Below are 72,089 nucleotides of genomic sequence, written 5' to 3'. Positions count from 1 at the left end.
TAATGCTTTAAAATATATGAGGAAGCATGAGTACGAGCCTGTGGTATCATACAGTGCGCAAAGGTTTGCAAAGGTTCATACAAAGGTTCCAGCGTGTCATCTGCGTCACCATTTTTGTCGTTGATATATACACTCTGCACGCTGATTTCCGTTCACCGCCGACCGGTACTGTAGACCTAATTTTGAGTAAGTTTTTGCCACGTGCTATTTAATTTATTCAGAATTTAGGATTGAACTGAGCGCGCCTCGAGCACTCGACGGCCACGCTCGTCGTCCCCACATAAGCGGCAAGTGAGGCATGATTAGAGAGAGAGGGACATCAGACATTCTCCTCGTCGTTCGAAAGTTCGCCCGTCGTCAACTGACGTTCCTGAAGATGTGAGTGAGGGCGATTCCAATGACTCTCGCAAGGCTACGAATGTCTTTCACTATTTCAGGGACAGCAAGTTTACTGGAAATTTGTCACACTCAATTGAAATGACTCTCAGGGACTACAATATCTGTCACAGGAAGGTCAAATCAGCCTATCGGAGGCAATAAAAAATCTGCGCAAATATTTTGGTCCGGGCCAGCAAAAAATGTGTCATAAATGTAGCAACGCCTGTTGATTTCATGTCGCGATTTTGCACATTTTTTACCAATAACGCCATTGGCTGAAAATCGGAATAGTTATGGCATAGCGTCTCTGCCTGGCCTGTGGCGGTAGATGACTGGCTGGCGCTGCAAACGGGTAAGTCTCGCAGTGCCAAACGCCATTGGCTGAAAAGCAGCATAGTTATGGCACAGGGGCTCTACCTGGCCTGCGGCGGTAGATGGCTGGCTGGCGCTGTACACGGGCAGGTCTCGCAGGTCCAAACGCTTTTACATTGATGCAATGATGAGACGGTGATCATCGCTACATATGCGCAGCCACCGACGACCATGTTTTGCTGCTCCAGGGCAATGAAAATATGTCTCCATTCGCAGCTCCAATGCAGCACTAGGCGTAATGCTCCGACCTACTCTCAGTCAATGAAATGTTAGTCCAGTACCTTTCTTTCAAAGGTGATGTCATCCCACTGGTCCAGAAACGGTTCCATCCCAAAGGATGGACTGGATGGCGGTTCCAGCGGCGTTCAAATCACATTTATTTGTAGCAACCAAAGAGTATTGTTACGGCTACATACACTAAATCTACCTCGTCCAATTACCGAAATCCCGCGGCGATGGTTCACTGCGCTTCTGTTAAATACGACAATCAACGCCAAGAAACATAACAGGAGAGGTCGGTTACGGTCACAATACGTCATGATGGTGGATTAGAATTGTGAGAGACCAAGGAGGGTGTACTGATGGCTTACCTCATCCTGAGTTAGACGACGGGCGGGTTGACCTGCAGTGAGACAAAGAACGCTGTGAGGCTTGGACAGAACAGTTCTTCGACACTTTCAATGTGTTAGAGAATGTGCAAACTTACGTTACAGCTTTGTAGGTAATCGCAAAACGGTATTGCCTAGAGAAAGAGCTCACTTACCGAACGTCTGCAGCGCACTCGTGTCTCCGCCTGAGATTTCAACCGAACACGCAACTCGCAGAAAGCAAACTGTCCGAAACGAGGTTGCGCGGTGGGTCAGGACTGTGGCAGAAGTGGCTTCACTTACTATGGATGAGATCTCAAACAAACAAGCAACTCGCAGAAAGAAAACTGTCAGAAAAACGGATGCGTGGTGGGTCAGGACTGTGGTAGAAGTGGTGTCACTTACTGTGGACGAGATCTCAACCAAACACGCAACTCGCAGAATGGAAACTGTTAGAGAAACGGATGCATGGCGGGTCAGGACTGTGGCAGAAGTGGCGTCACTTACTGTGGATGATATCTCAACCAAACACGCAACTCTCAGAATGGAAACTGTTAGAGAAACGGATGCGTGGTGGGTCAGGACTGTGGCAGAAGTGGCGTCACTTACTGTGTGGATGAGACCTCAACCGAACACGCAATTCGCAGAAACGAAACTGTCAGAAAAGGGGATGCATGGTGGGTCAAGACTGCGGACGAGGGGCGTGCAGAGAGTTAGATCTGGTCCTGGAACTATATTGCTGCGTATATATATGCAGTGCTCAGAAAAACCGGTGGCTAGATATTTCAATCTACCGCTTTTCTGAGTTCTGGCAGGGCATCTGAGTGAAAATAAGTTGCATTTTCATGGGCACGTGTCAATAGAAGAATATAGGTACTGAAATCTCAATTTGAAATTACCGAATTCGGTATGGCATGGCTGTCCTTAACGACAGCCATTCATTGAGCTTTTGCATGCGGTATCACATCAAAATGCGAGTGGGAGCATATTCTTTTTACCGTTTCTATTCATTGAACCAAGCTTTAAGAATAACGGCACAACCGTATGCATTGCCAAACGTGACAAAAGGCCTTCTCTCGGCTCTAGAGCAGTAAGCTTGCCGATGTCTTGTCAATGCCGAGGTTCATGCCAAATCTTACTGCAGACCCACTTCCAGTTGCAAACTTGGTCGAAACCGTCGCAGATGGGGCGGCAAAGCAAGAATAGTTGGGTTCTTAAAAACGGGGATCTTATGCAAAGCGTTCCGAAGATGTTGCATCACAAGGGACTACTTCGGATGGGCACGCACCATCTTCCTCTGAACCTCAGTTTGAAAGACATCGAAAAAGAGCAAGGCCATGTAAGCAACTGTCTACAAAGCCAGCTAAACGTCCAGGAGATGGGTTCATGTTACTAGACGGTCAGTCAGAATCCTACGCTTCCCTTTTGAAAGACGGGCTTTTAAGCGACCTCCAAGAATACCAAGGCGTCATGCATGACGGTGTGGAGGCACTTCCATCAAGTCCTCACCCCGAACGAAATGACACGATCCGTTGTGAAGAAAGCGAAGGAATTTCTGGATTAGACATTGAATTGAGCGTTGAGCAAGACAATGCCTACGAATCTGAGGAGTCTGAGTAGCTGATAGACAGCATGTTCGAAAGCGCTTCTGGTGGAATTCGATTGACTTGGACAAATATTGCATCACTGATAACAGCAACTGGGAGCACGCGTCTCAGCGAGACTGCGTATCAGACACTTGCCAACTTTAGAAACTGGAGACCGAATGAAAAACAGCTCTCTCAAACTGCCAAGTACATCTACTCTGAAGAGACGTGTTCGTCCATTTGCGAAATCTAACTTCTTCGTTCTTTGTCATGTAGAAATGTTTACTGTGGATTTGTAGAAGTCTGGGTCGAAGGCTGGCGTTGAAAAGTATACCTCACAGGACAGCGCTCCGACCATGATTGTAAGACCGAGCAACTGGGCGAAACTTGACTTTTCGACAGCAATATTGCGGGAGATGGTGCAAGGAAGACGGCATGATATGGATCCGTCAATCTAGATACCGAGTTTCTCGGACATTGAGGACACTAAAATAATCAAGGATAGGGCTGGGAGTCTATCGGTTTATCGGATTCCAACCGAAGATGGTGTGACAGTGCAACTTCGAAAAGGGCTCCTTCTTAACATCACGTCCGAAACAAGTGACGCGGTGAAGGGCAGATTGATTCAAGCCCAGTTTGCAGTAACGTCCTCAATAAACATGAGCTTTGAAGCAGTTGTATCTTCCTTCTTTGTTTACGATGATCCGAACTGGACAGAACCGCCGGAGCAGCCCAATTCAAAGCGTACCAAAAGGATGAAGATGAAGAGGCCAGAGTCTCGGGCATTCCTTCCCAGTGACATAGTCGTCGAACTTGCACTTCCAGGACAGCCAGTCACCGAAAATTCGGAAGAACCAACGCAGACACCCTTCCTTGTGTATAGGATGTGAAGAAGACGGGACTGTGATGACGACTACGCTACCAGCTTGGTTGTATCTTCTGAAAGAAATGTTTCGAATCTCACTGGCACGAATAGGGGCCTTTACAACCAGATTTTTGACAAAACCGTAGTGAAACGAGTATCTGCCGATGATAATCCAATGGACAAGGGTCATCGCGTCGATGCGGAAAGCAGTGGACGTTTGGAAGATGGAAGAAAGTGCGTTGTGTATAGAATGTTTCTGTACTCTGATCGATTTACGCCGTACATTGGCAGAAAGGAAGCATGGGTGGTGTATACATGCTGCAAATAGGTATGGCTCCGGAGAACCGCAACGGAGCAGGAGCCATCAGACCTATCGGGCTAACTCCTCCAGGGGTATCTACAACGAGGTACTGGCGGCAGTTATTGATGATATCATTGAGGGGACAGAAAAGGGATTTGAGATGACCACTGCAAAAGGAGAGAAGGTTGTTATTTTTCTCGTTGTCGTCGGGTACGTTGGAGACTATCCTGCAGTGTCCCACACTTTGGACCTACTAGGGCACTGCTCCAATGTTCCATGTCACTTATGCAGCTATGGCAGATACGACAAGTTTGGATTTCAAGGAGGCAAGTATTGTTACACAACCTGCATCCATTCCGACCATCCATCTTTCGCGAGAGATGAGAACCGGGCTACTGCATTGAGGATATCCAAGTTATCCAGGGAAGAGTTGCAAGCCCTCGGAATGGATGATGCAGATACGTTTGAGACAAAGTTTGCAGGCACTTCATCAACTCTCTGAGAAACTGCGACAAGTTCGCGCTCGTGTGCCTCGTGTACTCGGCAGTAGCAAACCGGTTGTTCCTTCTGTTTTCGATTTGTATCGCTCATGCGTTGTGGCTCCCGATCATCTTTTCCTCGGGATTGGTCGCGACATCATGAATCTCTGTGTAACACTGCTACCAAAAGATGTACGCAAAGATGCCGAGGCAATTGCCAAGATGGCTTTGAAGGATGGCTATCGCATATATCAGGAGAGCCTAATCAACCATGACAAGCGTGTGCTACATTCAATGACGATATTGTCTATGTACTGCCTGCTTTTGGTACCACCACGGGCGATGAAGTGTGCTTGGTACGTGAACAAAATCACAGGCGAGAGAGAGCGGCAACTGTGCTACTATCGATGAAGCTCTCGACCTCCTCGACCTGTTTTCCTCTCTCGTGAGCAGAACGCAGTACTTCCCGGACTCAAGGATAGATGGTAAGAGGTCATTAGACACATACAATGAAGAAGGAGAAACCAAGAGACTTCTGGAGATTCGTAATATGGCACTTTGTTACCTATCTCGAGTAGATAAGCTGTGTCGCACAAACAGCTTTGCCTCCACTCATTTGGACAAACCAAACCTTCACAGACTGTTGGAGTTCTTCACACATACATTGCCACTGTTCGGTAGTGTAAGACATGTACGTAAAACTCTTGTATACAAGAGTTGTTGTTTGAAAGCGCTCATCAGCCATTGAAGAGGGGGGTTGCTCAATCCAATATGAAAAACTCACAATTACAGGCTATGGAACATCATCTTGCCAACGACTGGAAGACTCGTCTAGCAATTGAGACTGAATGCATCGACACTAGTGAGAACGGCTGGAGCTTTGAGACAGCGAAGTCGGTTTTAAATCTCTTGGGCTACGACAGTTCTGGGCTTCAGGATGCAGGAAGATTTGTACAAAAGCTTTAAGACTGCTTCCTAACTCCTGTTCGGCAGAACGTTCGATTACATCGGAAAGGACTCTTATCGTCGTCTCTCAGTAGGAAGGACTGGCGCGTAGACAAGTCAGTAATTATGAACCTCGGAAACACTGCAGACAGAGGTCGATATTCAGAAATGTTCCAATCAACTGACCTTGCATTTCTGTTGAAAGCAAGGGACCTTTTAGAGCATTTATGGAAACAAAAGCTACGTCTTAGAAGTGGCCTGGCGGACCATGGAAATTCCGTAACCGTACAGAATATGGAACTGCCAAGTGGTGCAAAATAACAGACGGGCGAAAGAGGGACCAGATATCTGTTTTGGCCACTATATCTTATGGGAGCGTGAATCAAGCCTTGCATTCTTCTGTAGTTTCGACCGCAGATCCTGATCTCACATTCACTCTTCATGAGAATAATGATTCTGAGCATGATGAAGACAGAAGGTTCTGGATGGTGCTAGCCGTAGTTCAAGTCCGGATTCTGCACGCTCGTGAGAAAGAAAGTCAAGAAACAACGCGATATTGCGCATTGAAGGAGTGCGAAGCCGAAGAAGATGGATACCGTGTGTTGATACAACAAGGAAACGAAAGAAAAGCGCTGGTTGAGCTTGGAAGCTACGTTCGAAAGGCATTATTTATGCACTACTGCGAGCAGGACAGCGCCGAAAGCGACGACCATATGTGTCTCACATGCACATCAAACTCAGCAGTACAACACAGGAGTCTCCCAGACGGTGGAATTTATCAAGTGTGGGCGCAAAAGGAAGGGTATCCGCCACGTCAGGCATAAGTATATGTGCGGAACAAGAACTTTGGTCTTTATTCAACAGTTTTTAGTACTACCACACAGCTCTGCATACTTTTATGCACTGACTAAGCTCTGCGCCGGCCTCTATATCCGTAGTTGCGACATATAAACTGTATCGTTACCGCAAACAAAATTCAGGTCTGCTACCTTTGTGGGCTTGTTGCAAGGGGCACGTTAGGTATCCCCGCCTTTCGAAGTCCGTGTCCCTACACCTCTCTAGTCCCCACAGCCAGTCTGATCCTTAACACTCAATTTGGTTAATAATAAATCAGAGACAGTGACGGACGGCACCCCTGGCCGGTCTGCGATCAGTGGCAACTGATCACAGCTCCCGCCAAAATTTGCAACCCAATTTTTGCAAATTTTACAGCAAGAGAGGAATTACGCAATTATAGTTTCGTGCAATTTGCGTCAAAAAGGATTACAGAACGTACACGTTTGCGACATGAACGAAATTGTACGAGCAGCAGTCGCGAGTTTTCGTGAACTTCGAGTTTTATATGAAGTTATTTCGTATCAATTGACGCCAAAACAGTATCAAATCTTCTCTCTTTCCCAACTTCTTACCTTCCAACCTTCAGACCTTCCCCCTTCTCACGTTCCTACCTCCTCACCTTCTCACGTTCCCACGTTCCCACCTTCCCTCCCATTTCCTTACCCCATACCGATGGTTTCGCTCGTCCCTCTCACGGATGACACTTCACCACCTCCACCGACAACTGTCCCTGCGGCCAATTGCAAACTCAAACGATTGAGATTTATCGAACCATATGATCTGAGTTTACAGAAAGCAGTGCGATGTATCAACGCACATGTTCCAGAGTGGGTAAAAGCCGAGTCGTTGTATGATGAGGTCTTAAAACTATTCCTACGTGAGATTCCAGATGCGGTGTCCTTACACTCCCAAAATCATCTGCTAAAACCCTGGTGGACAGATTTAAGCGTCTCGTATAGCGTCGCCGTGAAAATGGGAAAAGGAACAACATGCGGTAATTGCATTGCAAACATAGCGACTCCTTTCGGTCCTGCCCTCAGTCCAACCCATGACAGCGCACACGCGACCGACATCAGCTTTCCTAAATCGAAAGTCATGAAGACTTTGCTCCTCTGAATAGTGGTCAAGATTGAAAGGAGCTGAGTGAATTATCAGGGACCTCAAGTTGATGTTTCGCAGATCAGCTCTCACGACTTGGATACGTCTCCAAGCGTACATTAAAACCGCCACCGAAGCGTCTTCCGGAACCTCGTATAGAAGCAGCTTAATTCGCCATTTCCGCTTGGCCAACACCCTACCTACCCGGTAATCTTCTTGTAGAACCAAGTCGGTTCGTGGGATTCCGCGAGTGAATGGAACTGTGCGCATGTCTATTACTAATACTCACATTTACACGAGAGTTTTTGCGCGTAATTCACACTTAAATTTCCACAGAAAATGCCTTGTGCATATTTGTCGTTGCGTAAATTCTCTAATGACAGTGACGGACGGCACTCCTCGCCGGCCTGCGATCAATGGCAACTGATCACAGCTCCCGCCAAAATTGGCAACCCAAGTATTGCGAATTTTACAGCAAGGACGGTGACAGACGGCACCCCTCGCCGGCCTGCGATCAGTGGCGACTGATCACAGCTCCCAAATCTCAAAATTTGCACCCCAAATTTGGCAAATTTTTACAGCAATGACTATGTCGGACGGCATTCTTCGCCGGCCTGTGATCAGTCGCCACTGATATCAGGACGCATCCGGTTCAAATACGTAAACATTGCCTTTAAATCCGATGCAAATTTATACAGCAAGGACTGTGTTGCGCGACGCAGGAAGCACTCGGACATTTTATCCCTTTTAGAAACCAGCGGCCGTCGAGAACGCCGAGCCGAAACCGAACCCGGCCTCCTCCAGAACGTGCATATGCGGAGGTGCCATCATTAAGCGTACGCAATCTTCGGACTATTTTTAAACCAAGGTAATCGCGGGCTCCAGGCAGCCGACTCATTGCTTTCTCAATATCTCCACCTTTCCAACCTCAGCCCGAAAAATGGAAAGTGATGCGCAACGCGCTGTGGCATGAAGTTCAGGTAACGCCAGTTTCCATCTAGACCGGAATTACCATCATTACAACAACGGTGCCTCTGCACCCCGCATCCTTAGGACGCGATCTAGGGCATTATAATGTATATCGCAAGCTTGTGTTGCTCGAGCGCGTTCAACAGGCGGGAGGATTCTGACGAATATTCGTGTTCACTTGTAGTCCTCAAACGCAATATAGTTCGTTTACGTACTGCAGTTTCATATGACTAATGCAATGATTTGATATTCGTTTCTTTTTTCGGCGTCTGTAGGGTTCACTAGTACCACTTGTACACACCGTGCCTGGCCTTATTCCACGGTCACCCATTCTGAGGGTGAGGTTTCTCCCTCCTTGATATAAAGACCGGTACCGACACGTAGGGTCCGTACGTCACCGTGTGTAAAATCTGGCTGGACGCCCAATTCTAAACGGTCCCGAGCTCTTCTTCTGATTACCGCTCAAGTGATTCTAGTGGTGACATTGATTCACGGAGGAAGGGCACTGCTGAGGACGACATCCAAGAGTAGGTACTGGGAAATTCATACTTTCAATAGCGAGAACAGTGTCATCATCACTCTGTGGTGACACTTCTATCTTCATTGCACAATTACATCTAAAGCAACTATGATTAAAAGAACAGTAATTCAATGACACCTGACTGACTTTCAAAGCAATCCGGACTGGATGATGTCGGTACCTTTGGAGCCCATACCCAGCTGTTCACTTGCACGTCTAAGTCCCATGGTATTTAAATGCACAGAGCCGTGCATATTTAAATGTGACCGTTACAAAAATATCGATTTCACAAAAAAACACATACGTCTATATACTGACTACGTTCCAATGGTTACCTCAGCTCTTTATTCTTAGGTATACAATTCAAACAAAGGTTTCTCGACTATCCGTATCAAACGGAAATTCGCAGAGGACGATACTATCCACCGGTTGACAATGGTATCAGACCTTTTCAATGGCCTCCAATTCGGGAGTGATATAGAGGTCTACTATACGTTGGAGAATGAAAAAGAAAGCAAGGCATGGTTCCCAGCAACAGCCATTAGTCTCAACTACCTTCATGATGATCGTCGAGAGGCGCTCAAAGAGACCACTCAATACGAGGCAGCGTTTGGATTCAGGGCATGGAAAAGCAAGGTTACTTTCAAAGAGGGAAACGAGTTTGTACAAGATGGGCAAAAGTTTAGCTGGAGACTCAAAGATACATCCGTGCGATCGGATAAAACCGCAAGCTCAGACGTGGAAAGCGCATCGATGGATGCAGATGATATGGACTATGCTCCAGGTAGGGCCGTGGTAGAAAAATGCAGGAAGGTTAACCATACGACGACTGACCAGAATACAATCAAAGATACACGCGAGCTAAATGCTTTTTCCAGACGCCTTCAGTATGTTGAGGAAGTGGTGAAAGGACAGCAATCCTCGATTACGACTGCACTATGGACTCAGAATCCGCTCCTCATTTCTGATGCAGGCCCCAATATTCCTCTTAAGTTTATTTCATTGCGTCTAGAGCATTGGTTACTCAAGACACCGACACGTCCTACCCCAGTTGAGATAACCCGTAGGACGAAGTGGTTTGTACAAGACTCATTTAAGGCGCGAGCAGACTGCACATTGCTCCAGTTTGATTCTCTATCCGAAAGAGTCAAAGCTCAGCTACGAACAAATGTTTCTATTCTTCCGGAAGACTATATGTGCCGGAAATCAGTTGTGAAGGAGACGAGTATATACTTTAGAAGCTTCCTAGACTTGTCAGAAGCACTCGGACCGGCATCACCGCAAGTTATGAGAGACGTGATCATCGCAAAAAGGCTGGAAAAAGATACCGACAATTATGTATCTGCTAGAGTGATAGGCTGTATGGCCGGTCCCAACACCGAATCTCTTTCTGACCCGGTCTATATGACAATTGAAGATTCTCTTGCTGTTATAAGGGATGACGAGGATGAACAACGGCACGTTGTATTTCGTCGGGATTGCACTTGGGATTCCATAGAGCAGACCTACTCCTATCCACTGGAAGACATAAGACTATTAGAGCTTAACTTCCAAGAACGCATTTACAAGGCAATGAGTGCTAAAAACGTGGTCAGCGGACCATTGGACGGGAAGGAGTCGTTCTACCTGCGATGGAATCTTCAATCCAATCCTTTTCAATCTATATTTGCTGATGCAAATCGCAGCGACGTACTAAGAGTACTTCAAGTGCACGTCCCATTCATCTCTCTCAAAGGGTCTGCCCATGTGAAGCAATTCATCAATGTTGCCAAAGTTCTGGGTCTCTTTAAGTAAACTCAATTCATTCATGCTACAGCAGTCTCCCGCTTTACTCATTGTAGTGCAATAATGGGCTCTACAGGGGGGTGAAAAGAAAGGAAAATATTTGGATATGAAAAGTAGTCCGGGTTGGGGGGACACACGTGTGAATAATTGCACAGTTCTAATTTTTAATTATTTTATTTTATTTAGTTAATTAGTTGGCATTAATTTTGCTGACACTAGATTAGATCTAGGATCTAGCGCAGCGAGCTACTGTAGTGGCTCCGGCGGGGCGATATATACCTTAGCCCTCTGACCACCAAGTCAGTAAAGGTAACCCGAGTTGCCAGAGTTGAATATCGCCTTGGTCGAAGTCCGTCTTTCCCAAGACGCTCTTTTTTACCACAGATTACGTTATCCTTTGCGCTCGGGGGTTCCCTTTTCTTTTTCCTTTATTTTCCTATTCTTTTCTATCTCTACCTCTATTTTTCCCTTAATTGTGTTGGTTCCACTGGAGTTGGTTGCGACCGATCCGGTGTAGGTGTTTTAGCCATCGTGCAGCACGTTGTGTAGCGCTGCTACTGTTTCAAGTTTCGTCGGAAGGCTGTTGTAACGACGCCTCCGTCGAAGGTCTTACTGCATAAGACAGAGTTGGTACCGCCTACTGCGATCGCGATCGCGCTGGTGAGGGTGTTTTTAGCCATCGGGCGACACCTCGGTAGTAGCGTTGCTACACGGTTACGATCCCGTCGGGTAGTGCTGAAAAAGCCCCCGTCGAAGACCTTGAATTATACCCAAGGTGCTGAAGACACTCGTCGAGCATTGGCCTTACAACCCAGCGAACCGCGGTTACATCCTCGTATACAAGCCCAACCCGCACTCGTCCAGCACTCAAGTCTTCACAAGTCTCTACCACCATTATCCTCCCGGGCCGGGCATCTTTCCTTAACCCGCTCCCCCGTCGGAGTTGAGCTACCGTCGGCCGCAAGCCCACACAAGGGGAAAGGGAGTCTCCAACGCTCCGTAGCGCGTGCCATCAGCAGTGGTTGTTGCTGTTGTTGGTTTTCTTCTTTTTGTTTGACCGTCGGACTGTGTTGGCGGCCTGCCAGGCACATTGCACTACAAAAGTGGTCTCCCGACCTAGACTTTGTCTACAGCAAACCCGACCTAGAATTGTGTCGACGACAGCCTCGGTCTGGAGTTGCACTACGAAAGTGGTCTGGGTAACGGAGTGTTTTTAGTTTTTGTTTGTATTTTTTGTGTAGGTTCGCTCGTACGAGCGATGTCGACAAGCGCACCCGGGAACGTCGATCCCGGGGCGAGTAGGAGCGGATCGGCAACGGCGTCGAGGATCCGGGGAGGTCCTCGCACCCGAAGCCAGGCCAACACGGCCACGGATCCCGAAGGTCAAGAAATCCCGACGGGGATTGAAGCCGACAAAGATAACCTATCCTACAGGTTCTAGAAGATGGGCGAGGAAATTCGCCAAGAGATGACGAAAAATCTCAAGGCTGAATTAGCCCTTGTCCGGAAGCAACTGGAGTTGCAAGCATCCGAGTTCCACACCGTTTTAGGAGAGCTATCGGCTCGAGTGGATCTCGTCGAGAAGGAGCGAGGTGAGGCGACCGACGGTCTGGAGCCGGAGGTCCTAGCTTTGTTGAAAATTTCAGTTAAAGACGCCAGGCGCGATGCGAATCAAGCTTTGGAGTCTTTAGGTAAATTTAGAAGCAGTATCGACGACAGGTTTGATTGCGCCGCTCATCGTCTCAAGGACATTGAACAGGTCGCCGGGCAAGAGCCGCTCCCAACGGGTCGAGAAGGCGACCGTCGACCGAAGAAGGACAAGGCCGCGGTACAGCGGAGTTCCAAGTCGAAGACTTCGCAGAAGAATCTGCGACGCCGGAGCAAGAGTCACAGTAGTGACGAGCCGGAGGACCAAGACTCAATGGCCGAATCGAATGGCCTTTCCGAAGATGGTGACGACGATTCGTCGAACCATGCCAGCGATTCCGAACATCGTTCAGAAGAAGGAAAAGGAATTTCGCACGGGAAGAAAATTACCTCCAGACGGGGTGGGATCACTTCGTCCGCCTCGAGGAGAGACAAGGACGCTGAGCCAGAGGACGTCGCAACGCGACGCGGGCTGCGATGGGAGGAGTTGGAGGAGATGAATCCGACCAACTCCCTCCTCAAGAAATTACTTTCGTACTAAACGTACCGCTTGTGGAACCCGCAGACATATTTGTCAAGTTCCCGGCGAACCGCCGTGCGAAAAATCAGGAGAGATATTCTGCCTAAGGTGAAGAAGGACAACACGTTCACAGGTGAGGACGGGGTCCTTGTGTTTGATTTTTTGGCAAAATTAGTTCAAGAGTTGGATACTCAAGAAATGAACGAGGGGTAAGCGATCCGCTTGTTGCCCGAATTTCTAAGCGGCATCGCTTTGAGACAGTACACTTCGGTGTCTCAGACGGCCGGGTCCCATCACCGAAAGGTTTCCGTTTGTGGTGCAGGAACGATGGCCTCGTCTTTACTCGTGATCTGTCTTCCTCTACACTAAGTCTAGCGGTCTCACTCCGTCGTCGGTGGATCGTGGTACGTGTATTATGTGTGGTATGTGTGCACGTGTATGGGTATCATCACCGATGGGCATGAGCGCCACAGCGACTGCGCTGTTATGGGTATCATCACACTCCCCCCGTCGCTGTGGCGCGATGCCGCGTGTGCTTTTTGCATGGGGCAGGGGGGGTGCAGACTTTTAGCTGCTTTGTTAGTTTGGTGAATGGCGCGGGTGTGAGTGGCTTTGTGAGGATGTCTGCGAGCATGTCATTGGTGGGGACATGCTTGATGTGAATCGCTTTTTGTCTCGTTTGGTGTGCGAGATAGTGGTGGCGGAGGTCTATAAACTTTAGGCGTTTCGTCGGGCCACTGTTTTTTGCTACATGTATGGCCGATTGGTTGTCGATATGGAACGGTGTTGGTCCTGAGGGGAGCATGTCAATGTCTTTGAGAAGTCTTCGTATCCATGTCGTCTGTTGAGCTGCTGCTGTGGCAGCTAGGCATTCAGCCTCACATGTTTATAGGGCTGTGATTGTTTGCTTCATTGATCCCCAGCATATTGGCGTTTCGTTGTAGAGATGGACCAGTCCAGATATGGATTTCCTGTTGGTGACATCTGCGGCAAAATCTGCGTCGCTGTACGTTTCGAGAAGGCTGGGGAGAGCGGTTGTGTTCGCGTTGTGTTTTCCGGCTTTGTAGAGCAATCCATGATACTGTGTGTGTTTGAGGTATCGAATTAGCCTTTTGAGGGCGTTCCAGTGCCGAGTGGTGGCGCATTTGGCTGCGACTGATAACCTATTTGCCACGAAGTATATATCTGGTCTGGTTGAATCTGATATGTATCTTATGTCTCCTAGCAGCTGCTGATATATCTTCGTTATTTTTGGCATTGGTTCGTCATCCTCTGTGGGTCCATGGAGTGCCGTGTTGCTGTTTTATGGCGTGGGTTTGCTGTTGCACATGTCCATTTCTGCCTTTTTGACCACGTACTGTATGGCGTGGGGTTGTGACGCGTGGATCGCTCCGTCTGGGAATTTTTTGATTGTCCATCCTAGGAGTTGTGCTGGTTCACCGAGTTGTTTGATGTTGTGTGCTGTGGTGAGGATGGCTGCAAAAACATTTTGGAGCTGTCTAGACGTGCTGATTACCGTGAAGTTGTCCATGCTGACGGATATTATGATTATGTGGTGGGGTGTGCGTCGGTGAAACAGCCACATGTCTGCTTCCGATTGAGTGAATTTGTGCTGGTGTAGGAGCTTGAAGACCGCACTGAGGTATGTCTGTCCTGCTCCTGGGGTGCCGTAGATATTTTTGTTCAGCTTTTCCACTTTGTGTTGGTGTTTGAATGACCCGTCAAACCTCGGGTGTTGGCGGACATATACTGGTTCGCGTCCTGAGTGGTCGAACTTCTCGTGGAGGTAGGCTGCTTTAATGTCAATATGCTCGATGTGCATGTTGAGTGATGCCGCCAATGCAAAGAGGAGGCGGACAGTTGTTTTGTTTGGCATGTATGTTGTCGTTTTCTCAGGGTGGAAGTGTATGTGCGGTATCATTTTGTCCCCTCTCGCTGAGCATCGTGCCTTTCTTTCGGTGATCTCTCCTTGTTCGTTTCTTTTGTAGCGGTACCCTATTGTCAGCGGTATTGGTTTGGTCTGTTTGGGGATTTGTGTTGGGGGTAGCCATAGTACCACTTTGTTGTTGTCCAGATTGTCAAGCTCTTTGTTGTGGGCCACATGTGTGCATCTGGATAGTTTCTGGCCTGGCCGTGGTGCATGGCGGCCGGGGATGTGGCATTGATTTCTTTTGGTGTTGGCTGGGGTGTGAATGTTTTAAAGAGGACGTGGACGTTGTGTGTGGGGTCTAACTCTTTGTGGTATGCCTTGAAATCAACGGTTCGTATGCGTCGTGTCTTGCCATCATGTGTGTTGATGACCATTACGTGTTGGGCGTCTGTGGAGTAGAGGTATCGCACCGTGAGTGCTCGTGCATGAAGCTTGCGTACCAGTGTTTTGCTGGTGATGTTTGGGACATGTCCCAATTGTCCAAAGAGCATGTATTGGGGTACAGAGGGTTTGTGGCCATGCCATACTGTGGTCGGGATTTCTCCGGTGCCCAGATAGAGAGTGTGGTTGTATTTGAATGCCGCGTCCTTTATTGCGTCTTCCCAGTGGTATTCCAGCAGGCCGCTGTGGTGGAGTGACGACCTTGCTGCGTTCATGATTGTGCGATTTAATCTTTCTGCTATTCCATTTTCTTGGGGCCTGTAGGGGACCGTGGTGGTATGCTGTACGCCGTTGGCTTTGTACACTTCTTTGGTGTGGCTTGCTAGGTACTCTTTTGCATTATCAGTGTGTAGTTTACGTGATTTTGGGTACTGTCCTTTGTTCAGGTGCGACAGGACATTGTCGAGGTGATCTGGGGCTTGGTCGCGTTTTTGTAGGAACGTGATAATGAGGAATCTGGAGTTGGTGTCTATGACGGTCATGAAGTATTGGTTGCCCCGTCTTGATGGTGTGGGGAATGGGCCACATATATCGCTGTTGAGGGCTTCTCCGGTCTTGTATCGGTGTTGCTTTCGACGGTGGCGGGCAGGGTGGAGTTTCGCTTTGGCACAGCTTGTGCATGTTATTATGGGGGGTGTCTTGGCAAGGGCTTTGGGAAGGTTTGGTATGAGTTTCCGTTTTGCCATTTGCTGGAGCGTGGATGGTCTGATGTGGTTGAATACCATGTGCCAATGGTGGTGCTCATGCTGTGTTTTGGCATTTACCGTGTCAGGGGGGATTGGGGCGGCGTTGTGCTGCCTCTGTATTGGGATTGGCTTTCCGATTGTGTGAGGGGTACTAATTTGTGGGGGTGCTGCAGTGCGTGAGGGGGGTGCCGCCGTTGGTGTGGCACTTTGCTTGGTGGGTTTTGGTGGCGTTCTCCTTTTTGTCGTTACCCTCTTGTGCGGCATCACTCTTGTAGCTAGTGCGCGGGGGTTTTAGTTTGCCACATTGAGGTCGTATAGGCCTTTTCTGTACTGTGCGGTGGCTACAATTGTCGGGGGTTTTGATTTTGTGTTTATCACATGTGCTGTGTTGGGGTTGAAGGTGACCGCTCCCCACTGTGCGGCTATATCATGGACTGATAGGAGGTTCTTTTTGATGTGCGGATTCGCTATGGCTGGTAGGTTAAGCCATTTGTTCTTCGTCGTCTGTATCTGTATCGTGCCGTGGTGTGTCGCAGGGGGAGTTATTGACGTCGCCGTGTTAGTTCGAATTTTTCGTGTGAGGAGGCGCATGGTCTTGGTCGGTCGTATGACGTGTGATGGGTTTGCTCCGGAGTCCAGCGCGAATTTCCTACCATCGCCGTCGCCATCCAGGTAATGTGGGCTTGACTGTGAGTTTTATAGGTGCTCGTTGTCTTCTTCCTCATTCACGATGGTGGCCGCGTTACCCCTTGCCAATTTTTTTGTTGTGCTTGGTTTGCCTTGCTGGTATCGGGGGGGATTGGGCAAGGTGCCGGGCGGGGGTGTGGGTGCAGGGTTGCTCCAGGGGTCGCCCGTTTTTGGGTATCAGTTCCATCCTCTTCCTCGGCTGCGGCCCCTGGTGCGTCTTCTGTATGATTCTGCGGGTGTGGTTTTGGTTGCTGTTTGGGGCATGCCGTGAGGGGTGTTTCCTGGTTGGGCTTGCCGCTCCATCGTGCGCGCGTGTACCGCTTGGAGCCTTTGTGTGAGGCTGTGGATTGTGTCCGGAACAGTTCCGGTTTCTATCCAGGTGTCTTGTAAGTGTCTGTACTTGGGGTGGGCGGACAGTCCTTGTATGATGAACTGTATGGTGACTGATTCGCCATTTTTGCTGTCGGGATAGTTGGCAAGGCGCATTCTTGTGCGTATTCCGTGGTGCTTGGCAATGTACTCCTCCAGCGTTGTGGTGCGTGTGAGGATCGTCTGTTCAGCTTCTTGCTTAAGGAGAAGGTGAGCCGTGGTTGTCGTGTCTGAGAAGTGGTCTGTGATGGTTTGCGCGATTTGGAGTGGTGGTGCGTCCATTTCTAGGTCTGCGGTCGCTGCAAATGTTGGTGGCAGTGAGGTGGTGATTTCCATGCGCATTATGGCGCTGTTGCGTCTGTATGCCGCGTAGAGCGGGCTGCCTTCTTCTGGTGTGGTGTACGTGGGGTCCAGTACGTTTCCCATGCCAATGATTTCTGCTAAGTCGCTCAGAGCTTGCTTCCACGAGGGAAAGTTGTCTCTGTTGGGGCGTAGGGAGGGCAGTTTTGTTTGGATTCTGTGATCTGTGGTGCCAGATCCTTCTGCGTTTGCCATGTTTGTTGGCTGTTTTTGGCTGCTCTCGACACTGGGTGGAGACGCTGTGGTGCGCGGGCTCTCGACACTGTTCTGTGGAGGCGCTGGTGGTGTTCCGGGGACGTATACAAGGCTGCTGGTGTGGGTTGGCGCTCGGGGTCTTGTCCGGTGGCGGGGTGATCGTCGAGGGGGGTGGCTTCCCGCGTTGTGGTGATGGTCTTGCAGTGGTTGTTGCGTAGGGTCCATAACCTGTGGTGCAGGAACGATGGCCTCGTTTTTACTCGTGATCTGTCTTCCTCTACACTAAGTCTAGCGGTTTCATTCCGTCGTCGGTGGATCGTGGTACGTGTATTATGTGTGGTATGTGTCCACGTGTATGGGTATCATCACACCGTTTGGCCGGAGGCCGTACAGTGGTTGTTGAGGAGTTTCGCAACCGACGAGGCGATCCGTCAAGCCGTGTTCGCCGTTGCCAGAATTTCAGCAAAGACCGTCTGAAGACCAGATGGAATTTTATATCCGTGTGTCGGACGCGAGCAATCGATATGGAAACTTATATTCGATGGAAGAACAAATGACGATGTTTATCGAAGAACTCGATTCGAGTATCAAGCCGATGGTATCTCAATACCGACAAGACAATCGGGACGTTTCGTTTTTGAGACTAGTTAATTACGCCAAGACGCATGGCTCGGCAAGCAGCGCTAAGGACAAGAAGAACAAGAAGGTCACGATTCAGACGCCGTCGACGTTCTGGGCGGGGAAGAAGCCGAGGGCTTCTTATCCCGGTCGTAAGGGTTACGTCGCTGTCCACTTAGCCGAGTCAATCCCCGCGCCAGATGAACGCAGTGCGCACGGAGACAGCGAAAATCAGTACGAAGGAGCATTGGTAGCCGAAGGCAATTTTATTGAGCCATCGGAGGGCTACGGACACGAGGACAACGGGGCAAGCGGGTCGTCAACTCTACCGACGCCCACGTACACGACGGAGTCGTTTTCAGAGCCCACGGATCCCGTGATGATGTTTCGGGGGCGCGGCCACACGCCGGCGCCGCGCATACCGATGGAAGACAAGAGTACGACGTTTCGAAGGCCAAGCTGGATGGGAAGGCTGCAATGTCAAGGAAGGTCGCCGGCTCGTGGAGGACCTAGGCCGCAATACCCCGTCAAGAAGCACGGACTGGTGTGCTATCATTGTTACGAAAAGGGACACGCCGCGCCAACGTGTATTCTTTCCCTCCGGGAAATGCACCGAGTTTTGGGAAATTATGAGGCGTTGTCTCCGATGGAGAAATTAGGGATACCATCGACGAGTTACCTGAAGGTCAAGAGTTGGTTCGACTCGCAGACGGCGAGCAAGTCGAGTGCCTCAACGCCGAGGTCCAACCAACCATTCCGAGGGCCCGCCGCTGAGCCCGCGTCGTCGGCCGTGAGAAGGAACCCGCCGCCGCAGGGAAACTAGAGAGGGGAAGCTCGAGAGAGTCACGAGAGGCACAGGTTCAACGTACTGCGTCCGGGACTCAGTCCCGTTCCCCGTCTCTAGCAAGAAGGGAAGGCCTCAATGAGGAGGTTGTTGGAGTGGTGGATAAGCCCAAAGGGCCAGCCCAAGTCAAGTGAATTTTGAGCCGAGCCCGAGATCTTCCGCTGGAAGAAGTTCGAAGGCCGTGGTACAGGGTTAAGCGAAGGGAGTGTCCCGAAAAGATTTTGGTTCTTGCGCAAAAAAAACTACAAAGTCTACGCGGACATTGTACCAACAGTCGGATTGATGGGCCGGGTGTTGTCAGTTTTAGACACCGGCGCAGGACCAAACCTTATGCCAAAAATCGGAACTCCCGGCTGGAATGGAATCTCTAGTGTCCTACGGACCGACCCAAGACAATGGCGACGCGAAGAATAGGCCACTCCGGACTCTTGGCACAATTAGAATGCCTGTGAGGCTTGGAGAATTTGTGGCCGCAGCCGAGTTTATTGTATGCGAAAAACTAGCCGTCCCGCTAATTCTAGACGCGGACTACTGGGACCGGTTTGTAGAAGCAATTTATCCAAGGAAGAAAACGGTGGAGTTGGCGGATTTCTCGGAGGTTCCGATAGTTAGGCGGTTCTCGACGAGAAAAGGGAAGAAGAATCTGGTCCCGGGAGAGGACGAGAATGATGGAAAGGGGGAGCGAATTTCCCCTAATGTAAAAGTGGCAAGAGCCACGACTATCGAGCCTGGGACGCAACGCTTCGTGGAATGCACCTCGAAGAGGGCGGGCTTGGTTGTAGTTCAGCCGTACTCGTCGTTGTACGAAAGGCACGGGTTGACGTGCACGAATGGTGTCGTTCAGGTTGAGCCTGACAGGCCATTTCGTTTACTCGTTGCGAATTTTAGGTCGTACCCTGTCAGGGTGCAAAAAGGCCAAGTGGTGGCAGAATTAATACCGCACCCGAGAGCCGCACTCGAGAGCAAAACCACCATTGGTGAAGTTTCCGAATTCAAGAAAGGAATAAGGAAATTTTTCCTAATTCTATCAAGACGCCTAAGAGCGAGACAAGATGCGAACCGTCGGATCAAGCGCGCGAGGACCAGCCAGAAGAACGGTCGAGTGGGCTCTCTGCGACGGCATCGTCGAAGCCGGAGCAGCGGATTGAGCCCCCACCGCCGGACGTGGAGGACCTCAACCTGAGCCACGTGCCGGGACGGCTGCGCGAGCGGTTCCGTCGGATGTTGAAGAAGTATTCAAGGATGTGGGATGGGACGCTTGGCGAAACTAATACCACAGTCCATCGGATCGAGTTGATCCCCGAGACTCGTCTCATCGCACAAGCCCCGTATCCGGCCGGGCCTAAAGCCCGCGAAGTAGAAGATGCAGAAGTGCAGAAGATGTTAGAGGCAGGAGTGATAGAACCAGCGCAGTCAGAATGGGCATCGCCCGTGTTGCTGGTTCCCAAGCCGGACGGGTCAATGCGTTTTTGCGTAGACTACCGCAGGCTGAACGCAGTGACGGTGAAGCACACGTACCCTTTACCGCGCATGGATGAGTTTCTAGACTCGCTTGGTGACACCAAGGTTTTCTCCGCGTTGGACGCGATTTCGGGATATTGGCAGATGCCTATCCCTGAATGCGACCGCGACAAGACCGCATTTTCGTGTCACTCAAGTCTGTCTTGCTTCTCAAGAATTCCCTTCCGGCTAACCAACGCGCCAGCGACGTTCCAGAGAGCAATGGACATCCTGCTCTCCCGTTCCGTTGGAAATTCTGTTTGGTGTATCAAGACGACATAATAATTTTTAGCAAGTCGTGGGAGGAGCACATCATGCACGTGGATGAAATACTTTCCGTATTGTAAAAGGCAGGCGTCAAGCTCAAACTCGGCAAGTGGGAATTTTTCGTGGAAAAGATCAAGTACCTGGGCCACGTCGTCCGCCCAGGTACGCTAGAAGTCGATGTGCGAACCGCCGCGTTGGATCAAGTGCGGTACCCGCGAACACAGACACAGCTTAGAAGCTTCCTGGGACTTTGAAATGTCTACCGCAGGTTCGTTCCGCATTATGCGAAAATTGCGCAACCTCTAAACCAACTACTGAATAAAGGACAACCGGTCCAGTTGGAACGGTTCGACGAACCGTGCAAAAAAGCTTTTCATAAGCTCAAGGACGCCATCTTGGCACCGCTGGTGTTGGCGTTGCCGAAGAAAGACCTACCCTACTCGGTAGATACCGATGCAAGCGACTATCAAATAGGCGCTGCACTATTTCAAACGCATCCGGATGCGCAACGTAATCCCATCGGGTTCTTTTCAAGAACGTTACCTGCAGCCGAGAGAAACTATTCTGTATCAGAAAAAGAATTTCTAGCGGTAATATGGGCCGTACAGACTTTAAGACCATATCTATATGGCGAGCACTTCATTGTGCATACCGACCATGCATCATTGAGGTAGTTGATGAACGTAACCGACCCCAGCGGGAGATTAACCCGATGGAGGCTCCGCCTCTTGGAATTCGATTTCGAAATCAAGTACAAAAAGGGCAAGGCGAATAGTCAAGCTGATGCCCTGTCAAGATTGCGGACCGCAGGAGAAACCGTCGACGAAATCGACGACGAAATCCCATGCTTTATGGCCAAACCGGCCGAGGGAACAGTGGAGGACGAGGACAGTTTTGACGCGTTAGACGACATCCTCGCTCTTGAGGGGGGCCGGTTCTGATCGCCTCTATCAATTCCAAGCTGTCACTCCGGAGGAGCTCATTCGCGAGCAAGCCGTCGACCCCTTCTGCAATCGCATCAAGGAAGAAATGGACGCCGGAAAGGTGAGAACTTTCAGCATGAAGACCGAGGAACTCGAAGGAACTCTATGCCGTATCGCGGCGGAGTTTGTACAAGTGGTGATACCACAATCGTTAAAGGAACGCGTCGTAGGGTTGAGCCACTACGCGAAATTGGCAAGACACCCGGGAGGCAGGAAACTTTACAAGACATTGAGAAGATATTTTTATTGGCCTACGATGGCCCTAGACTGCTATGCAGTCGCGAAGAATTGCGCCGCATGTGCGCGGGAAAGGGTGAAGTTAAGAAAAAACACGAAGGAAATGAAACTGTTCACGCCCAAAGCTCCCCTGGAGTTTCTCGCCATCGACATCCTCGGCGAGCTAATTACAACTAAACGAGGAAATCGGTATATTCTCGTGATCAGCGATCGATACTCGAAACTGGTACGAACCGTACCGTTGAAGAAGAAATCAGCTGCGCACATCGCACAAGCCTTCGTTCACCATTGGGTATTCGTGTACGGACCACCGGTCAAGCTGCTGTCCGACAATGGAACACAGTTCACGGCCCGGTTCTTTCAGAACGTCTGCCGAATTCTCGGCATACGCCATCTGTTCACGACTACGTACCACCCGCAAGCCAACGGCCAAGTTGAGAGATCTAACCGCACGCTGACTTCCGCGTTGCGAAAATATGTTGGAGAGCATCCCAAGTACTGGGACCTATTTAGCGACGCTGTGACGTTCGCATACAACACGCAAGTTCATCGAACTACGAACATTGCGCCCTTCGAGCTGGTATTAGCTCGGGCGCCTAGAAGCATTGCGTTACAAGCACAGCCGAGTTTGGAAGGATTTAGCTCGAATCGAGCGTACTACCTGAAATGGCAGTCGTGGTTGGAAAGCCTGATGAAAGGCGCTGATAAGAGCCTGCGAAAAGAAGAAGCGCGCTACAAGCGAAACTTTGACGCAAGGCTTCGCAAGCCGAAGTATGACATCCCTTCAGGATCCTACGTTTTTCTCCTGAAGGAACAGGGGACCGCAACAGAACCTAGACACAAGCTGGCACAAGTTGCTACGGGACCGTACGCAGTCAAGAAATCAGATAAAACCACGGTTGTCATCGCCATAGGCGACCAAGAAGAGTGCGTGTCGCAAGATAGAGTCGAATTAGCCCCTAGTCCCATGGACTACATGCCGATATCAGGCCTATGACAGGCTCTACAGTTTCTCAGCGGACGCGAGGGGAATCAAAAACGCGACGCGATGGAGAGTGAGGAAGGTCCTCCCACGCGAGCGCAGATGTTAGAGGACAAGGAAGATGTTGTCAGTCGAAACCCGTCAGCGGAGACACCGCAAGATCTACAGAGGACAACTATCTCAGAAGAGTTGGAGGAGTCGGAGAATCTTCAGGAGGGGGAAGAAAGTAACCCAGGGCGTGAGGAAGAAAATGAGAATGCCGAGTACGTGATAGAAAAGATCATCGATCACGGGTATCAAGATGAGGAATTAGTCCTCAGAGTGAAATGCTATGGATATGAGACGAAGGATGGGACGTGGGAACCAGTCGTGCAATTACTGCGCAGCGCCGTGGTGAGATATTTCCGAAGGAAGAAGTTATCCTTGCCGCCGCAAGTCGGACGCGCCCAAGCGGGGTAACACCCGTTTGGATGTCGTCAAGTTGGAATTGGTACTTTGAGACGCGGCGCGAAGACAGGGAAGAGTGGTGCTCACAGGAGTCGGGACAGCAGAGAGTGAGGAGATGGAGAGAAGATGTGAGATAGGCAATTTTCCCTTGACGGCTGCACATGTAGAGAGCGGCGAGTGTCGCCCTCCAAAGAAATGGAGGAGTTACTGTAGTCTCCGGTGGAGATAATACGCAAATTACGTATGATCGCGCGTCGCAGTCGTGCGCACGTGATATGACGTTTGGATCAGTGATCCGCCCCGGTCCAATTTGATTTGATGAAAATTTTATGGGGCATTTTAAGAATGGACAAACGGACAATTGTCGCACGGGAAAATGCGAAACACAGAAGTAGAAGTGCAGTGTGAATTTTGCAAAAGTTAAAGGAACGATACCCCTGGTCGAGAGTATAGCACGTGAAGATATTCGCGAAGTCAAGTTCGAGCATCTGCGACGGGCTGCAACACGCAACCGACGCTGCCCATGCTCAGACTGAGTCGCAAGGAAGTCCTGATGGGAACGTCGATGACGTACAGCAGTCGTGCGCGCGGTACCACCTCTAACGGGTTTCTGATTTTCCTTTGTCATCAATATTTTTGTTTTGTTTGTATCGCTCAACAGGACCTCGTTACCGAGGAGAAGTAGAAGGAAATAGATCGTCTGGTAGACGACCGACGATCGTCGCAAAAAGACTTCAGACAAGCCTGCCAGGATGCACCAAACGACGCCACGCGTCGCGGGCTGTTCGCAATTGAGGGAGAGCCGAAGAAGCAACACCGTGTGGCAAGCTCATGGTATCACGCGAGCAATTACACGACGGACTCTGTCATCGACGAGAAGATTAATGTGTCAACACAATCAGCAAGGATGGGTTTCACCGCGCGCACATTTTTTTCGTCCCACGAGCGACCTATGTACCCGCCTACCCCCCCAAGTCCTTCTTTCTCTTCTTTTGCTTTTGTTTTGTTTTCGTTTTTTGTCTTTTCTCGTTCCTTTTGTGACATGCAAAGCACAAACCCAGAACCACGGGGAGCGGAAAGAAAGCCGCGCGACGTGCGCCGGTCGACTTTCTTGGAAGGAAGACTTGCGAACCGACGATCGCCACTAATCTACGACGCGTTGGTTCAAGCGGAGACGGAAAGCCAAGTGCCTGTTCGTTTTTCAAAGACGCCAAATATCGAGAATCCCTGGGCCTGTCAGGAATAATGTGCTGGGTGAGGAGCTGGAAGGATGTCCGAAGAACATAAAAAGAATATATATATATACATGTATATAATGCAGTGACTGGAGTCACGCACGAAATTGAAGGAGCGTATTGCTGTCGCTCGTCGGAAAGGGGGATGTCGTGGCACAAGCAAGGGCGGAGACTTTTGGTCCGTCAGCGGCGTAAACCACCTGGAAAGGTGCGCGAGTTACCGCACGAAACTATACTGCACGGAGTAGGTGAATTGTTCGCTCGCCGTTTCCGTACAATGATAACGAAAATCGGCTCGCCGCCGATACTGAGGAGGTCCACCGTTTATTTGTCGGTTGCTTAATCTGGTTGTGTTTCAACCCCTGTTTTGCTGTGCTTTCATTTTTTTGGTATCGACGACACGACTCGGCACGACGTACACCGACTCGCCAGTCTACGAGAAAAGGGAAGAACGAGGAGGAGTTCAAGCTAAAAGAGGGGAAGAAATGGGATGACTACATAAGGCCCGTCAACACGATCCGCGAACGCTTACCCGCGCGACGAACTCAACCGGAACTTCTCAACGATCTCCAGACGGACGTCCCGTACAACTATCGCGGTGGGAACCACTCCAACGAAGAGAACAGGTTTTTCGAGCCTTCTCTTTTTTCTATCGTGATAAGGACAGGCCTATTTTTACAAATGAGTTGAGAACCCTGAACGTGACCTCGATGAGGAGAAGATTGAGAGGGGGCTACTGCAGGAGGCCCCTCAAGTACTTGTTAAGTACCACTCGATAAGAGAAGCGACACATCATTTTCGCAACGCACACGAGGGTCACATGGGGACACGTCTCAGGGTCTGCAGGACGTGTGACGCGAAGGCTTAGTCCTCGGAAACGCGAAAAGACAACCCTGCCGCCCAGTGGACAATCGATTCCGTGACTTCAAAAGCCATTTGTGAACTTGCGCAACGAGCAGAGGACCGCAGGTGCCTCAGAAGAGAAGAAGGGGACAATCTCTCAGAAGTCATTTATGAGACAGAATCACGTTTGGGGAGTCTCCCCAAGGGGTGTAAGTGAATTCATTTCACCTAACACCACAGTACGCCACGGACAGAAAAGTCACCATTCCTATAGAAGATGATTTGAGGGAAGCCGCGGGTCCCGCCAAATCTTTCGTCGTTGTCGATCGCGGAATGCCAAGAAAAAACCCATCTTGTGGAGGCAGGTATTGGAAAACTGGAAGATTTGATCAAGCATTCACCGAACCGCATGGCAGCTACACGACCGAAAATTTCCGCTTCGAGGGATAGTTGTCGCGGAGGGAGCAAAACGGCAGAGGGCAGAACTGAATCTTGAGAAGGGACAAGGGGGAAGTTTGGATTTAATTGAAGCTCAAAATAACAGCATCGAAAGCCTTAAGACTCAACAGGACAAGCACAACCCCTAGCAAGCGCATGCTCCAGACGCCCGAGGAGCGTAAAATGAACACCGGACGTCTCGACCAATATCCCCTTTATTCGAGTCGAATTAATTGGATCTACGCCTCTGCCGCACAGCGCTCGCTGAGCCCGCCCAAGGGATGGAATACGAAGGTATTGTGAATGCCACACCGCTCGCAATGGGTTGTAGGTGAAGTAGGGCTCTCGTTGTCATACTACTTGCAGATATTTGTTGACCTGATTAGAAAGGAGGAAAAGCCGCGCCAGGGCTGCGGTAAAGAGAAGCAAATTGGAAAAAAGAGGAGGAGATTGACAGAAGATGATATGCGAACGCAAGGGCGGGGTGCATACAATAAGAGGAGTAAGTCTACGGACCAAGGTGTGACCGGAGACGGATGGAGGAATGTTGCAAAGAAAATGAAAAAGAAAAAAGAAAAAAAGAGAGGAGGAAGCTGAGGAGGAGAGAACGCATATTTACTCTCACAAGGGGGGTAATGATGCGAAAATGGGTCATGACGGATCGGCCGTGAACAGCAGATCAACGGGACGGAGAACCGGAGCCGCTTTCCTTCGGCAGAGAGGTGAGGAGACGGGCGAGGACGCGTAGGTCCTCCAGAGTTGCACCCTGCAGCGCCTCTGCCTCTACGCCATGGGCCCGGAGAAGTCGATGATAGACGCCTGAGGCGGTGTTCTTTTCTTTGGGAACTGAGGGTGAAAGAAGAGCCAAGGCAGGCGTGACGAGTGGTTCCTCACGTACAGAGAAAGTCTGACGTGGGGTCGGACCCACGTCAGACGGCGACACTTCCCGGACTGGTAGGGTTTCAGTTGAGTTTGTTGAGGGAGACAAGACGCGAGGAGGACTTTCGCTCGTGGATGGACACACCGGAGGGGGGCGTGGCAGTGAACGAGCCGGCTGAGGTGGAATTTGCAGGCAAAGACGGGTCGGTGAGACAAGGCGTTGGGGACTGTACGTCCGGCGTGGAAGGTTGGACCGCGGAACGAGGAGACGAAGGGCCGGACGGTCGAGAGCACACGCTCTCTGCACGAGGGTCCACACCTCGCTCGGGAACTGTGTCGGGGATGGGGATTCGATTCCCGAACTGTCGACTCAGTCGAGCTTCTGAGGACGAGCACAACGTCGACGTCCAGGGGTTAAACCAGACGAAGTCGCCCGCCGCGCTGTGACTACGTCCAGGAGAAAAGGAGGGACGTAGCTTTGCGAAGGAGCGGAAAGAGTTGTAAGGGGGAACGCTGTCCCAGTCGATCTGCCCAATCCTGTCGAGCAGTGAGTGCAACTCGAGGTCGGTGTCGGCGCCACCCAGGGGGACAGTGTAATCCAGAAGGCACATGAGCTCAACGAGCTTCGGGGGAAGGTAAAACAGACGCCAACAATCATACGCCTCCCAAAGAAAGGTGCCAGCGACCTTCACGCACCACTCAGCCATGAAGACAACCCACAACCCGTGTGGGGGGTCGTTCAGGTGGCTGCCGAAGTATGTAAGGATGGGGGTCCAATTCCGACCAAAATCCTTGGCAGACTTTAAACTGACCCCACCATGAGGGAAGCTGCAGATATCGGTTGACGTAGTGTGATCGCGCGATCTCCCCCGCCTCGATCATTTCCTATGCCAGGAAGTATCCTGTGTCCGACCTCATTTTGCGCTCGTACCGAACGGTGTGTTGGAAGAAGGAGAAGTTCCCGCGTTTCATGCGCCGGAAATTAACAGGGAGAATCGCACGCGTCCACGACATTGCGTCATTCGTCACTGTCAATTGTTTATGCCATAAGCGGTCCGTTTCCAGTACGGGGTCACCCTGTGTCCAACTGAGGAGACTGTCAAGATAATGGCCCTCCCCCTCCGTGCGGAATCTCCACGTGTCGCAACCGAAGGAAGGAGGAATAAGGGTGTCGGTCAAATGGAGGTCAAGCCGGGCGAGTACAGTGTTCATGAATCGCAGGGACAAGGTGCGGAGGCCGCGTGGAGAGGAGTGACGAATGATGGAGGTAGAAATGGCAATGCGGGCGCGCCAGTCAAAAGTGCAAATGGCTTGTAGGAGTAGTTGACCGGGTAACATGCCAGCGCCGTCTGCAAAACTATGTTCGATGTCGGCAACATCGCGGACGCCCACGGAGGAGAACCACTGGGCAGAGGCAAATAGGGAAGGATGTTCACGCATGGATTTGTCTTGTAGCTCATCGAGCGAGGGGTATCGACGGGCTACCCAAGAAGAATGGTAGCCCGGATGAGAGGCCGGTTCGGTAGGGTTGATAACAGGAGGTAGACGGGGTCTGGAAGGAAGACCCCGGGGCACTTCGGGCTTGCGAGGAAACCCCACACCGGGACGCTTACGGGTGGCACTATCGTCCGAGTGTTCCGACGGAGAAGGAAGCATGGTATTTTCGTCTTACCCTTGCAACAACGCCGCGCAGAGTCATTGACGGTTGGGAAACACGGTAAGGAACGGCAGGAGATTATACGATGGCTTGGCGCTGTACAAGGGCGCTCAGGAGGAGAATATGTAGTGCAATAATGGGCTCTACAAGGGGGTGAAATGAAAGGAAAATATTTGGATATGAAAAGTAGTCCGGGTTGGGGGGGGGGACACACGTGTGAATAATTGCACAGTTTTAATTTTTAATTATTTTATTTTAGTTAGTTAATTAGTTGGCATTAATTTTGCTGACACTAGATTAGATCTAGGATATAGGGCCGCGAGCTACTGTAGTGGCTCCGGCGGGGCGATATATACCTCAGCCCTCTGACCACCAAGTCAGTAAAGGTAACCCGAGTTGCCAGAGTTGAATATCGCCTTGGTCGAAGTCCGTCTTTCCCAAGACGCTCTCTTTTACCACAGATTACGTTATCCTTTGCGCTCGGGGGTTCCCTTTTCTTTTTCCTTTATTTCCCTATTCTTTTCTATCTCTACCTCTATTTTTTCCTTAACTGTGTTGGTTCCACTGGAGTTGGTTGCGACCGATCCGGTGTAGGTGTTTTAGCCATCGTGCAGCACGTTGTGTAGCGCTGCTACTGTTTCAAGTTTCGTCGGAAGGCTTTTGTAACGACGTCTCCGTCGAAGGTCTTACTGTATAAGACAGAGTTGGTACTGCCTACCGCGATCGCGATCGCGATCGCGCTGGTGAGGGTGTTTTTAGCCATCGGGCGACACCTCGGTAGTAGCGTTGCTACACGGTTACGATCCCGTCGGGTAGTGCTGAAAAAGCCCCCGTCGAAGACCTTGAATTATACCCAAGGTGCTGAGGACACTCGTCGAGCATTGGCCTTACAACCCAGCGAACCGCGGTTACATCCTCGTACACAAGCCCAACCCGCACTCGTCGAGCACTCAAGTCTTCACAAGTCTCTACCACCATTATCCTCCCGGGCCGGACATCTTTCCTTAACCCCCCCCCCGTTGGAGTTGAGCTACCGTGGGCGGCAAGCCCACACAAGGGGAAAGGGAGTCTCGAACGCTCCGTAGCGCGTGCCATTGGCAGTGGTTGTTGCTGTTGTTGGTCTTCTTCTTTTTGTTTGACCGCCGGACTGTGTTCGCGGCTTGCCAGACACATTGCACTACACTCATTTATCACTTTGGTGAACTAAGAAGTTTCACTATCACATCAAATACGACCCCTTATAAATCGAAGTCGTGGACCATGACCACACCCTCATCGTCTTCGACTTGATCCGCCTGTATTTCATCCTCATCATCCACCACGCTCAGATCATCGTTATCCTCGTGATGTGAACCTGAACGGACCGGGGGATCGTGCACGGAGTTGTACATATCCACGGACATCAATAGCTTCTCCTTCAAAATACTGGACAGTTGCTGTGGAAGCTCACCCCGCTTTTCTCCCTGTCCTTCAGTCAAAAGATCTGAATAGAGCGATCTCAGTCGCGACCGCCATGATTCATTGTGCTGATCCTGGCCATCCACTTCATGCAATATCTGCTCGTTTCGAGAAAATGCACCCCTCGCCGTGATCACCTTCATCACCATGACCTCCCGGAACAGGACAGCAGTCATGTAAATCACACGAAAGGATTCCTTGGATATTGAATAGAGGTCTTCATCACTGCCACACCTGGTAAAAGCCACCAAGAACTTCAAGGCTACGTGCATGGCATTGAGTCGGATAACAATTTTTCTCCTTCCTTCCATCCTTGTCTTTCGTCTCAACATCATACGTAGTGATAAATATGAAGTGATCGCTTTCAGAAATCAGCTTCTTCCATGCTATCAAATTCAGGGGGTTCACCTCAGCGACCGATTTCATAGCACTACGACAGGTTCCGTCCAGGATATCTTGAAGTTTCATGTTGGGGTGAGGCGGATTCTCATACTTGAATGAGACTCCCACTTCACTTTGGAAAACATATGAGAAGTTTTGAAAGAAGGACTTCCGCCCCAGCTCCCTGGACTTGTTTAGAAACTGATTGCCCATCTTGAAAACGCGGCGAACAATCTCAACCGTAATGTCCTCGTTCTTGATGATTCCTAATGGTTCATCTCCCCCCATCTTATCGCTTTGACGCCGAGCCACACGCCGGGACTTCTTGATGGCCGTTGAAGCAAATTCTTCGTTGAAGAAAGACTCGAGTGTGCTCATCCTTATGTAGCCCGGCCGCAGCCAAAAATGTTTCTTAGCGGTCTTCAGCTTCCCGCGGATGTTGGGATGTACCATTTCGAGTGATTTCGTCCCAATACTCGGGTTGTTCATTGCATTTGAAAGCAAGCTCTTCCCCCAAGCCTTTCGTAGGACCAGATACTGACGAGCTTGCTTCGTACCTAGCAGCTCTTCGGTTTTTTCCTCGCTTGGGTCCCTTTTCCACAGAAGGACCTAGACAAGTAAAAGTCCGAACCCCAACACTTTGCAACTATTGACGTCTAATTGAAGCTCGGAAAATTGTGTGTCACGACTCACACCCTCTAAGGATTCACTCGCTTCCTTTCTCTGAGGAAGAACTCTCATGGTGCAATTTATCAACGCTCTTGTGAAGATAATGCACATGAATTTCCCTGCAAAGATGTCCTCCATGGGCCTAAGGAGGTCGATTAAAGAGGCCTTCTCGGCTGCTTTTCCTGTCTTCGGCAGGGCGCAATTCAAAAGAACAATGTTGACGGCGTCCTGGCAGCGTGATAACGTCCGCTCTAAGGTTGAGACACGAAAAGATACAGCCTTGATTGCACCAGAATTTACTTTTTTTCAATGGCGAACTGCTTCTCCAAACGAGCATGCAGTTCCCGCATGACTCAAACTACTCCGTGGTTAGAGTCTTCCTCAAGTGTTCGAACCAAATGGGGGCCCCGTGGCTGACTCGGCACGGAACCTGCCATGGACTCACACCGCGTGGGAACGACAACGTCTTCCACAACTTGAGTTTCGGCGACCCCGTCCATCTCTGCTGCACTAGCCTGCACACTCTCGTCGACATCCTCCTCTGGCTCGCGTCCATGAAGCTCGAACAACTGACGGTTCGCCCGTTTGCGTTCTGGGTGTTCATCTTCCTCGCGTTGATCTCCATCCCCGAACAAAAGGGAAAAGTCTTCACCCGGAGACTAACCGATGCAGCGCTTACGCTTGCCCGCACGCGGAGGTGCTGCATCAGACGGACCACTTCTCTGACTTCGAACGGGAAGCGAGAACGTGTCAGATGGTGGACTGCCTTGAGCTGTCCTGACTGTATTGCTTGAAACCCGCCGGGATTCCTGCCCAGCCGCTGCGGGAGTAGCTTTGGCTGCAACACGAGGAGCTGACCGGCGTTCTGCGGAAACCTGAGCCCCAGGTGCTTGGCTGTTAGACTTCCGAGATGTCAGAGGTCTATTCTGCTGAGACAATCGGCCTCGCTGATTGCTTGAGGCAGCGGGTTTCATGGCTGCAGAACGCGAATGAGCACGCCCTGCCTTCTTCCCAGACTTTTTTTCGCGGGGTCATTGAGCCTTAGTAGGAACACAGGATGCCCAAAGTCGGGAAGCAAAGGAAAAGTGATGGGGAGAGGGCTCAATCAGTTGAGAAAACGTGAAAAGGTCGAAGCACGCCTGTGGTACTAGCGTGGGTTAGGCATGAGCTTGTTCTGGTATGAGCACGTGAAGGTTAAAGACATCACGGGCAAGCGATGGTTTGGTATGCAGCAGAATAGCACATCACTTTGCTACATCGACGTATCAAAAAACATTTCTGTTACAACTATGGTACTCCAGCAAAAATTCTGGTCCAGTCACTGGCCGGAACCAGAAACGCCCCTCATCCCCCCACGGGCCACCGTTCATTGCTGGCAAAAATCCAGCATTTTTTGCCCCCAAAAATAGCAACATCATTGCTTTTATTAAACTTATCATAAATCTGACCTTCCTGTGTGAGCACGTGCTCGCCAGCATCGTCTTAAGCCTCGTCAGAAAGCCGATTTCTTCATTAACGTACTTGCCGGTCCAGCCCATATATTCTTCTTTAACAATGCTACGGATACTATGGGCTTCGAGGAGATGGCGCACATGATGACTCTCGAGTACAACAGCGATGCTCGTCAACTACAAGTTCAAAGGATGCTTGAAACTCTACGCTTGGAAAGGCATATGTCAGAGCATGATGTTTCAAACCCGTCTGAGGGTCTCACGCAGATAATTGATCTTCTCGAGCGTCTTACCCTTCAGTACCAACCGCAGTTTCGTTCCGACTGTTGTACAATTGCGCGGAGGCGACGGCGCCACCGCTGCTGCCCCGGAGTACAGTAATTTCGGGTGTAAGCGCCAGCACAACCGTAAGGAATTGTATTTACAACTGGTGGCCGGTGCGGAAAATAGTAATACTCCACCGGCTACACGTGTGTAATCCGTAGGGTTATAAGTAGTAATTAGTAGTTGATGGCACAAATTTATTAATTGTGTACAGTAGCTGGTATACAGTAAGTAACACGTACTGTAGCGGGACAGGTGTCCTGGCGTCCCACTAAGGGATTAAGACCGGGGGCACCTGCCCCGTCCCAGTGAAGAGGAGGGAGACTCGCCTCCCTTCCCTTTACGGCTAAGTGCTAACACCGTTCCGGTTTTCCTTTAGCTCGGGCTTCTAACCCGTGATCAGCCGTCTGGTTATAACACCACCTACCGGCTGCGCGTCACCGGCCACGTGAGCTTTCCCTCTTTTCGAGTCCATCCGTATGGTTTTTATCCGCGCGTGGGTAACCCAGCGTCGCGCGCTCCCTCACTTCTAACCCCCCTCGTTCCGAGTGGTCGGGACGAAGGTAGTTATACCACATTTTGGCACTCTTGTGGAGGGTATAACTACAAGAGGTCGAGCCCGCACTGGATCGCCAGCGCGAGCAATTACCCATCGGATTGAAAGAGGTCGAAAATCACCGCGTCGATCGCCAGTGATCATCGACGATGAACTGTGCGGATTCCGCCGGATAAGATACCGCCTCCCGGCGAGCAAGTACCCGCAGTCGCAGAGGCGCACAGCGCGCCCGGATCGACAATCCAGAAGCCCTGCTACGCCCGCCGTCTACCAGGGGCCTGAAGACCCTTCCGTTTCGGACACCACCGCCGGGCTACCGGCTGGTGGGGGAAACCGCGTACAAGTACTGTACGAGGCGTTACTCCCGCGATTACAAACCTGGATGGAGGAACTCCTCCCTGAGAAATTACCACAGGTCGTCCAGGTTTGCCTCGACCGAACGGTACCAGGGCTGGTGGCGGAGCAAGCGGACGCCGCGCTCCGCGCCCTGCTGGACGAGAAGATCGCCCCCCTCGTACGCGACGAGGTGGTGGCTGCGCTCGCCGCGGGGGAGGACGAATCTCCCACCGCATTGGCTCTAAAGGGAGCTAATAGCTCCGCCGTGGCCATCCGTTTGGCCACGACATTTACAACCGAAACGGGAGGCACGGCACCGCCGCCGGCGCCGGGCCATGAAACCGTTCCGGGCTCAAGCAATTATATCGCTGATCCGATCGGCGCCGTACCCGGGATTGATAGGATGGACCCTCACCCGGAGGGTAGAGACATATATCTCCCAACCGTTCACGGTGCTACAGGAAGGACCACAGAAAATGTCCTCCCCATACTCGCCGGTACAGGTGACCCCCGCGGGACACAAAACCGCCTGGGGCTCCCTGAGACAGCAAATCGGGACCCGTGCCGGTTGAGCACAAGAGGTGCACCCGGCACGCGCAGAACCGAAGCGGAATACACTCGGTATTCCGACGCAGAAGACCCCCGTCACAGGACGGATGAAAATCGCGAGGAACGCCTCTGGCGATACCGCGATAGCCGCGAGGCACGCCAAGGGCGATACCGCGATGCCAGAGGGGGAGGATACCCCTCCGATGACGACCAATCCGGTTCGGAAGGTTCTCGCAGGCGGGGCCACAGGGCACGCCGCGATAAAAGCCGAGACCGTCACCGGCAAGAACCGTCCGACTCGGAAGACTACAGTACCGAGTCGGGTGAGGAGCGTCGTCGCTCAAGCAGACACCGCCGGGCTGCTCCAAGGGGCGAAGAGCGACGGCCTACGGTAATCAGGCCGCTCAATGACCTGTTTACCAAGGCCGTCAACTACAAGACCAACCGCCTAGAACGGCGTAGCTGGCGCTACGACTGTACAGTAGCGCGCCACATTAACCGTTATCAGAAGAAACTGGACGTGCACATGAGGTCCCACACGTTCAGTGGTCAAGATCCTATTGCGGTATTGGGATTCCTCGCACGCCTCAAGATGGCGTGCGACCACAACGGGATCACGGAGTGTGAGCCGCCGTGTGGTGCTTCCAATTCTACCTCACCGGTCAGGCTCACGCCTTACTCCAGTCTTGTCTCAATGGAAATACCATGGCGGTTGACGTGGAGCGGCGTGAACTGCTCAGGACGTACCCGCAGGTTGTCAACTTTTTGTTGCGTACCTCTGCGACCGATGTGGTAATTTCCGAAGCGGTTGGTGACGTGACCTTCTTCCGTCAAAGTTCGAACATGACGGAGAAGGTCTACAGTAACCACCTCTGGGACATGCCCCTCCGATGCGGTACGGTATTCTCCGACCGGCGGTTGAAGTCCCTATTCGTCGAGGGGTTACTTCCCGCCAAGTGCGAGCAGGTCTGCAATTACCTCGCTACGCACCCGGATGTGGATTACCAATCCGTGGATCGATACGCGCAAGCGATCGGGGAAACCAATCGGGCTTCCCGCCGGCAGGGGATGTCAGACATGGCATCCCGGGAGCCGTACGGAGCGGCCAGAAAATTCGAACGTACAGAGCAGAGACAAGAACGGTCAAATAACACAATTGTCGCGCTGGTGACGCAGTCGCCATTGTTTTCCCATTTAAAGGGGAAATTCGAACGAACGATGCTTTTCAAGCTCGTTTCCAGTCGCGAGAAAGAGGGAAGCCCCACTCTTGATGGGATAAAGGGTCCCTCCGATACAAGGGCAACGTGTGCAGCAAGACGCTGTCATTCAAGAAAACATAAATATATAAGGGGGCGACGCCCCGTACACTCGGACAGCGGGGTTGCCCGATACCATTTCTTACTTTATTTACTGACGCATTTGGAAGGATGGAAGTCCTCGAAGAGGACGGCAGTTTTCCGCCCTCATAGGAACGAGGTAGAAAATGGGGGAATGACGAGTGAGCAACATTCACAGGATCACCGGTGCGTGCTTCAATCTTGACGGCTTCCGAGGGAATGGGCTGAGGCCCAACGCACAGGACGAGGAGGTTTGCGTACTGTAGAGTGGTTGACACTACGATTCGACGATGCATTATATGAGGCGGTCGAAGACCAAGGAAGCCGAGTGGAGAGCCACTACGTGGGGGACCCGTTCGAAGTCCTCTAAGATGAGATCCCGCAATGAAGCCGAATGGGGCGTCCCCGTCGTCGGTGGCTCGCAACTAATGACAAAGTAACAGAGAGCGTCGCAACGCCAAGTGCGTGCTTACGTGATGGAAGATGCCAGGCGGAGAGTGAATGAACCGATAATGAAAAAAGTGGCGTCGGACGAAGAAATACTAAACTCACGGCCCTACGCAGTAACCATGATGAAGTGTTTTGGACAGGAGACCAAGTACAGCGAGGAGAAATTTTATTATTCACGATTGTTTCAATCACAGATGCGCGACATTCTGTGTCATACTGTAGACGAACGCGTACCCGGTCTCTTTGAGAGTATTTGAGGGAGACTGAAGATGCTCCACACAACGCTTTTTATTTTAGAGGAGCTACATAGCTATAGCAAGCTCAAAAAGATGGGAGAAGATATGTGAGAGCCTGGGTAGTCTCTGCGTATTGGACGAATGGGCGACATGTGTGCGGAGAAGAACGCGCATGGAGGGACAAGTTTGTGTCCTGATCGCTGTCATTTGTTGGACCCCTTGGGGCAACTCAAGGGAAGAGTAAAACGGATTATCAATAAGAAGGAAGACTGGCACCATCGGGGAAGAGGAACGCGACAGCGGTGACGGTACGTCAACAAAAAAAAGAGGGGGGAAATGTGACGAGGAAAAAGAGAAGGAAATGGCTTGAAGGGGAAGGTGACCCGGCAGCATCCCCGCACCGTCGGCAAAGTGGCGCTCGATGCTAGCGACGTCGCGCACGTCGATGGCGGAAAACCAAGGAGCGGCCGCGTACAGTAAGGGATAGTCGCGCATGGATTTACCTTGGAGCTCGGCTAGTGAGGGGTATCGACGAGGGGTTGATGAAGGATGGAGACCGGGATGGAAGGCCGGTTCAGGAATGTTGGTGTCCGGGGGAAGTCAGGGTATGGAAGGAAGGTCGCTAGGAATGGAATGCGTGTATGAGAAGCCCACACCGCGGCGACCGCGGGTGGTATGTCCGGCAGTGGGATCTGATGAAGGAAACATGGAGATCGTCTTACTCTCACGCATGCGGCGACCGACGGTCAGAAGAAAAAGGAAGAAGTTGGGAAGCAAGGGAGTGAAGCCGCTGCGCAAGAGCGCTCAGAAGGGGGATATGTAGTGCAATATGGGGCTCTACAGGGGGGTGGAAAGAAAGGAAAATAATTGGATATGACAAGTAGTCCGGGTTGGGGGACACACGTGTGAATAATTGCACAGTTTGATTTTTAATTATTTTATTTTATTTAGTTACTTAGTTGGTATTAATTTTGCTGACATTAGATTAGATCTAGAATCTAGAGCCGGGAGCTACTGTACTCGCCCCAGCGGGGCGATATATACCTTAGCTCTCTGACCACCAAGTCAGTAAAGGTAACCCGAGTTGCCAGAGTTTGATATCGCCTTGGTCGAAGTCCGTCTTTTACAAGACATTCCCTTCTACTCTAGCCTACGGTATCTTTTGCGCTCGGGGGTCCGTTTTTTCCTTATCAATTTTCCTTTACTTCCCTATCCTAATTTCCCTTAATCTTGAGTTGGTCCCACCTTGTAGGATTGCGATCCGCAACGTGACGTCATTAGCCATCGGACTTCTGTGTTGGTGCACCAGTGGTGCTTTCTCAGCGTTGGTTCCATCGGAATCTGGTTGCGACCGATCTGGTGTTGGTACTTTGCCATCGGGCAGTACGACGGTGTAGCGCTGCTAAGTTTTCTTCTTTCCCCACGGGCTACGTTGCGACGTCCCCGTCGAAGACCTTATCAAGGGTATAAGGTGTACAAGGCGCTCTTAGAGCATTGGATGTACGACCCATCGGACCAGGTTTATCTAAACACCCCTCCGAACTCGTCGAGCAGTCGCCTTTACAAGTCTCTACCACCACTTACCGATCCCGGGCGGGGCCCTTCTCTTTGCCCCCCCTTATCAGGGATCCGAGCTACTGCGGGCCGCAAACCCACTTAAAGAGGACAGGGAGCTTCGAACACTCCGTAGCGCTGTGCCGTTGGCAGTTGTTGTTTTTGTTGTTGTTGCTTGTGTTGGACCGTCGGACCTTGGTCTCTGCGTGACAGGCGCATTGCACTACAGGCAAATCGAGCGATATAACTGAACAATCGCCTCGATGCTGAGGAACTACGTGGGTGAACACCAGGACGACTGGGATGTGTACGTGGGGCCGCTTACGTATGCGTACAACTCCCACGTACATCGCACCACACGCACCACGCCGTTTGAGCTCGTGCTCAGCAGGCCACCGCAGGAGTTCTCTCTTTGACAGGCAGACGGCGACGCGCCCCCTTCCGATGGGGGGAACCAACGTGCCGAGTTCCTCAAGACCTTGGACTCGACTATCCAAAAGGCCTACGGGAGCCTGCGTCGGGCGCAGGCTCGTTACAAGCGCGACTTTGATAGGCGCATACGACGTATTAATTCCCGGCTCCATCCCGGGGAATACGTATATCTCAACCCCACCGATGGGGCTAAGACATCTAACCAGCTCGCCTCGCCCGCTGTCGGACCCTACCGCGTGCTCGCCAATGACCGCCGAACCATCACGATCGATCGTGATGGGGTCACCGAGCGAGTCTCCGCCGACCGCTGCGTGTAGGCGCCGTCTCCGATAGAGGCGCCACGAGCAAGTACGACAACTCGGCGGGACCTCGCCGATAAGGTCACCGCGGGAACGCATTATGCCGTTGAACGGCTACTGAGACATCGAGTCATGGAAGACGGAACTACGGAGTTCCTCATCAAGTGGGCGGATTACGAAACACCCACTTGGACTGCGCGGACTCACGTCCCGGAGAAGTTGTGTCTCGTTACGCCCAACGCCTTCGAAGGCGCACCGGCAGAAGCCTCTCCCCCGACGTGAACGCGGACGTTAACGCTTAAGGGGGTCCGGAACCGCACAGTTACCGTTAAGGGCATATCAACGAGCACGCCTGAACTTCAGAGTCTGCTCCTGGAATTAGAACTTTTAGTCGCTAATCACGGCGCATGCCATGATTTAATTTCGGGAAGAATTCTTCCTCAGACGACAGCGCACCAATCAGGAACTGTGCTCTGATTTTTTGGCAAAAAATGGTTTTCGCGGAAACATTTTTTGCCATTTTTTGGGGTGATTTTGGAAAGGGCTCACGGCCGTACCTGTGCGCGCACGTACGCACTGGTAATGTTGATAAATGATTGGCCATGATTCGATCAGGGATCGTCAGAGTGGGGCGCTACGGATTTGACGAAAAAGGGAGAACCTAATCCGGCTCCTGAGGGAAGAGAAATAGGTTGGGGTGAATACGATGATCAGCATAAACGCTGGGCTGCTTGCCTTCTATCTTTTCTTCTTATGTTTATGCCGCTTTAAGTACTACGCTACTGTGACTCTTGGTTCACCGCATTTCATCGTCGCCATACATGAATTGCGATATGCATTCCTTGCCGCAAGTTGCATTGCCTGCTTTTCTTCGCTTGACGGTGTTTTGCCGCTACCGTCTGCATATATATTCTTCGCACCATTGCCAACCGTTCGCATGCAGTTGTAACGTACGTTGAACGCTCTTTTCTGCCGCTCTTTCGTTTGCTACAAGGGTACGCGTCCCTTGGCGTATGCTTGTTTCATCTGCATTCCTCTAGGTGCTCATTCATAACAACGACATATGTGTAATTCACAAGGATGCCGGTTGCTGAATGCGAGTTGCTGATAGTCTTACATTGAGACAAAGGTACATCTTGTTTACCGAGTATCGATCACAGATGTAATTGTAAGATCGATACTCACATACCCCCCAGTCGCTCGAAAGTATGTAGAGCGACTTGCTGCTGTTCTCACTTCCATTCCGCGCTGTCGCGTGACTGGCCACGTAACAGGTCCGCTGGTAGACATCCTGTATAACAGATGACTTTGAGATCCTTCCAAAGCTTGTAGTTTCTCTTTGGCAAAGCATCTGCTACATTGCTACTGCCGCGGTCCCATCTAATTACATCAACTTTTCCGGACTCGAAGCTATCGCGTATTCTCTGGACAGTTTGGCGGAGACTATACTCACGTCCTTCATGTAGCGTTGAGATAGTGTCATAAAGTCCCCTGGAGTCGATGGTTATCTCATTACGCATGTTCGCTTTTGGAAATAGCGATCGTAGACCCATCTTGAGATAGTAACCCCGGTCATCTGCTTCCGCGCAGGCTAGGATCTGAGCTCCATAGCTCGAGTGGCTGATTCGTTTTTGCTTGGTACTCACCCAGTCAATGACGTAGAACTGCTCACTGCCATCTTGCATTGATGTTCGAATTCCTGAAATCACTCCGGTCTGGCCATATGACTTCCGGGTACTGATGTTGAATGAAGCATCGGATAATGTAGTAAGCGTGGCTTGCGTGACAGGTATCCGCTTGCCGAAAGAGGATAACGGGTTCCAACTTTTTGATCTCTCTGACCATCTCGTTTGCCTGGATAAGGTTTCCTACCTTTTAGAATGATAGCCGCTGCTGCATTGCTGAACTTGCGTACGCTGTTGGTGGCAGGACACCCTTGCCCAGCCACGGCATGGTCCCAGCTAGGCTCCTATACTGCGTTACTTCCGGTCCTGTTGCGTTCTCGCTGATCTGCTTCCTTCTCTCTCTAGTCACCGGGAGTTACTTGAGTTCATTCATGTAGGTGTCCATAGACATGCGTATCGAACCTTTCGCGTCTTGCTCGATTTCACAACCATTGAAATGGAACTTGCTATCTATCACAATTTTCCCAACCGCGAACCTTTGCTTCAGCTTTTGTAGAAATGGGTTTATGATGTCTAATGCTCCGTGCTCCGCGCATATGAAGTCGTCAGTGACTTTCGCAACGATTAGCACGATTTTTCCACCGACGTCTCGTAGCACGTATATCTGATTTAGTCCTTGTATTCTTACAAGTCCTGTGACGTTTAGCATCCATTCCTCTACAGCTTTCGCCCACTGTCTCCTGGCCTCGACAATGCCATAGGGCAGTTTTGTCAACTTCCAAAGTTTCCCGCGAGGTACCTTTCCATTGTCGGGGGGGCCGAACGTATATGTCCCGTTGAATTGATCCGCTTTGTAAGTAGGCTCCTTTGATATCCGCAAGAGCTAGGCGCATCCCCATAAATGTGACTGCAGCGAGGAGAATGCGGATGACATCGAATTGAGCTGTGGATGAATCTTTTCGTATCTCATCTTTTTCAGAATCCCTATTGCCACGGGGTACGATCCTCGCCTTCGAGGTTTGCGATCCGTCTTCGCTGGTCTTTACCTTGTATATTACATGTGACGAAATAACGTTCGCGTGCGCAGGTAAGCTTGAGTCATCGATCTCTACATACGCATCGGCCCAGTTCGAAGAGTGTTCTTGGTCGAAGACTTCCCTGACTATCCATGGTGGTGCGAACTCGAGCCGATTTCTTGTGACTTGTGCTTTTCCTATGGTCCTCGCTATGCCTTCCATCACTCTTGCTCTGTCGGAGGATAATTCTGCATGTGGCGTGGGGCATCCTCGTGTGCTTGTAGTACCGATGTCTGCTTCTGGGTTTTCTTGAGAAGAAGGAATGTTATTGGCCAATAGGGCTGAGGAGGTGCGAGTATCGGACACAATTTGAGGAGCCTCGTCGTCAGCGATCAACTTTGCTTGGCGTAGTGCTGGATTGCGAATATTTGGAGGATCCTGAGCATAGCTTCCTGACCCTACCCCCCTGTCCGATGATCCACCATCATAAGGGTGATAGTACATTGCTTCTGTACGCGCTTCTGGTGTGACGAAATCGTCTGCTGCTAACTCTTGCTCGACTGTCTGAGACATGAGGTCTTTGGTTAGTTGGCTGCTTGGTGCTATGCGTATGTCCTCGTATGCAACGCGCATCGGAGGGCCTTTTGTAGATCGACGAGCTAGTACGCGATGTTGTTCTGCTTTCACAACTTTAGCTTTAACCCATTCCTTTTTCTTCGCTTTACTCGAAGTTTTGTAAAATACACAAGCAGGGTCCCCCGGTTGTAAGATACTGCTTTGCAAAACGGAAGGTCTTTTGGTGCGTAAGAGCTTTTGCAGGGCACGTGTTGCTGTCTGTTCCTTATGGGCTTGTAGTAATTCCGGGGTTACGCGAGAGCTTGGGATGCCAATGATTGAAGGCGTATAGCCCTTTGCGAGTTGAAAAGAGCTCATTTTGCTAGATCCTGAAAACATGTTTGATAAGAACACTGCACGTGTCACGACCGTCTTTGCATCAGCGGCTGTGATTTCGTTATCCAATTTTCGAATTATTGATTGAACGGTTTGATTTTACGTTCGACACTACCAAGCTTATTGTGGCGCCTTGCTGGTCGTGGCCTGTAAGTTATGTTGTGCTGTTTGAGGAACTTGTGAAAGTTGGGCTTGTCGTATGCGTCGTCGCCCGAAAGGGCGTGCGGGGCTCCGTGGATACAAATCCAGTCCCTCTCGACGCTGCTCTTCATCGTTTCCATGTTCTGGTTTGCAACGATAAACATTTCCGACCATGCCGTGCCCCTGTCTGTCAAGTTGAGGAGTGTGTATCGTGCTCCGCCGATGTCGCAGTGGGTGAAATCGATCTGTATTTCTTGATTGAATGCTGAGTTGATATGAGTGAGAGAGAGCTTGCCCATGCTTGCTGGTCTTCCCGTTTGTGCACACAATTCGCATTCACTATCGACTATTTCAATCGCTCTTGAAAATTCTTTGTCAAGAATCCCCGCGTTCTTGCATATATGTTTGATCTCATCTACGTTAGCATGGGTAAAGCGATGAATTTTCTTTGAAAAAGCCAAGGGTTTTCGCTTCCCTATCATGTTGATGTTTGCCATGAGACTTCTAACTGACGAATTTTTGTGTGGTGCTATCTCCAGTCGTAGTCGCTGTGTTCTACCCAAGTCTCCTTCAGATGTAATGTATGTAAGGAGTGCCAAGATTTGGGTGTCCGTGGGACGTTTGATCGAGATGTGCCACGGGTTTTCGCTGTTGATGATGTTCGCGTGCTGAGTAACATCCAGGCCTACTATGAGGGGTGACTCACCGTGAACGAGGTCAAAAGAGAGAGCAATGGGATATTCATATCAGTCCATAATGGTCAGCGTCCACGTTGCAATAATTGGACGTGCGTCATGATAATCTTGACCCCAGCCGTGTTCGTACTGTTTGCGTGGCGTGTCTAGTATGAGATCGATACCAAGTAGGTCGCACAACGCTGTTGCGTTGAGGATACCTTCAGTGGAGGACGGGGCTCCTTCATCAATGATGGGGTTGGGGTCGATCTGGAGCGTGATGGAGCCCTTTACTGAAAATACGTATTATTCTTATGAGTGTGCTGTGGTCCTTTTTCGAAACTAACACGTTTCTCCTTCTTACTAGCAATTCAGCGGTGATGCATGGGGTGATTTTCGCATATGAAATCGCCTTTCCAATGACCCATCTTACTGCACGCAACGCATTTGTTGTCCTTTTTTTCCAGTACCGGGGGCAATATAGGAGTTGAATTTTTTATGCTGTTGGTATTGAAGAGCTTCATCGTGGTCTCAACGTTTGCTCATCATGGAGCCTCTCCTATCTAGTTGGTTGTCTGACTTCCTCTTATGCTCTAGCTCGTCTTCGTCTGCTTTTATATCACAAAGGACTTCAACTGCGTCGTCCAGATTGATAGAGTATAACCGATTCTTCTTTGCAGATTGATAGAGTATAACCGGTTCTTCTTTGCGGTTTCCCACAGCTTGTGTCCATCTTTTGCAACGTCCCTAACTGTCCTAACCATATGTTTTGTTAGTTCGAGAAAGGATACCATGTGCTTTTCTTTAACGGCCTGGTCTTTACATCCTTCCCATGCTCGGACGACCTCTGCTGTGGCTGTACATTGGGATAGAAGCTCATCGAACATTTTTACTGGAACATTGACGGCTGCAGCTGGGGCTGAGTCGTTTCTAGTGGCGGAATTTGTGATGAGCTGGGTAACAATGTTGTTAAACGTTGTTGATGGGAGTTTGGAATTTGCGAGCAACAGGATGGCGAAGTTTTGACTTTCCCTTGTTCCTTGGGCGGTACTACACATATTTAAATATTGCTTTGCGATACCTTGGAACTTCTTAGCGAAAATGTGAGGTTTCTCGCCTCTTTTTTTGGTGCATTGGTGAACAGTCTGTCAGAGTTTAACAAGATGTCGAATACCATCGGTGGGAGAATCTTTTGCTACAAGCTGGATTATATCTTCCACCAGTTTAGTTTGAGTCTTAGCTATGTTAGCTTCGGGTTCTTCTTCCAATTCATCGTAGAGATTGAAAGTAACTCCGTGGTTTTGGACTGCGTTGTCTATTATGCTGCGTAGGTCACGAGACAATGACAGATATAGCGTCAGGCCTAGAGGATTGAGCACTCCCTTCGCTCTGTTATCACCTCCTTTGGCGTACAGTTACACTATTTGCGCCCACGTTTTGCCATCCGTACGCCATTGGTACTTGTCCGTGTCTCCGGTAAGCTTCGGCGGGGTGAGCATCGATATTTGTGAAGATGCCGCGTCTGGGCCCATAACTGATAAATGATTGACCATGATTCGATCAGGGATCGTCAGAGTGGGGCGCTACGGATTTGACGAAAAAGGGAGAACCTAATCCGGCTCCTGAGGGAAGAGAAATAGGTTGGGGTGAATACGATGATCAGCATAAACGCTGGGCTGCTTGCCTTCTATCTTTTCTTCTTATGTTTATGCCGCTTTAAGTACTACGCTACTGTGACTCTTGGTTCACCGCATTTCATCGTCGCCATACATGAATTGCGATATGCATTCCTTGCCGCAAGTTGCATTGCCTGCTTTTCTTCGCTTGACGGTGTTTTGCCGCTACCGTCTGCATATATATTCTTCGCACCATTGCCAACCGTTCGCATGCAGTTGTAACGTACGTTGAACGCTCTTTTCTGCCGCTCTTTCGTTTGCTACAAGGGTACGCGTCCCTTGGCGTATGCTTGTTTCATCTGCATTCCTCTAGGTGCTCATTCATAACAACGACATATGTGTAATTCACAAGGATGCCGGTTGCTGAATGCGAGTTGCTGATAGTCTTACATTGAGACAAAGGTACATCTTGTTTACCGAGTATCGATCACAGATGTAATTGTAAGATCGATTCTCACAACTGTACAGTACACGACAAGCGTCGTAGACGCTGCCGGCTGTACAGGTCGGACGGACACTGACAGGACGGCATCGCAGGGCCTCCGTACTCTTCGGATGAGTACGCGCGGACCCACTCTGCCCCTCGCCGCCGATGGCGAGGGGCACCACGGAAGACGACTGCCGTGCGCCAGCGCCCTCGCCTTGGGCGGCGAAGAACGCTTACGAAGAGCAACTGCACGCGCACTGGCGCCCTCGCCACGGACGGCAAGGGGCGCGGAGAAAGAGCATCGTCGCGCGTGCCCGTGCCCTCGCCTCAGACGGCGAGGGACGTCTACGAAAAGCAACTGCACGCCTGCTCGCGCCCTCGCCACGGACGGCGAGGGGCCCGGAGGAAAAGCAGCAGCACGGACGCTCGCGCCCTCGCCTCGAACGGCGAGGGACACTGACGAAAAGACGGATGCCGGGCGGTGTGCTCTCTCCGCTGACGGCGAGGGGCGCCAAGGAACGGAGCCTTCGTCGCGCGCTCGTGCTCTCGCGCCCTCGCCTCAAACGGCGAGAAACACTGACAAGAAGACTACTTCCGCGCGCCGGGCCCTCGCCTCGGACGGCGAGGGGTGCTGACAAGAAGACGACTTCTGCGAGACGCGCCCTCGCCGCCGACGGTGAGGTGCGTTAAGGACGACAAATACGGCGCTCTGTGCCCTCGCCACGAATGGAAAGGGACGCCATGTAGAAGAGTATCGGCCGTGCGCGCGTGCTCTCGCCACAGATGGCGAGGGACGCCGACGAGGACACGAACGCCGCGCACCGCACGCCGGCGCCCTCCCCACGGACGGCGAGGGGTGCGGAGAGCAACGGCACGCGCGCACGCCTTCCGATACCGCATACCGCGCGCCGCCGCGCTACGAGCGCGTCGCGATGACAGCAACGGATGAAATGGGCGTCCCCGTGCACGACCGTGCCAGTCCGTCGACTATGAAAGACGCGCCAACTCTTCAAAGTGCGACGCCCCGCTCGACGTCATCTACTCGCGCCGGTTTGAGGGTGACCACGTCGACGCCCGCTTTGTCGTGTTCATACGCCGCCGAGAGCCCGCTGACGACTTCCTGCTGTGGCTGATAAGAGAAGCGAAGTTCGCCGAAGGCTACCGCAAGATCGAGGAGAAGCTGAGGTCGAGCGCGAGCGTGCGACCAGACCGATGTCCGCCTCCATTCCTACGGCTCGCTTCCCCCTCTCACTGACAACAAACGACCCAGCGCGAATCCGCCGCCGCGTCGACACGTCAGGCGGAAGCTCAATCGCGCGACGGATACCTGTGCGCAGAATTGCCGACCACACAGACGTTGGTTGCACCTGGCACAAGCACGTGCAGGGCACTGACGACCAACGCCCGTGCGTAGAAGAGCTGACGACACGGAAGTCAGCAAGGAGCGCACAGGGCACAAACCACGAACGCCTGCGCAGGGAAAGGCCGACGACACGGACGTCGTCTGAAGACTTAACCAGCTGTTGTGTCGGCGACGACGAACGCCCGAGCCAAGAAGACCCGACGATATGGACGTCGGTGGAAGACGCACTTACGGGATATTACGACAGAGTCACCTCCAACGTCCGCCGTGATGCGCTCATAGTAGTCATGCGTGCCACGGACGTGTAAGAGCGCACGACCGACATGGTTGCGGACCTGATTCGCGCCCCACCGCGAGATGATGCCGTGATCACGCGCCCTACCTGTGCATGGCTGTGGCGTCTCGCCTAGACCCGGCAGGGGCTGAGAACACCACTTGGAATACGCACGAAACGGGCGATTCCGGATTGTTAGACGTAGTGCTGCGTGAGAGGCGCTAATAGGACACAACCCCCGGGGGAAGACGACCCCAAGAAAACCGCACTGACGCCTCCTCGCCTCCGGTGGCAAGGAGCTGCATGAAAATGGAACCATGAACGAGCAGACTCGACTGCCGCCGCCACAGTCGCGCTGAACCCCTCTGGCGAGCCCGAGACTCCTCAACAAGGGGGGTTCTCAATATACGGACACACCGCGCCCTCGTCACCAACGGCGAGGGACGCCGACGACAACACAACGGGCGCATGCTGTGCCCTCGCCGCCGACGGCGAGGGACGCTGACGACAAGAAAATCGCCGCAAGCCGGGCTCACGCCAAATATGGCGACGAGCGCCAAGGAAGACAATAGCGCGTGCGCGGCGCCCTCGCCAGGGACAGCGAGGGGTGCCGACGCCAATACAATTGCCGCACGCAGAGCCCTCGCCACGGACAGCGAGGGGCGCCAAGTCGAAGAGCAAGTGCTGCGGCGCGCCGTGCTCTCAGTACGGACGGCGAGGGACACCGAGCAAGAGCCACTACCGCGCGCCACGCCCTCGCTACGGACGGCGAGGGGCGTCAAGGAAGACGACTGCCGCGCGTTGTGCTCTCGCCGCAGACGGCGACATGCGCCAAGGAGAATAGCATCCACCGCGCTCTCGGGCCCTCGCCACGGATGGCGAGGGACGCCAAGTAGAAGGGCCGACAAAACGGACGTCGGCAGGGAGCGCGCGCGGCAGCGACGACAAACGCCCGCGCGCAGAAGTACCGACCACTGAATGTCGGCTTAAGACTCAACAAGCACGCGCTCCTTCGACAGACGACGAAAAAAGAGAGCTCGCTCCACACGCGACCCAGTCGTAGGAGGGCAAGCAGGACGGATGCTACTGGAAAGATCGTGCTGTACGGGCACCTCACGACGCCGACGCATACATGGACGCCGGTAGCGATCGGAGACTCCGAGCCGTGTAGTACGCTGTTTCGGTAGACGAAGGCGGAAGAGAGCTCGCCTCACACCTCCCTCGTGTCGGAGGACAGGCTGGAGCAACGGAAGCTGATGAGAACCCCGCGCTGTACGCATGTTCTACGACTACGTTGCGTATTCGGGCGCTCGTGACTCCGAACCACGCGGTGCGCCTCCTACACGGACGAAGAGCAAGGGAAATCGCTCAACAGGAAGCCCTCACTCCTGAGAGCAGACAAGGTGGACTCTAATGGGACACGCGCGCGCCACGATGACGCCATCTACACGGACGCCGGTGACTCCGAATTGCGTCACGCGGCCCCTCCGTACACGAAGGACTAAAGGAAGCTCACACGTATCTCCCGCGGGGAAGAGGCCATACCCCCCGCGCTCTGCAGGAGCAATGGGGTACCCCTCCCAGAGGGCGGACAGAGAAGAGCGAACCGCCGACAACCGCGTGCCTCGAACGGCGCGCAGACCGCCCAAGAAGGGGATTAATTCGCAAACAAACTGCCAAGCAGGGAAGAGGACGAAGGGCCCCTTTACGATACTGAATTGAGGGCGTAACCCTAGCTTGTCGCTCGAGGCCGGTCAATGACCGGAGTGAAGGTCGTGCTCCGCCATGCCGAGGCCCAACGAGCCCTTTCCACGCGTAACGACGGCAGAGGCTTCGGAACCATATGGATCTGGGGACCGCCCACCGGGAGCGCGTTGGGGGCAGACAATATCGACGTGGGCGAAAAGGCGACCTTCTGGAACGGCGACGTCGCCGCGGGCGTCACAGATCGCACGGCTGACGGTCGAGTGTCCATCACGGACGAGGGCGTGGCAGCACTGGCAGCCGGCGACGAATCGGGGTGGGGAAAACGAAGAGTGGTCATGAGGCGACAACATGACGCGACGGAATGCGGTGCTTGCCGCGGTGGTCGGCCGTGGAAGATGGATGACCACGGCGAGAGGATGCCAAGGCAAAACCAGCGAGGAAGGGGCACCGGGACACAACGGAAGGGTACCGGCAAGGTGAGAAGCACGACAGCAAAATGAGAAGGACAGCGCCGAAAGGAAATATGACTGCGGAAAACGTGAGGGGGTTTTGTAGAACGGAGGAAAACAGGCCGTCCTTCAGGCAACGGTGAACGCGGACGTTCACTCTAGTGGAGGGGGCCATGTAGTATAACCCTCTGGGACGAGATTAAGATTAGATCAGCTACTGTAGAGCCCGAGCTCTACAGTACGACAAGAACGCGCGGGCGTTCTGTCAGCACCGAATGATGACAGCCCTGCAGTACGCGCGACCCGCACTCACTACTGTAGCCGACTACAGTAGCACTACAGTCCAGTACGTACTGTACTGTAGTATGATAGACTAACTTGTACATTAAATACGTGAGCGGACCGACGGCGACGAGGGAGGACAAGCACGAGCTTGTCCAGAACCTACGCCTTTGGTCAAGCTCGCCCCGCTTATTCTAGATCGGGTTGCCTACAATAGCCCGTATCTAGTTAGAAGCCAAGCGGACAGGGAACGCGCGAGCACACGAGCGAGCGTAGATCCGCCTCCGCCCGTCAGCGCTGGCACGTAACCCAGCACTGCCCCGGGGCGTCGAGGCGTAGATCGACCCGCCCGTGCGCGCGTCCCCGTCCGAACCCGCTCTACCACCATGCTACCCGGGCCCGCTTCCCCGTTCCGTTACCTGGGGTTGCTTCCCTTTTCTGATCGGGGTCTCCACAAGAACTGAGTATACACCTCTTTGCGTTGGAGGTGTTTATACTAGAAGGTTCACCGTATACGCAAACAGGTTACTGTGTCTTTGTCGTTTTTTTGTTTCGTTTTGGGGTTACTCTACGTGAGACGAATGGTATCGTCAGCTCCTTGAGAGAAGGAGTCAGATCTGAGAAAGGGAGTTCGAAACCTCCGAAGAGGGCCGGCTGCAGGTTTCATTGAGACCCTCGATATTGGCTTGAAAAAAGCGTACCGACACAGCCCCTATTGGTTTTATTTTTTTCTGTCCTCGCATCTCCCCTCTGTCATTGGGGATTGAACGCAAGCGAGTCTGCGCGGCCTCCCGTCCGGATAGCTGTGACCATCCTTGAGTAGAGACCCCATGAATAATGTCGATGCACCGTCGATAACGAGAATCAATTCTGGAAACCCTCATCCGAGAAAGAAACAGAATGATGATGAGATGGGATTGAGACGCAGGGCAGCACATGGTGCCTTCCTTCATTAACATGATTCCTACGAAAGAACACGAAGGTTTACACAGCGTCAGAGGAAACGTTTGAAATATTTAGTTTAGCACTTGACAAAATCTGGAGTGCTTGTTGAGGAAATCGGGGTGAACACGGAAAGAAAGGGGACGTCTCGGAGGCACCTGAAGACCTCAGACCGGTGCGATCTGAGACACCACTTTAACTTCGGAGTAAGAGCGCGCCGCATGCCAACGCGCGAGAACGGAGGTGTCAAGCGCCGTTTGAAAATATTAACGAAATGAAGGAAAACCATAGTCACCGCAAGAAATCGCGCCGGCTTGTTGGCATGAGCCACGGTCGCCAATCCACGACATATCACAATGCGCACGAAGGGAGGAGCTCGACTACGACGCCCCCTTCTCGCGCACAAGGTACCAGCCATCCCTATGATTGCTTAATCATGATGATCACGAGCGTACTTCGAGGAGAATGACATTTAAGGAAAAGGAAAAGGACGAAGTCCTACTCACGCGACTGTCGGGAAGTGCATCGAGCGAGCGCGCGCTGTAATCGCATAGCGAAGAAGTTTCGCCCGTCATTTTCGATACCGCCGGTGATTTCGCCGTTGGCCTCGTACACGAGTGTTAACTGGCGTTCACGACCTACAGGTTACACGCGCCGCCCCGTGTGCCTGATGACAGAGCGAGGGCAGCTCGCCCGACAGCAAGGACGAGAACGCCAATTTAGGAGACCAGGCGGAGGACGCTATGTGAGAATGGGGTCGCCGTGAACCTTGGAATACCATCTATATGCATGATTCGAGACAGGATCAAGATGGTTGCTCATCGCAATGCGATCAACTAATCGTAATACGTACGACCGGACGTGTATGAGGAACCCTCGTCGCCACCACAACTAGCTACGAATCTCCGTAAGGACACAGTACGTTTTCGCCTCAACGTGATACGAAGCGCACTGCACGACCCAAAATGTCATTCATTCTTCGGGTATGATGAGAGGAATACGAACGGTCGTTTCGCAATAGCCCTAAGGTCCGCTACCTCAGGTAGCAATCTAACAGTAAGAAGGACGTCCTGAATGAGATCACCGGCAACGACATTGACGTCTCCACACCTATCGCGTCGCGAATCTGAGTCTGCACGTAAGGGATGATGTCAAAGAGAGAGAGGGTAGAACCTACGTGTGAATGAACCGGGTTCTTGACTCCGCCGGAGTCGGGAGAGCAAAGGTTTCCCCGCGGAGCTTCCGTCGTCGGTTCAATAATTTTTATGGCGTGTTGCACGTGAGCAGGGGATCGATACTTGGACAATATCGAGAAGTCACCGACACACCTCTATCCAGGGGTTCCAAAAAATGAGACGGGAGCAGATCGCACAATGAAAGCGAACAGTGCACAAGGGCATGAAATGTGAACAGGAGAAAGAGCTTCCGATCGAGGAACTAAAAACGGACAGCAATGAAACGGAAGGTCGCGGAAGTGGCGAATGCCACTAAGGGCGTCCAGGGGAACTGAGCCGAACCGGCAACTACAACAGAGAAAAGTTGTAAGGAGTCGTGGTATAGATGCTCATTGTCAGAATGACAGTTTTCGAGGGATTAGGAAACCGAGGGCTGCTCAATGCACGGAAAACAGGAGGAAATTGAGGAATGAAGATGAGAGAAGTCGCAGGGGACGTCTACAGTGTCGTCACGACACGGACCAGAGGATGAGGGAGCCAGGGGCTCCGCTCTTGAGGGGGCAACCACCGGGCTCCGAAATAGCTTGACAGAAGACGGACGGTGGCATCATCAGAAAAAATGCAAAAGAGGAGGAAGTGGGTAAAAAGAGGGGTACGGCCGCAGTGACGGTACGCAGAAAAAAAGAGGAGAAAGTTGAAAATAACAGGGGATTCGCAGCTGGATTCCTTTTACCGCTCAAAGGTCGTATGATAAAGTCGCTGGTCGACTATCATGCGGGCAGGATGGGGAAAGAAGGACAAGTCGCAAGGAAGTGCTGTGACCGCCGTCTCAACGAGACTATGCCCCAAGGGAGTTTCCCTTTGGAAGGGAGGTGACAAGCCGAGCTAGAACTCGCAAGTCGTCTAGGGATGCCCCCTGGAGAGCTTCTCCCTCCACACCATGAGCCATGAGAAGGCGATGGTAAACGGCGGCAGCAGAGGTATTTTGTTTGGGAATTGTGGACGATGGAGGAACCGAGGTAGGGGCGAGGAGCGTACTCTCAAGTGAAGGCGAAGCCGGACGTGGGGTAGCATCACCGTTCGATGGTGGTGCTCCCCGGATTGAAATGGTTTCCGTCGAGCAGCTCGCAGGAGGAAGCTCGACGCGCAGAGAACCCTGAGGATGGGTCAAGCCCACGGGTGCCGTACATGACGGCCATGGCAAGGTCGGCGTGGGGGTGACGAGCTGTCCCTCGCGTGAAGGGGAAGCAGGAAGTGAGGTTGGATTCACATCCGAGGAAGAGACGACTCGAAGCGACAAGGTGTCCGCCGAGCTCGTGGGAGGAAGTACGACGCACACAGGGGCCTCCCAGGCAGAGTACAGAGAGGAAGACCAGGGGTTGATCCACACGTAGTCGCCAGCAGCTGGATGATTTCTACCACGGGAAAAAGAGGGTCGCTGACATGAAAAGGACCGAGACGAATCTTGTGGAGGAACGCAATCCCACGCTACCGTATCGATCAGGTCGAGGAGGGCGTGCACTTTACGGTCCACATCTGATCCGCCAAGGGGGACAGAAAAATCGAGGAGACGCATCTGTTCGCAGAGTTGCGAAGGGAGGTGCCACAAGTGCCAACAGTCAAAAACTTTCCACAGGAGGGTAGCGGCGACTTTCACGCACCACTCCGTGAGAAACACAGTCCACAGCCCGTGCTGCGGATTGCGTAAATGACTGCCGTAATATGCCAGGACGGGCCCTAACTCAACCCCAGAAACCCTGACCTACCTCGTCTTGACTCCACCAGGAAGGGGTTTGTTGGTATCGATTGGTGTAGTGCTGTCTGGAAATTTCACGGACCTCAATCATCTGGTTTGCCACAAAGTACCCAGTGTCGGATCGGACCCGACTTTCAAAGCGCACAGTATTTTGGAAAAAGAAACGACCTCCGTGCTTCGTATGGCGAAAGGTTGTGGGAAGAATGGCTTGGATCCAAAACATGGCGTCGGTCGTAACGGTGCGTTGGTTGCGCCACAGTCGGTCCGCCCTGCACACGGGGTCACCGAAGGTGCAGTCGATGAGGTTTTCGAGGTAGAGTCGTTCCCCCTCCGTACGACATTGCCAAGTGTGGCAGTGGTAACATGAAGGTATGAGGGCGTCGGCCATTGGAATCTCGATCCGAACGAGCACAGCGTCTATTGTAGTGCAATACGCACCTAAAAAGGGGGGTTAAAAGATGTGAAAAAGGAAATAAATTGGATGCTGTAGTCCGGATTTGGGGGACACAGGTGTGCGACGAAGCGCAAAATTATTTTAATTATTTATTTTATTTACTAATTAGATCTAGAATCTAGTGGCGGGAGCTACTGTAATCGCCCCGTCAGGGCTCTATATAACTTAGCCCTTTGACCGACCAAGTCAATAAACCAACCCGAGTTGCCGGAGTTAGATCTCGCCTTTGTCGAAGACCGCTTCCGTTCAAGCGACGCGCTTCCCTTCCACGCTGCTAACGACATCCTCTATTGCTCGGGGTCCCATTCCTTTGCCTTATCCTTTACCATGCCTATTTCTATCTCTTATCCCTATCCTTTTTATCTCTACATCTAATTTTCCCTTAATTGTGTTGGTTCCATTGGAGTCGGTCGCGACCGATCCGGTGTCGGTGTGATTGCCATCAGGCTGCACGTAAGTCGTAGCGCTGCTACAGTGTCCTGTTCCGTCGGAAGAGTGTTGCCACGACGCCTCCTTCGAAGGTCTTATCATACAAGACAGTGTTGGTACCATCAACCGCGATTGCGATCGCATTAGTGTCGGTGTTTTGCCATCGAGCAACACGTTGGTTGTAGAGTTGCTGCATAGTTAAGTTCCTGTCAGGTAGTGCTAATCGAGCTCCCCTCGAAGACCTTGAATTATACGCAAGGGGCTGAAGACGCTCGTCGAGCATTGGCCTTACAACCCAGCGAGCCGCGGTTACATTCTCGTAGACAAGCCCAACCCGCACTCGTCGAGCACTCAAGTCTTCACAAGTCTCTACCACCATTATCCTCCCGGGCCGGGCATCTTTCCTTCACCCCCCCATCGGAGTCGAGCTACCGTGGGCCGCAAGCCCACACAAGGGGAAAGAGAGTCTCGAACGCTCCGTAGCGCGTGCCATCGGCAGTGGTTGTTGCTGTTGTTGTTTTTCTTCTTTTTGTTTGACCGACGGACTGTGTTCGCGGCCTGCCAGGCACATTGCACTATAGTCATGCCCGCCTGCAATCAGCGCAAAATCACCATCTAAGCATACTCCGACGCGGATTATGCAAACGATGAGACAAGCCGGAAATCTATCACCGGCATGGTGGCGCTCGGAAACGGCGCACCCGTGCAATGGCTAGCGAAGCAACATTCCGTCGTCGTAATAGGCACTCGCGAGGCGGAGTATATTGCCGCTGCCGAAACCACGGCCCTTACACTATGGCTGCGCAACCTCGTCCGCAAAATAAAACTTCCCTCCAGCACGCCCACCCTGCATGTGGACAACACAGCAGCGGTGCAAATGGCAAAGAGCATGGGCGCGACGAAAAGGAGAAAATGCACTGATGTGAGATATCACTATCTCCACTACACGGTCCAGAAAGGAAATTTGCAAATACGGCGGATACTATCAACAGACCAATACGCCGATATCCTCACCAAGACCCTCAAGACGACCCTCTATCAAGCACACAAGGAGAACATAGCCGTACGGGACATCCGAGACACGCTGCCCTCGAGTCGGGGGAGTGTGGTCACATCCAGAACCTAGATCGACGTTCAGCCAGCGCGCACGAAAGACAACACAAACCTGGTTCCATCCAGATAAGACACAGCTACAGATTGGACAACGCCAATAAGGGACATTTACTCAATAGAGAATAAAGCTGCCGTCGCCCCGTGGTCAGAGGCATCGTACCAGTTCTTGGCATCACACTGTGTGTAAAAAATAGGGGTGAAACTCCACTGGAAATAGCGCGCGCCTGTAAGAACTTACAGACACCCGGGCGTTTCGCTGTACTCGCCTTGCCACCGATCCATAACTTTAGGAGAGTCGAGCTGTCGTATCAACCCTTTTTAATTCAGCGAGAATTGGGCTTGATTTTGAAATACAACAAGTTGGGTCTTGGATGCGTTTTAATTTCGCACAGCAAGATGCTTACATTTCTGGCTAATTTGAAAACAGGCAAGGAAATAGTGGGACGGGCTGGGCAGGTCTCACAAAAATCTTTGCTTGCTCAAATGATCATCCGCGCACAGGTTCGCCTTAAGGGCGGTCTGCCCTTCTTCACATCTTTACTTTCTCTCCTTCTCTCCCTCCCTTCCTCCCTCCCTCCTTTTCTCCCTCCATTCGTCCCCCTCCCCCCCGCAGACCCCACTGCGATCGGTTCAATCCTGGATGAGGACGCTCCAGTTCCGACAAGTGAAGTGCTAGCCACTATCTCTCGGGATCACCCTGCACCGTCGTTGCCAGAACAGTCTCCGCCCTCGCCCCCATCCTTCGCTCCATCGACAGCGTCTACCGGATCCCGCCGCTCCTCGCAGCGGTTTGTCATGAACAAGGTAGAAAAGGCTTGGGTGCTCATGCAACTCCTTGCATTCGGGGCGCTGCTGTAAAAGTTGAAAACTTCAGATGCGACTTGTGCCTGCGACGCAGACAGCGCAAGAACACGTCACGTCGCCGACAGTGCCATAGTCTCCGAGCAGAACTGCTATGGTATGTCCTGGCGAAGGTCCCATATGATCCCCATAACAGGGGAAAACATGCGACATGTCGCCAACACGGTCTCGGAAGTGGCGAAGAAGGTTGTCATCACATCCATATCTGGCTCTTTGGATGTTGATGGCCCTGCGGCAGCTGATCGCGGTTCGGAGGACGACGCCTAACACGTCCTCAATCAAGTGGTTCTTGATTTCAAGCTCACGGCATCCAAAAAACCCTTACGACTGACGACGATGCGGAGAAGGCTCTCAATCGAAACCAAGAATCCAGAGCTCAGAAGGAGAAACGTAACCGCGAGCGTAAGGCCACTTTCGAGGCAAACAAACTCCGCAGGCAAGAGCTACGTGAGACCAGAGAACAGCGACGAATGGCAGCAGACTTACAGATTCTTCTCGCGCAAATGCGCGTTGCCGATGCGGCGACCGCTAATGCTGATCTGCAGCGCCCTCAAAGCGAGCAATTCGGCATGCTGGTCAATCTTTTCGCACAAAGCCATAATCTCCCAACACAGCAACCGTTGAGACCGCTTCCCCCGCCCCTCCCAACTGACCATTTGGTCATGGAACCCGATCTCCATTTCAATCAGGTCACTGATTTGGTCCCCACCACCGCTTCCAACGAACGCATCTGGACTCTCTGGTGAGGCCGGGACAGATGCAAGCTCATCACCACCAGGCCACAAAAATGTAGACGGCACCGGGGACTGTGTTTGAGGCTCGCGCTTCGCGGCCTGGTACGCGCCTCGGCTGAGTCCTCCGCTCGGTCATCTACGGCTCCCTCGCCTTCGCTGCGGACTTTGCGCTCGCTGCTTCGCGCGCCGCTCAAAGAATAAGAAAAAAGGCAATCCAGGAAGGTTTATTCATTCAGAATTTTCTAGACGTCCAAGAGCTGCTAGTTTCTCTTCGTACTGACGTCTAGGTTGTAAAACGAATCCCCGTCTATCGAACTGGCAGTTACATAACATAGCTGCAGTGTTGTAAGCTATCGGGAACAGTTTCTTCTCAAGAGGCCAGCGGCCCAGGAATATGGGGAACCTGTTGTTAATGTACCCGATTCCCCACTCTTTCACCGTACGCTGCCAACGAATATACCTGTTGAAGCTCGACCTGTGAATCCACTCAATGCATTCGTTCTTCTTGTAGGGAACTACCAGCGCACCACTACTACCAAAGCCCATATCTGGCATACCATGATGTCCAGTCGCAAGGAAGTCATCCGGATTGTGATACATCTCTGAGCTTGTGTACAGACTTCGGTCGCTTTCAGGGCCCTTGTACGAGATATCTTAACGTATGAACCGACCGTACAAGTCACGGAACACAATCACAGACCACACGTGAGCCTTTTTGTACCCGGCATATGCTCTCTCCTGTCCGTGAATCTCCCCAGTCCTCTACTGCTTGTTCTTGTTCCCATCAACCAAAAAACACAGCGCGGAAACACGGGAAGCAAACCTTCCATGGAACCGTGCTCCGCTGCGTCTGGCCATCTGATCAATTGCGGCTCTATCGCATTTAGAAATTTGAACACGGCAAACAAGACATGACGGAAGTAGTCCGATACAGTTTCTATCGATACACCATACCTATTTCTGACCGTCTCTATACCCATTCCCCCTTTGTCAGACCCACCTGGTATGTTAAAAAACATGAAAAGCATCTCTTCTGTGTTCAAATGACGCCGACGCGATGCACGAAACTCTGCAGCATGCTCTCGTCGCACATTCATCGCGTTTTGTAGCTCCCCACGTACCAAGCCATGCAGGCCATCGAACTAATCTCGGCTGAGATGCACAGTCTTTTCAAATAGACCCACATCGGGGTCGAGCAAACGTATGTTGTCGTACACACGACCAGCGGTACGCTTCGCATGTGCCGTTTTTGACCTCGATCCCACGTTTCCTTTTCCATGTTCGTCTGCCTTACCCTCCGAATTGCCCTCTTACTCTTTCTATCAACGTGCCCCTGACAATGTCACTCCCTGATACACCAGCATGTCCGTATGTGCCGCATTTTGTGACATTTGTACCATCAGGAGAAGGGGCAAAACACAAAACTGTTGCCTCCCATGCTGGTGCACTGATTGTGGTGGTGGAGATTGCATCCAGTGGCGGTAGTGTACGTTGTCGCAAAAAATAAAAGAAAAGGGGGAAACAATAAAGGTTAACCGGCAGAACCGGGCGAATGAGGGGAATCGCGCTTTTTATTGTCGTGACTTCGTTTTTGTTTTTCGCTTGTCTTGGCAGCTAGTCTGCCTCGACTCTTCCTTTATTTATACTACTTCAGCCGGGTCGTTTGTCCTCTCCTCACGTAATGTTTTGCCCTATCAAAGCATTTTTAGGAGAGGATGTACTGCACGTTGACAGCTGAGATTATTAAAATGCTCTCGTTGTTGTGCATTACATTAATTGTGTTGAGGTGCATTATATTCGTCCTGTATGCGTCACTGTCATACCATAATTTCCCACATTCTCTCTACTTCTGACGTGACGTATCCTCATTGTGGCTTCTGTCAATCCATTGATACACGGGATGCATGATTCGTGCGCTTTTTAAGGTGTTGATTAGTGAATCGTTTCCATTTGCCTTTGTGAAGCAGTCAGCTAGATTGTGTTCAGATCGAATGAATCCGATCTGTTCCATTTCATTTTGTTGGTACGCCTTTTTGGCTACCTCGAGGTCAATCGTTAGTCTTTTTTCAACCGTTGTAGATGCCTTTGCGATAACATCAAATAGTGAGAGACTATCCGAAAACATTAGGATCGGTATCTTTATGTTCATCATCTTCTGTATGTCATGTCTCAGCATGAAGGCCATATCAAACGAGTCAACAAAGGCCATGGTTTCGCTCCCTAAAACTGATCTTGACACTTGCTTAGCCTTATGAGACGACCAATACAGTGGTTGGCAAAGGTTGCTGCTATCACATAGAAATATGATGTATCCAAGCTGAGAAGAGCCGTCAGAGTTGTTTGCATACGAAGCATCTGAATAAACTCTTAAGTGTAACTGGTTATTGTTAAGTTTGGGATACCTCAATGGTAGGTATGGCTCTTTCTTGAGTCGTCTAATGGTGCAGTTAATGTATCGGATTTGAATTTCTGGATCCCTAGCACACTGTGATTCGGTAACCTGGGCGGCTTGAGCAATAGAGAAACTGATATCTGGTCTAGTGTACGTAATCCAGGCTAATTTGGCTTTTAATGATCGATATGACTTGTACGTGGCCGTGTTCGGCAGCCTCTCTATCTTTCGGATGTACGACGTTTGGTGGATCATGTATTCAGAATCCTTTTTTTCAACTTGTACTCCGACGAAACTGAACTTATCGTAAGCTCTTCCCTTACACTTGAACTTCTCTTCTGTCTTGTGGGCGAGATCTGAATACTCCTTGGTACTTTCTTGAAGGGCATTGTCCACGTAAGTAGTGCACATGCCCTCAAGCTTGTCCCGTATGCATTTAAAGAAAAATGCCCCATCACCGGTTGTTCCGGTCATGTTCAAGTCCTGTTTTATATGATTGCTGATGGTACGGCCCCAGTAATCACCACTATCGGCAAGACCGCACAAAGGTTTTAACAACTTCAGGAACTTGCCCTGGTTTAGTTCAAATTCTCCAGTCGGTTTGATGTAGACATCCCTAATAAGTTTTTCTGCGCTTTGAAGGTATGCTTGAGTCACATCTGTTGAAAACAGTCGGAATCCGCATATTGCTGCCAATCTGATCAAATTCGTGTGGAGTGTTGCCTTGGTGTGGCAGTATCATGTACAAGAGACGTTTTTAGCTTATCCTTGTATCCCTGAGCTACAAAACGGGCTTTCCATACTTTGTCTTCAGTGCCTTCATCTTTTATTGCTAGTACAAATCTACCGCCGAGAATATTTGCGTTCTTAGGCACTTCTGACTTGCAGACAAGCTTCCAAGTTCCTTTCTCAATCAAACCTTTCAGCTCCTTCTTCTTTGCGTCTCTGAATCTTTCATCGGTCGATCTAGGGTCACCATGTTTGATCAGTTCAGTGAGTTCTACATCAAAATTAGAGGGCTTTGGTCTGTTTACTGATTTAAACGGCTTCAACATTGTAGTAAGGAACTCGTCCCGTGAGAAAATGTCTGTTGGTTCAGAGTTTTCTCGAACATAAGGCTTAACTTGGTGCATGTTCATGGTCTTATACCATTGCCCGTCGTTGCTCTTAACATCAACTATCTTGTCCCTTACACCTGTGATGATAGCAGGTCCAATCCATTCTTTACTTCTTTCATGATACACAAGTACTTCGTGGCCTAATTCAAATACGAAATCGGTTGCGGTTGGGATTCTTCGGGTAAGGGCAGCAAGAATGCGCCTCTCTGTCACTACAGCATTCATTTCCATTTGTGCCTTTGAAAGTACACGCATCCTTTCTTTCTGAGCGAGTACATCTGAGCTAATGATTGGAAATCTTGGTATTATCCCGAATACAACCAGTGAGGGAACCAGTCCGTTATCTCCGATGGTATCGTCCATGGCTTTGATTAAAAGTTTCAATGCAATGTTGCGGTCAATTTGAGGAATGTCGAATATTATCGTTCGATAAATTCTTCGGAGGGGTGCGTGTAGTCTTTCTCCAATGCCTAATGATTTGTGAGGTTCGACTCCTGAAATTCGAAGTTCTATCCCAACGCTTTCGGCCATTTCCTTTCACGTAGGTGTAGTGCAATGTGCCTGGCAGGCCGCGAACACAGTCCGACGGTCAAACAAAAAGACGCAAAACAACAACAGCAACAACCACTGCCGATGGCACGCGCTACGGAGCGTTCGAGACTCCCCTCCCCTTGTGTGGGCTTGCAGCTCACGGTAGCTCAACTCCGACGGGGGGGTTAAGAAAAGATGCCCGGCCCGGAAGGAAAATGGTGGTAGAGACTTGTGAAGACTTGAGTGCTCGACGAGTGCGGGTTGGGCTTGTCTACGAGGATGTAGCCGCGGTTCGCTGGGTTGTATGGCCAATGCTCAACGAGCGTCTTCAGCACCTTGGGTATAATTCAAGTTCTTCGACGGGGGCTTGTTCAGCACTACCCGACGGGATCCTAACCGTGTAGCAGCGCTACTACCGACGTGTTGCCCGATGGCTAAAAACACCCTCACCAGCGCGATCGCAATCGCAGTAGGTGGTACCAACCCTGTCGTATACAGTAAGACCTTCGACGGAGGCGTCGTTGCCACAGCCTTCCGACGGAACTTGAAACAGTAGCAGCGCTACACAACGTGCTGCCCGATGGCTAAAACACCTACACAGGATCGGTCGCGACCGACTCCAATGGAACCAACACAATTAAGGGAAAAATAGAGATAGAAGTAGAAATGAATAGGGAAATAAAGGAAAAAGAAAAACGTGAACCCCCGAGCGCAAAGGATAACGTAATCTGTGGTAAAAGGGAGTGTCTTAGGAAAGACGGACTTCGACCAAGGATATTCAACTCTGGCAACTCGGGTTACCTTTACTGACTTGGTCGTCAGAGAGCTAAGGTATATATCGCCCCGCCGGAGCCAGTACAGTAGCTCGTGGCGCTAGATCCAAGATCTAATGTAGTGTCAGCAAAATTAATGCCAACTAATTAACTAAATAAAATAAAATAATCAAAAATTAAAACTGTGCAAATATTCACACGTGTGTCCCCGAACCCGGACTACTTTTCATATCCAAATATTTTCCTTTCTTTTCACCCCCCTTTCCAGGTGCGTATTGCACTACACTAGGCGAAGCGAAAACGGATCCCGCATCAGTTCTGACGCGGTTAGGGAATAATGCATAGAGAGTGCACCATGATTCAAGGAAAGCAAGCCATATTCCGTTGACTGATTGTCCGTAATTCTGACCCTGAGAGTCTAAAAATATGGCCGAGCTGAAACGAGTTGCAGTGTCGACAATATGCAGAATTGCTTTGCCCTCGATGAACATCAGATCCATTGATATTTCTTCACCAAACTTAACTTCTTGCAGTGTGGGTAACGTGGTCTTGAAGCTAGTTGGTTGTGATCCAAGCCTTTGACAGGTATTGCATGCCTTAGAGATCTCTTTCAAGACTTTTGTGGTGGCCTCGGTGGCCTCGTGCGGACGAGCTTTTCTGATGAGATTCAGAAGTTTCGTATCTGTTGGGTGTCGAAAGTCTCTATGAAGTTTGACCAGTTCACTTCTTGAGAATAGTACTGCATCTTCCCGTTTCCATTCCAGGTAGAAATGTCCAAACTTCCTTACTACTGGGACAGAAATGTTTCCCGGAGAACTGATTAGTACATTTCTTGTCGTATCCAGGTATAGTTGAAGTTTATCGAGCAAATCCAATCCCAAAAGAAAAGGTACATTCGCTCTAACTACGTCAACATCAATTTGCACAAATCCATTCTTGAGAAACGGTAATCGAATTGAGATTGATCCGATTGACTTCTGCACATCAACACCGAATGTGTACTGGTTGAAGTTCGCTTTTAGTTTGAGCTTACTCCCAACTAATCTGCAGTATGCTTTGGCTTGCAGTTGTCCGATAACAGTGCGATGTGCTCCAGTGTCGATGCAAGCTCCCCGCCAGTCTTTCCTGCGTTCATCCAAATTGATTCTCATATGTGAAAGACCTCGACGAGATTTTAACACAGAATTGGTCATTGCATCACTGGATGATTTTCTGAGAGGCCAATTTCTTCGTATGTCATGGGCTGTCCTTGACCTACGCGAGATTTTGTACCGGAACCGTTTTTTCTTAAGGACAGTCTCGTAGCAAGGTTTATTTTCTTTCGACTTCAAACTACGACGATAAACTAGACTGCCTCTCCTCAAAAATACTCTGGATCAAGGACTGAAGCAATGCCCCGATTCTCAGAACCAGTAACGTGGAATACCTGTCCTCCTTTATCGGGATGTTCATGCGTCTCATCCTCATATGAGGCGGAGTCCTTCTGCTTGAAGTTGTCCCCCGTAAGGGTTGCAGAAGGGTCTTCTTCTTCTGTAGAGAACAATGCATTCTCCACTTGTTGACAGAGTTCGAAGAGGATTCGATGGCTTCTCTTCGGATATCTCCTCACTTGTGATGAGATATTTCGCATCACGTTGCGAGGTTTGGGGCAGTCCCTGATGAAATGATTGGGATCCTGACAATTGTAGCATAGCCTGGGGTTACCATAACGGTCTAACCCATTTTGACAGGCTTTTGTGCTGTATTGAGGGGGCCTGAATGTGGCAGATGAGCGTGATCCTGGTTTCTTCGGTCGTCCGTAATATTTCTGGTCTTCGTAGTAAAGATCAGGATTATATTTGGATGAAGATTTTATCTCTTTATGTAGGGAAGATTGCCCGATGTTCAGATCTTTCTTTCTACTTTCTTGCTCTTCCTGGTCTTGAAGCCAGGCGGCGTCGAGTGCCGTATACAGATGTTGAAAATCCCAAGGATTAGATGTGGACTGCGAGTTCGCAAGGGCTGACGTGGCCCACGGGGCACCAACGACAGCCTTGTAAAGGTATTCCACCTTTTCTTCCTCGGAACGGTGAGTCCGTGGCCCTTGAGGAGCAAAACGTGTGATGATCTTACGTAACTCTTCCAAAGCTTCTGCGGTGTTGAGCTCCTTGGCATGCATCAAAGATTGAATTCTCAGGCTCTGGAGGTACTTCCTGATTCTGTTCTGCCGAGTTATGCTGTTGTATTCGTCTTGCATAACTTGGCATGCCTGACCAAAATTTCCACACCTGTCCCTCACCTTCTCTCGATAGAATCTATTAGCTTCTCCATCGAATATGTTGTGGAAAAAGGCAAATTTGTTGGTTTGGTCAAGGTTGTAGTCCTGGGCGGCATCAATGTAGTTATTGATGTGTCCCGTGAGGTCCTCACCCAGTTTTCCGGTGAATGTATCCTGGTTCTTGAATCACAATGCCATGTTGTGAGCGGCTCTTGCTTCGGAGTCACGTCTCACAGGGGGATAACCGTGTACTGGTGGGCCGGCTTGACGTTCAATTTCCTTGTTAGTAGGCATACATGCTCGGCTACTTTTCTTGTGTTGAACAAGCCTTTGGTAAGCAAAATCGATGTTGTCCGAGTCTGAGTATAACATTTTTACTAATCTCCATGAGATGCGGTCAGTTGCGGGATGTATGATATACTCTACACCTTCTGCACGTAAGAAATCACGGATGATTCTGAAAACGAACGTGGTGCTCTTCAGTACTTCGAAGGAATATAGAGTTTCAACAGGGAGGTCTTCACGTAATCTTTCTACTAGTTCTGTGTCCAAAATTTTATCAGATCTTGCGCGAGTAATGTGTACCGTAAGAACTGATATAATATCATTGTGAACTGGAGATGGTGGTGTATACGTTTTAAGTCCCTTGGTGATGGTCTCTATAGCTGCCTCGTAAATTCCGTTATCCATAGTGTTTGGTGAGTCAAAGTCTCCAGAAAGTAATTTAGTAAGTTACTTTAGCCTTAGAAAAAATAAGCTTTCTGCAACCTTACAATTATACTGAATTTTTAACTTTTTTATGGCTCACACTAATTTCAGCTGAATACGCGTACAGGCGTGCAACGCTCACAGCTAGTACAGTAGTAAACCCGTGTGCAATTTTCACACCTAGTGCAATGTGTGACACGTATCCTATTTTGTGCGCGAAGAACACGTGCCAAACGTGTTCAATTTCCACACGTGTTAGAGTCCACACGTGTGGGAAGTGTGTGTGGAGAGTGTAGTGTACCATGTAGGGGGGCAAATTGCAGTAGGATGCAACAAATTGTAATTCGACTTTTAAAAAAACAGCAAAAAATGTTTTCGGAAAAGTTTTGAAAACTAGTGTTTCAATTTTCGAGAAGGGTTTTGAAAAATGAACCGAAATGTTTTTGGTACTAAAAAATCTAATTACTGCGCGTTACTTTACGCTCGTGCAAATATAAGACTCGACGGCGGTGGTTGGCGCCGATGAGGTGGGACGCCAAGTCGTGCGCGGAGGGAAAAAACCTCTCGCAGGTAGCGCAGTAGTGGCCCTCGCTTTAGCGTTTATAGCGAGCTTTGCGTGCGAGGTGCCTCTTGCCACCCTGGTGCTGATGTAGCTGATAGGTACCGGCAACGGTGACCTGGAACACACGGCACGTGAGCGAGCGTGCAGGGGGCTTCCTTTTCTGGATGTGCGTCGTAGTCACGTGATACAGCGTTCGACTGACCCCTTCAGGTAGCGTAGATAATGGTACCTTCACTACAGTAGAACGAGACTTAATTTGATTAAAAATACGGACAGCGTTGTCCACGTGGAAATTTCGTCCCGCCCCTAGTGCGTCAATTTCCGCTTCCTCTCCAAAAACTTTGTCCTCCGGCCTCGGTTGGTCCGCCGGGGTAGCTTCTTCTTCGACGAGGTCCAGTACGGAGACGGAGTTCTCCTCGTCGCTTTCCCAATTTACCTCAGGCGTGCGGGGTAGAGACCGTGCGCCGCGGGTGGGATCTTCTGGGTCTTTTGCAAGGGCTGTCGGTGCCCCGAGTTTACTGATTGTTTCTGAATTTAATACCACTAGAATAGAAACTAGTTAGGCAACTAGATTCCTATATTAGAGGTAGCGAAAAAATAAACAACTTACTCTTGTATTTTTTCAGTGAGAGTTATCCTTAATAGAATGATGGCTATACCTCTTAATTGATAAAACGTACTGCGTTAATATCAAAGAAGAGGTAGGGAGGCCACTCTCGTAGCGATTCCAAAACGTTGAACAATTCCAAGATTCTTGAGGTTGGTTTTTTTTCCGCAAAGAAAACTATTACGCTTAAAGTATAGACTGTCGCAGAAAAGAAAAGAAAAGGGGGGAACAATAAAGGTTAACCGGCAAGACCGGGCGAATGAGGGGAATCGCGCTTTTTATTGTTGTGACTTCGTTTTTGTTTTTCGCTTGTCTTGGCAGCTAGTCTGCCTCGACTCTTCCCTTATTTATACTACTTCAGCCAGGTGCTTTGTCCTCTCCTCACGTAATGTTTTGCACTATCGAAGCATTTTTAGGAGAGGATGTACTGCATGTTGACAGCTGAGATTATTAAAATGCTCCCGTTGTTGTGCATTACATTAATTGCGTTGAGGTGCATTTTATTTGTCCTGTATGTGTCACCGTCATACCATAATTTCCCACATACGTGTACACAAAATAAAGGTCTGAGGCTTTTTTCAAATCAAAGAACCCTCCTCTAAATGAGGGGTTTTTAGGAAAAATCCTTAATTAAAAAGAGCTATCCCGCCTTCTCTCATCCCCATGCCTATTTCTCTCCCACCCATCCCCGGCACTGCCGCCCTCGTGTCGTGTCCCCTTTTTCATCATGTCCTTTCTCTTTCTTTCGTTTTTCTTTTGATTCTTTCGTCCTCTTAATGTTTGATTCGTCCTGTTATAATGTAGCCCGTTGGATCCTGCTTAGCTGATGTCCCACTGACCATTCAACCATCATAAAACTACGAATATCTTCACCCGCTTTCTTCACCTGCATACACCCTGGTGTACGTACACCCTGATGTACACGTACGCGATTATCAGAAGCTCGCTTGGCTGCATATTCTTTGCGATGCACGCATCGCCAGTCCTAGACATTTCCACGGAAAGAAAAAGGAAACAAAAAGAAAGGTTTCTATTGCAATTCCTGAAAAATATTAAATACATTACAGTATTGGGGTGTGACTGTACCCTTCTCACTGGCTCAATCTGTGACAAGGCTCAAATTGTGACACCAAAATTATAATGCCGCGCCTCACAGTTTGGCGCATATGATTTTGCTAAACTATTTCGCAACGAATTGAATATATTCGTTTGATGAAACATATTCACATGCTCTTACAAACGGTCAGTTTTCTGCTCATGCCTCTTGCAGAGGTTCCGTCGCTCTCAATAATGATTATGTGTTGTGCAACATTCTGAGAAAGAATATATGCTTGCCAAAGAACCCCACACCTAAGAAATCTAATAGAAAATTCCTCGCCACAGGAAACGCAGCGCGACGGTTGGCAATTTGCAGTCCGTTCGTGCTCGTTTGGAGGGGCCGAATCCTCCAAAAGCGCCCATACCCAACGTTTATCACATTCAGGAATTTAATGTAGAGAATGATACTGCAAACAAAAAAATATTGACTCTCAGAAACGTCTGAAAGCGCAGTCTGCGGTTTCGCCTCTCGAACACATAGTTTGCGACGACTTGCCAATTTCGCAATGACCAAGAGTCCGAAAACAGCGGATGCAGGTTGAGGAAGGCGAGTTGTTGAGGACCTGCAAGCACACGGCAGCGTCGGCTTTGTTGGGTCTCTCCCATTACAGATGAAGCGTGCAAGACATGAACATTCTCGTCATCCCACTTTGACCCCGACACACTTTGGAGACCAATTCTCCCGTCCAAATAAAGGCAATTTTCTTCGAATATGCACTGCATTTGCATATTTATCATAACTTCTTATGCGTCCCACATTGAGCCTGTGAGAAGGGTACAGTATAAACCTTTCGGGCGGGTTGGCGCCAAGACTTCGGTTCAACTTATGACCTGAACAGTACCGAATGGTACCGTTCTGCGAACAGCCGTGCGGACAGCACCACCCCGTTCCCCTCATAAAGAGAAGTGAACACGTGTACTTTACTACTTTACAGAAAAGTTCAGCACCACCCCGTTCCCCCTCACACCCCGTTCCCCTCATAAGGAGAAGTGAACACGTGTACTTTACTACTTTACAGAAAAGTTCAGCACCACCCTGTTCCCCTCACACCCCGTTCCCCTCATAAGGAGAAGTGAACACGTGTACTTTACAGAAAAAAAGTGAACACGTGTAATAACGAGTCCCCATTTTTCTTGCTTACACCTAGACTAACGTCTAGGAACTAACGTCTAGTGTCTAGACGACCGGCAATTTGCCTCATATGAAGTCACCCTTGACCTCATATGAGGTCAATGCTCCACAGTAAAATCTAAACAAAATTTAAGATTTTCGCAAGTATAGAACAAAAGGAGCACAATTTTTACGAAGTAGAACTTTGAACGACTATGAAGACAACTATAAACGACTAGTTAGTAACTCACAAGCCAGCTTAGTGGTCTGCAAGGATCGCTGAGTCTTAGAGGCCGGGGTTCAACTCCTCGCTGAGCACTTTAGTGGTCGAAAAATCCCTTCGGGGATCTCGATGGTTCTTGTTCGTGACCTGCAGCCCAGGACGCTTTATAGCGCCCACTCGAACATGAGATTGAATACGGTGACATCTCATAAAGGGGCATTCCGACACGGCTGCAGGTCTTCCAAGCAAGTCTTTAGACGCAGGATAGAACCATAGGGGGCAGAAGGAGTTTTTTATCTCTTTTTGCTCTATTTTACTCAAATGCCGACCCATTTAGTCAGTTGTAATGGCCTAGAACGCTTTAAGCACTAGTATTACTTACCTTTGTAAGTAAGATCGTGACGTTTGTCCACATGTTTCTTAAAACAGTCACGCCCAGTCTGGTGATGACAAAGGTATACTTCTTTGTCAAAATATAACTTGCAGGCTGAGCAAATAAACTTTGACTTTTTTGTACCTTTGCAAATATTGCATCTGGATTGATAAAGAGCACAAGTCTCCTCGCCGGATGCGCTTTTCCGCTTGCGAGTGGTTGGAGTTAGGTGAGTGCCAATTCCACTGCCAAACCCAACATCTTCATCTTCAACAGCACTGTCTGATTCTCGCTGACGTAACGATGTACGATCATACTTGTTATCAATCAACTGGTCAGCAGGCTCACAATAAAACTGATTTGGAGACATCTTAGAACCATCTCCTTTTGCACCTGCATACAGTTTCCATGCATCCACAATGCAAATGGCCAGTAAAGAAGTGTTGACACGCATAGACCACTCCTTGACTTCGAACTTCTTTTCGAAGCCGAGATCATCCTGACGAGATCTGTTGTGGCGGTCAATCTGAGAGCAAGTTTCATAATACTGCTCGCAGACTGAGGGAATAGGTATAGACAATTCCTTTTTTCTTGTCACGCCATGACGTGTACGCCATCTCTCGCGGTGGATTGGAGTTCCTTCGTTGGATGTTCCGACAGAACTAATAAAGTATCTGCGGTCTCGGTCCACCCACATCACTGGCATGAGATGTGGGCCAGCCACCGGCTTTGAAACTAGTGTGACGGGCTCTCCCTTTTCAGCAATCTCCAGTTGAGATAGATATTTCATCGGATATTTCTTAGTAGATGTCTTCACTACACCTGTGAATCTAAGACCTTTCTCATAAAGTGATTCAGCCGTGTGGACAGAAGCAAAGTACGAATCCGCGCAGACAACACGATTGGTGTGAAACCATGGCTGTAACAGCCTCAAAGTCACTGCGGTTCCGTGTAAGTGGTCACTTTCAAAATCCTTTAAAGAATTCTCCTCAGCTGAGACCACGTTCTCAATTCTTATTATGATTCCACTTTTTCCACATGCAGCAGTCTTCAACTCCCAGCCATTCTCGGGTTTTCGGTCCATGGCCACAAAATGAGGAAGACCTGTTTCAATCCAATCTCCTCCAAGTCCATACCAGCGTAACATACTCTCATCAACGCAGATGTTCTGTGATGGAATCACATGTGATGCTCTGTGATCATTGATTGCGACCATGAAGTCCCTGATTATACCCCATCTGTCATTTGAGTCAGCTGGAAAGCTGAACGTGACATTCTGACGAAGCTCCTCGAATCTTCTGCAGGAGATGATGCTTCCGAATTCAGGTTCCGGGAGATATTTTCTGGTTTCCTGGGAGCTCCAAAGAGATCTTCTGGTGCTGAATTCAATCCGAGTCATAAGGATTGGCACCCCGACAAACTTCAAAAATTCACCTCTTGTAGTCAAGTGAAGTCCTCTTGATTCCATTGCATCGTTGGTGTGGGAAACCATTAATGCCAAGTGCTCCTGTGGGAACATCCACATGAAGTAGTCCATGGGATGCATTTGAGATGGACTGTGACCACGGGATATAATCTCATCAATCGGTCCAATCACCTTCCATCTTCTCGGCGGTATCATACCATTTAAATGCATCGTGACTTCCTCACGCTTCCAGGCCTGGCCGTGGACATTCATGAGGCCATCTTGGGAATCCATTTCGTCACTCTCAGAGATTCTCGTACTCGGGCTGAGTGCTCCTTCCAGTGGCGTCACGCGGTCCTCTGTAGGCTCCGGTCCCGCATAATGTTCAGTTTCTTGATGGATATGATCTTCAGGACCGTCATCGATCAGGTCCATCACTTCACCAGCCTTGATGTTAGCTATGCGAAGCGTGACCTCCTTGACGCCATCTGATAATTCCCATTTAGCCCTGACTGAAGTGACACTGCGACCCTTCACTTTGTCAGTTTTCATGCCAATGACAGTTCCCGTGACCAACTTGATCTTACAGGAGGCTCCATACATGCGACGACATTTACTCTGAGCGGTGAGCAGTCTTGCACGAGTGTGGACGCGGTTACCTGCAATAATTCGAGGATCATTGATGCTCACCATTTTGAAGAAATTTAGGGAAGAGGAAGACGAAACTGTTGATTAGGGAAGATTGAGATACGGAATTGAATGTTTTCTGGTTTGCCAACGTTTAGTACTGAAGTCGAAAGCTTTTCACTACAGTAGCGATAAATTTCTACAATTATTCGAATTGCAAAAGCCCGCCTAAAAACTGGCCTCATATGAGGCCATTTGTCACCTAGACACTAGGAACACCCTGGTGTACGTACACCCTGGTGTACACGTACGCGATTACAGAGAAAAATCTCGATACAGTGACCCCTAAAGGTGGCGACCCGGAAAGGCCATTAGGGTCACTGTACCGGTAGGGGTCACTGTACTGGAGCTGGATGCAGGTGCCCCGCAACAGCCCCAAACAAAGGAGTGAAGTCCAGCTGACAGAGCTGACAACTTAAAAAGCTAATAAAACTGGGGCCTGCACCCATCTGATGCAGCTCAAAGCTGGCGCGAAACTCAAATAGTCTTGAAAGTAACCAAAAAACAACCTTTGTGTCACCAACAACGAGCTGAGGGCTATCCAAAAACTGCCTTCTCGCTACCGCGAAGGCCACTGACGTAAGCCCTAACATCAGCATCGAGTACAACACTGTGTCATACTCTTCCAGTCTCAAAACATACTGTACAGTACACGTGCATGAACGTTACGACAGTCTTTCATGCACGTGTACTCAAACATCTTGAACATAGTTTGCAAGACAGAACGACCGCGTATAGCGTCGTATCCCACATTCGATAGACGTCAACATGTCATCAAGCAAACGATCTCAACCCACCATTGAAACTAAGCAGCACGTACTCCCACTCCTTGGAGCAAGACCTGATGAATCGTTTGGGGACGCAACTTTAAACGACTCCACAAGTTCTCCGTGGACGGCCACCGCTTTGGCCAAAGAGTACAGCGTTTCTAAAGCTGTAATATTCAGTTGGAAGAAAAATGCCACAAAGATAATGGCACAGGAGCTGCATACCCGCAATTCCCGTAAACTTTCACGAATGAAAGACAGAACATTTCCAGATGTCGAATCGTCGGTGGCAACCTATATGAGACAGAGAATGGTATACATCTGAGGCGAGTCTCTCTTTCGTGCCGATTTTGTTGCTAGAGCGGCTAAACACATTGCGCAAAAGATCATGGAACGCCACGAAAAGGAGTTGGATGAAGAACTACCGGAAGATCAGGTCCTCGCCTTAAAGCAAAAGATTGAGTCTTTAAAAGGATTTAAGAGCAGCCCAATGTGGGTTGCAAACTTTATGCGGCGCAGCAATATGCATAGTTCGAAGGGCACCGGACAAGCAGGGCACTTTGATTCACATACAGTGTACATGGCTCGCCGTTCTATCCAGAGATCAGTTTGCACCTCTCCAATTGGATGCATCTCTAACACTGACGAAGTTGCCGTACTGTATCGTTCCTTTCCAAGCCGTGCGATTCGAAACATTGATGAACCAGCAACATACTCACGTCTGAAAGAGCGCCTAACCGCTGTGCTAATCGTATTCGTGGACGGTCGAAAGGCGCCACTCACCATTATTGGAAATTGGAGAAGGCCGAAGAGTTTTCCACGACATTTTGATGCAGCAAAGGACTTGGAAATATTTTACAAATCCCAAAAGAATGCTTGGAACACTCAACAGCTGTGGACTTCTATTGT

This window comes from Chondrus crispus, genomic scaffold, assembly GCF_000350225.1.
Source record: "Chondrus crispus Stackhouse genomic scaffold, scaffold_151, whole genome shotgun sequence".
Lineage (NCBI taxonomy): Eukaryota > Rhodophyta > Florideophyceae > Gigartinales > Gigartinaceae > Chondrus > Chondrus crispus.
The sequence above is the reverse complement of the archived record's forward strand: the minus strand, read 5'-3'. Positions refer to the sequence as shown.